The sequence below is a fragment of the Quercus lobata genome, chromosome 1 (assembly GCF_001633185.2).
Source record: "Quercus lobata isolate SW786 chromosome 1, ValleyOak3.0 Primary Assembly, whole genome shotgun sequence".
In the NCBI taxonomy this organism is placed as follows: Eukaryota; Viridiplantae; Streptophyta; class Magnoliopsida; order Fagales; family Fagaceae; genus Quercus; species Quercus lobata.
This window is the reverse complement of record NC_044904.1, coordinates 32,810,982-32,883,070: the sequence shown is the minus strand read 5'-3', so window position 1 is coordinate 32,883,070 and position 72,089 is coordinate 32,810,982. Positions and strand designations below refer to the sequence as shown.

The 72,089-nt window shown below is 36.1% G+C and overlaps 3 protein-coding genes, 1 long non-coding RNA gene and 1 other non-coding gene across 8 annotated transcripts; 4 read left to right on the top strand and 1 right to left on the bottom strand.

Moving 5' to 3' along the window:
* The first annotated feature begins 19,649 nt into the window (after nucleotides 1–19,649).
* On the top strand, nucleotides 19,650–22,076 carry LOC115987456. Its single transcript, XM_031111000.1, has 3 exons — nucleotides 19,650–19,828; nucleotides 19,939–19,981; nucleotides 21,756–22,076. Exons 1-3 carry the CDS (start codon nucleotides 19,708–19,710, stop codon nucleotides 21,757–21,759), a joined length of 168 nt encoding a protein of 55 aa, XP_030966860.1. The 5' UTR covers nucleotides 19,650–19,707; the 3' UTR covers nucleotides 21,760–22,076.
* A 1,319-nt stretch (nucleotides 22,077–23,395) lies between these two features.
* LOC115987442 (UDP-glucuronic acid decarboxylase 5) lies at nucleotides 23,396–30,632 on the bottom strand. Of its 2 annotated transcripts, XM_031110983.1 has the most exons (14): nucleotides 30,356–30,632; nucleotides 30,030–30,076; nucleotides 29,730–29,852; nucleotides 28,858–28,944; nucleotides 28,573–28,660; nucleotides 27,901–27,992; nucleotides 27,076–27,140; nucleotides 26,912–27,000; nucleotides 26,115–26,192; nucleotides 25,889–25,982; nucleotides 25,375–25,441; nucleotides 25,218–25,281; nucleotides 25,079–25,119; nucleotides 23,396–23,944 (listed from the first exon to the last, which is right to left on the bottom strand). In XM_031110983.1, the coding sequence occupies exons 3-14, from the start codon at nucleotides 29,820–29,822 to the stop codon at nucleotides 23,759–23,761; spliced, it is 1,044 nt and encodes a 347-aa protein (XP_030966843.1). In that variant the 5' UTR covers nucleotides 29,823–29,852; nucleotides 30,030–30,076; nucleotides 30,356–30,632; the 3' UTR covers nucleotides 23,396–23,758. The 2 variants fall into 2 exon arrangements, with proteins under 2 accessions (XP_030966843.1, XP_030966850.1); XM_031110990.1 differs by lacking the exons at nucleotides 29,730–29,852; nucleotides 30,030–30,076; nucleotides 30,356–30,632 and adding an exon at nucleotides 29,196–29,468.
* A 16,030-nt stretch (nucleotides 30,633–46,662) lies between these two features.
* LOC115987420 lies at nucleotides 46,663–48,902 on the top strand. 2 transcript variants are annotated; one of them, XR_004091080.1, is made up of 3 exons: nucleotides 46,663–47,193; nucleotides 47,457–47,746; nucleotides 48,374–48,902. XR_004091080.1 is itself a non-coding variant. In XM_031110962.1 (2 exons), the coding sequence occupies exons 1-2, from the start codon at nucleotides 47,697–47,699 to the stop codon at nucleotides 48,744–48,746; spliced, it is 423 nt and encodes a 140-aa protein (XP_030966822.1). In that variant the 5' UTR covers nucleotides 47,336–47,696; the 3' UTR covers nucleotides 48,747–48,902. The 2 variants fall into 2 exon arrangements, 1 of the variants encoding a protein (XP_030966822.1); XM_031110962.1 differs by lacking the exon at nucleotides 46,663–47,193 and having other exon boundaries at nucleotides 47,336–47,746.
* On the top strand, nucleotides 46,796–46,867 carry TRNAH-GUG. Its single transcript has one exon. It is a non-coding gene; the product is annotated as a tRNA-His (tRNA).
* An 8,106-nt stretch (nucleotides 48,903–57,008) lies between the features above and the next one.
* LOC115987432 lies at nucleotides 57,009–61,165 on the top strand. 2 transcript variants are annotated; one of them, XR_004091088.1, is made up of 4 exons: nucleotides 57,009–57,470; nucleotides 58,451–58,612; nucleotides 59,835–59,930; nucleotides 60,672–61,165. It is a non-coding gene; the product is annotated as an uncharacterized LOC115987432 (long non-coding RNA). The 2 variants fall into 2 exon arrangements; XR_004091086.1 differs by lacking the exon at nucleotides 57,009–57,470 and having other exon boundaries at nucleotides 58,187–58,612.
* The last annotated feature ends 10,924 nt before the right edge of the window (nucleotides 61,166–72,089 follow it).

Sequence of the window (72,089 nt, the reverse complement as noted above, 5' to 3'; positions counted from 1 at the left end):
CCCTTAAAGCCAAGTTCCAGCGCTAAAAGAAACTAGGTTTTGGACAGAACCAAGGCATTGTATAGTCCTCGGACTCAAGCCTATGGGGAAACCAACTACTTGGATGAGGAAAACTAGGTTTTGGACAGAACCAAGGCATTGCATGGTCCTCGGACTCAAGCCTATGGGGAAACCAACTACTTGGATGAGGAAAACTAGGTTTTGGACAGAACCAAGGCATTGCATAGTCCTCGGACTCAAGCCTATGGGGAAACCAACTACTTGGATGAGGAAAACTAGGTTTTGGACAGAACCAAGGCATTGCATGGTCGGACTCAAGCCGGACTCAAACTATGGGGAAACCAACTACCTAGGTTTTAACTCTATGGGGTTTTAGGTTTTGGACAGAACCAAGGCATTGCATGGTCCTCGGACTCAAGCCTATGGGGAAACCAACTACTTGGATGAGGAAAATTAGGTTTTGGACAGAACCAAGGCATTGCATGGTCCTCGGACTCAAGCCTATGGGGAAACCAACTACTTGGATGAGGAAAATTAGGTTTTGGACAGAACCAAGGCATTGCATAGTCCTCGGACTCAAGCCTATGGGGAAACCAACTACTTGGATGAGAAAACTGGGTTTTGGATAGAACCAAGGCATTGCATGGTCCTCGGACTCAAGCCTATGGGGAAACCAACTACCTGGGTGAGAAAAAGATTGAGTTTTGAAAGGTTGGCTACTTAATAACAATTCTAAGTTACTCAATCCTTGGCTCAATAACTGTAAAAGGTTAATGCCAATAGGAGTGTTAAGAAGATGTTGAAACGCGTCACTATTCAATGGCCTAGGGGGGCTGTTCGTTTTGCGGGTGATATGTCCTCGGATGGTTACTTCCAACCCCACATCCAGCACTGAGCTATCCTCTCGGCTAGTTTTGAGGTAAGTATCGTTTTTCACAGGTCGGCATTGTTGTGCCAAATAACTCTATTAAGGTTATGGTGATATCTTTTTCTTAGCCAGCATTTTGGCCCTAAGTGTCATTGATTCAAATGCTATATTATTGCGCCGAACAGTACTTGCAAATTCATAATAACCCCCTTTTCTTTGATAAAAGATTAGGGCCCCAAGTATTGTATTCTAAGGTCGGCGGTATTGTGCCGGGCCGACTCAGTAAGCTCATCATAATGCCCTTTCTTTTCCTGCCTAATGGGAGTTTCAACCCTAAGTATCATTCGTTCGATTCAGTATTATTAAACCGGACTATTTTTATAAACACGGAGCAAGACCTTTTTATTTAACTGGGACTTTGGCCCTAGACGTCGGTCATGGTTTAAAAATAAGAAGAATTCACAAGGGTGTACGTCTTTGCATTGCGTTATTATTTCGAAAATATAGAGATAGAACATGTAAAGTAAAATGATAACAATTTTTATTAATGTAAAGATGTATTACAACGTACAAAGAGGGGCTTAAACAAGCCTATACAAAATATAGATTGCCAAAATCATAAAAAAAGCAGTACATTGGGTAAACAGTCAGATCTCTTTTTAAACTCGTCTCCGAAGTCTTTCCTAACTCTGCCTCAGTAGCGCCCATATCGAGAGAAGGACCTTCCTCAGAAGAAGATGGAGGAGATGAATGAAGAAGATGGAGGAGATGAATGAAAAGAAGGAGGAGAAGAAGAGGGAAGAGATGAAAAGAAAGAAAAATGAGCAAAAGAGGGAGAAGGAAAAGCACCAGGATGGATCTGGTGCTGGGAAGAAGAAGAAAGAGAGGCAAAAGGAGGCACCAGTGAACGAAGAGAGGAAGAAGCAGGGGCACTTAGTCCCTGCCTCAGTCCTGACTCCTAACACACCGGTGCCATGTTAGGTATGCTCATAAGAGAGCGGTTGGTATTGATCATGGGTGTTCTTGACTCAGTCACGCCGAAAGTTTGACGTGACGAGTTCCTGCTTCGGATTTTGGTTGAAAGAAAGGTGAGACCAATCTTGAGCCTCCACCATCCTTGCCCTGATCGAGCCACTTTGAGTTTTATTAGAACATGGTGCTTTTGGGAGGGGAATGGTTCTTTCATCTCTTATTACAATGGTAAACGTATCGCAATTTAAGGTATAACCAGAGGGTAAAAATAAACTATGCGAGGAGTCTAAGGGTTTCAGATTTTCGGGGGATTAAAGGGGTTTATGTATGGGAGAAATCACCCTCGCCTTTTCTTTTTTATATGAGGGGCGAAGCAGGAGGAATTTAATGTGTTCTGATCTCCAAGGAAATCGGCAAACAAAAATATACCTGTTCCGCTTCCCTACCTCATCAGTAACCGTTAGATCTGAAAGGTCTCGTAAAGGGAGGCTATTAAAGACACGCTTTGGACAGCCAAACGGTAGGAACGTGTCATGAGTAAATTAAGGGGAACACCTTGTAAACCGATATATTTTCTGGGCAGGTGGAGAACCGCCAGCATCAATGAAGGGTTAAATTAAATGAGACATAATAACGGCTCGGTATTACCAAAACCCACCTTTCCAACTCAAAGGTCGGACAGCAGGGTTTTGAGGGGCTATTGTGGGGCCCAATATTTTATGGGCTAGGCCCGTTTACTCGTAGGGAGTCCAAAGGCCCAAAGCCGAAGAGGGCTATGACCCAAGCCCAATAATGTAAAGCATAGGGTAGCCTTAGGATACCGCCAAGGACCGTTCGGTCCTCGGCAAACCCAAAGTCCCATCGAAGAGAGGGGCAAAAACGGTATAGGACTAAGTTTGAAAGAAAATCTAAAATATCCGGGGAAAGCTGCCCTTACTGCCATTCAATGCTCTGCACTAGACAGAGCCGCATTCTTTGGCTTTTACAACCACCCCCAACGACTTTGGGTATGGGCTGATAGGACAAGTATCAGTCTTGGAAAGTTTGACCCTACACGTGGACGAAGGACAGCGAACACAGGCCAGTATAAAAGGGAAAATAAGTGACCTAGGGAAGGGGCTGGGAAAAATGGTTAAAAACCAGAGCCTCCCAGCCTACCTCCAGGAGAAAGATTCCAGGGGTGAAGACAACCTAGCCACGAATGAATACCACGAAAAACCCACCGCCTGGCGACCAAGGCCTAGCCTTTCAAACCCACGCTCTACAAATGATATTGTTTGGGCCTTTTTACGTGCGAACCCGACACTGTTACGGTCCGCCGTGAATCGTGTCCTTACAGGTGGCATATAAGCCAAAATAATAATTCATTTCTCATCGTTTTCATAAGCTTGTCTAATCAACTTCATTTAAGCCAATATTATCATCATGTATATCATCTTGCAAAATTATTTCTTCATTGACAATTTCTTTATCATCAACAATATTTACTATATTTTCTTATTCTTTTATTTTAATAACATTTTCTTTATATTTCTTCTCGACATTCTAGCTTCTTAGACTTACAAAAAATAACAAAATTAAAAAAAATTATATTGTTGGTTAATACCTTATTCCTAGTATAGAAAATACATTTGCAGATGTGGCCAAATGTTGTAGGAGAGAGAGAGAGAGATGTTATTTTATTTGGCTCAATCAAGTGACGTATTAATTTTTTTTTTTATTAAAAAAAATCTAATAACTTGTCGAACTCAAATCGAAGCACAAATTTTAACCCAAAAGAAAATCCCTAATGTAAACCCATATGTCTATGTATCATTTGATATTTATCATTCTAGATACGATATGATTCATATGATACTCATTTGTGTATTGTATGATTCATGAGCATCATCGAAAGCATTATAACAAATATGCGAGTAGCCACTAAGAGAGTTGTTATGTAAAAATCTCACATTTGGCTAGAGAGTGGAGCAGTATCTCTTTATATATATGCATCATCTTTGTCATAATTTTTGTAAGTAGAATAATGTGGTATTTCCTTATCTCACATAACCGATAGGTCTCATTATTTAATTTATTAAAATAACCATTTATGAGAGTAGAGGGTACATTGTTCTTTGATTATACCCATTAATCTCCCCTTGGGGCAACATTTTCTTTCTTCTTGTTTTCACTTAACATCTAAATATGTGATTGATGGAATATTCACAATAATTGAACCTTTTGGATTCAAATTGCTCGAATTGTAATCTTAATCACTTTCTATTACTTTGGTTTTGGAAGAATTAATATGTGTTGAGAACATATAGGCCCTTATTAGGCAATTATAATTTTTTAAAAAATAATTTTGTTTTAAAATATAAGGTAGTCATGAAATATAATTTTACAGTAAACTATATGTATATATTATTACATCGTTTAAACCAATATATATATATATATATATATATATATATAAGCAATCCAATCTCAGTACAATAAGCATTAGGTCTGTTACTGACTGTTAGCATTAAAAAAAATAAAAATCTCATCACAATTTATAAGCACGATAAAAAATCAGTAGCATGAGCTTTTAGAAGGAAAATTACTGGGAAAACGAATGAGATTAGAAAGAAGTGGCAGTATATATACCTGGATTATAGAAATGGCAATATGATTGGCTTGAGTACCCGATATTTCTTCAAAGATACCGATTAAAGTAACCCCAAGAAGGTAACAAAGATCATCAAATTTCCAATCTAAATGCAATATTTTTTTTTCTTTCTTTCTTGATTTAGAGTAGAAGACTCAATAAGTGAAGCAAAAGGCATTCAAATGGGAAAGGAAATGGGAAACTAGCTTTTCTGATGACTGAAGAAAATGGGAAATTGGCAACAAAGTCAAGAGAAACTTTGTAGAACATGCTAGGAAAACACTACAACTTTGGATTTCTTTTTCTTTCTTTCACTTCTGTCGGTAGATCATTATTGGGGGTTAACGCTTGTGATTGGCTTATTTAACTTACGGTTCTCTTCCACTTCCTTTCAACCTCAACTTTCTGGCTTTGTCATATAGGCTGTGTTTGTTTTGGGTGTAAATGATTTCCGGAAAATATTTTTTACCCGGGTCCATGTTTGGCACCACCTGAAAATAAAGTCAAACTGAAAATATTTTCAGTTTGACCGAAAATATTCCTTGACAACCCGTAAAATCATTTCTGTTCCCATTTTACCTTCAAATCATTTCTGGAATTACGCACTCCTCACACACTCCTCTCACACACGCACCAACCTCATTTCAGCTCCAACCCACGCACCAACCTCAACTCCACACACAGTTCGACGCCAAGCTCCGGCTGCCCAGCCAAGCCAAGGCCAACCCAGCCAAGCCAAGGCCGCCAAGCTTCGGCGAGATTCGCACTAAGATCGCACCAATCGCACCCCAGGATCACACCGAGATCGCACCGATCTCTCTCTTTCCCGATCTGGTGTCGCCGTCCTCCGTTGATACTGATCTATCTCTCACTCTCTTTTCCTTCTTCTCTCAATTTGACTAGATTTGATGAATTTGTTTTGGTTGGGTTTTGTTTCTTTTGTGTTTATCTATTGAGAAATGATATTATATATTTGTTTGGAAGCAGAGAAAATGTGAGAAAATGTGAGGAACAAGTAGAAAATGTGTTTTCTATATTATTTTCAATAACACAACCAAACACTAGAAAATATTTTCCAAAACATTTTTTGGAATGTAACCAAACACTTGAAAATATTTTCCTTTCCTGAAAATATTTTCACTTGAAAATATTTTACACTCGGAAAATATTTTACATTCAACCAAACGCAGCCATAATAGTATATATGGACAATTTATTAACCTTGTTTTTTTTTTGGCAAGCGGACAATTAACTTTAAACTTCTTAACTTTTGTGTCCAAATTCTCCCATGCTGTTTGACAGGTTTTCGACTTTTCTTTTTGGGGTTATTTTATGGTACCCCATGTTTTTTTAGTGGGTATGGTAGTCACCCACATTTTGTCCATTAAATCTTAATCTTAACCATTTAGTCAATTTAAGCAGATACCAGTTACCGGAAGGGCAGCGCATGTGATGAGGCTCTTTATTTTTATTTTTTAGTAGTCCTATTTTGTAAAACAAAAATTGTGTTTTTTTTATTATATATATAATTTATATTTTAAAAATCTAATTTATAAGTGAATAAATTAATTTGGTGGGTTACAGTTAGCTCAACTGGTAAAGTCTCTGAAGATTGTATAAGAGATCTGGGGTTCAATCCCCATCTACACTAAAAACTGATTGTTGTCTTGGTTTGATGATAAAAAGCTATCATCAGGAGCGGACGCCATAGGTTGAAACTCTCTAAAAAAAAAAATCAATTTGAAAAATAACAGGAGAGTGGTCCTATTTTTTAGGTAATGTTTTAGTGGGAGTTAGAGTTGCATTTTTACCGGATTGTCCTTTAGTTTTGTCTCTACTTAAATATAGGGGTGTAGGGGCGTTTTTGAACTAAAAAATAAGGAATCCAAACATGGGAGCCTCTTAAATAATACTAGCCTCATCACACGCGCTTCACACATGCGATGAGTCTTTTTCTTTTGTTAGTGGTCTTATTTTGTAGGAAAAAAACTGTGTTTTTATTTATTATATATATATATATATATATAATTTTTATTTTAAAAATCTAATTTATAAGTGAATAGATCAATTTGAAAATTAATAGGAGAGTGGTCCTATTTTTTAGGCAATGTTTTAGTGGGAGTTAGAGTTGTATTTTTACCGGATTGTCCTTTAGTTTTGTCTCTACTTAAACATAGGAGTTGTAGGGGCATTTTTGAACTAAAAAAAATGAGGAATCCAAACAGGGGAAACCCCTTAAATAATAGTATAGACTAGCCTCATCACACGCACTTTGCGCGTAAAATAAGGTTTTTTTTTTTTAGTGGTCTTATTTTGTAGCAAAAAAAATGTGTTTTTATTTTGAAATTTTAATTTATAAGTGAGGTTCTTTTTTTAGTGGTCCTATTTTGTAGCCAAAAAAAAAACGTGTTTTTATTTTATATATAAAAATTTTATTTTTAAAATTTAACTTATAAGTGGATAAATAATTTGAAAATCAACAGAAGAGTGACCCTATTTTTTAGGCAATGTTTTAGTGGAAGTTAGAGTTGTATTTTTACCAAATTATCCTTTAATTTTGTCTCTACTTAAATATAGGGTGTAGGAGCATTTTTGAATTGAAAAATGAGAAATCCAAATAGGGGAAGCCCCTTAAATAATAGTATAGATAATAGATATTGATAAAAAAAAAAATTCAATTCTCTTTCCTCTCTTCCATTCTTCCTTTTCCTCTCGCTCTAGTATACCCACACAGCCACCTTCCACCATCATTTCTTCACCAGAATCACCACCAAAATTACCCAAAAAAATTGCCACCAAAAACACCAGCCACCACCGAACCACCCACTACCACCATTGAACCATAAACCCACCACTGAATCAACACCCACAACTCGACCCAAGTACCCAACATCCACCACCGAAGCAAAACCCACCTTTGAAAAACTCCATCCTCACCGTCGGTCCAATCCAAAACCAAACTCAAAACCATCAACCTGACCCAAGTACCCAACACCAAAGCAAGAAGCCAACAACCACTACTAGAGCAAAACCCACCACTGAAAAACTTCATCCTCGTCGTCGAAACCATCATCGCCATCAGTATCGTCAGTCGAAACCATCATCGTTGTCGGTCTATCCCCGTCAGTATTGTCAAAACCATCATCGTCGACCCAAAGCCACCAAACAACAACCATAACTGAATTGTTTTTAATTACAGTGAGCAAAATATGATTTACAAGGGAGACGAGCTGAGAGATGAGAGATACGGAGAGTGAGAGGGGATGAGGGAGAAGAGAGAAGGGAGAAGGAAGAGAGAATGCAGAGAACTGATATAAGAGAGAGAGAGAGAGAGAGAGAGAGAGAGAGAGAGAGAAAGAAAGAATAAAATATATTATTTTTGGTTTGCATCTGATGAATAAATAATAGGTTGTAAGAGCATCAGCAGTGGGCTTGCCATATGCCAAATGTAAGATACATTTGGCATACAAGCCCAACAAATGCTCATCAACTGGAATGCCATATGGGAAAAGCCAAAAAAATTTTGAGATTTAGCTACAGTACCATCTCAAATGTAAGATGGTATTGTAGCTGAATGGTATAAAAAAAAAAAAAATTAATGCCCTCTCCACGTTTTACCTAGCAATTTCTCTCTCCTCTCTCATTTTTTCTCTTTCTTTTCTCTCTCTTCCTTCTCTATTTCTCATCCCCTCTCTCTCTCTCTCTCGCCATTGTCAAGCTTCTCTCTCGGAGCTCACGTCAGATCAGATTTCTAGATCAGCGTGTTGGCAAGGCTGGTGGTGCGGCTGAGATGGGCGTGGTGGTTGGAGGTCAACGCGGTGGAGATCGGCGTGGAGACTGATGTGGAGATTGGCATAGAGACCAGCGTTTGGTGGGTTTGGTGGTGTTGTGATGGTGGCTGGTTTCTAGGTTTGGTGGCCGGCGTTTGGTTGGTTGTGTTGCTATGGGTTTGCTGGGTTTGTAGTGGGTACTTGGTGGGTTTTATTTTGTTTTTTTTATTTTGGGTTTTTGGTTCCAGTGGGATTTTGTTGGGCCGGGGGTAGTGGTGGCACGGTGGGATCGTCGTTTTGAGAGGGTTGTTGTTGTTGTTGTTGCTGTTGGGGCGTGGTGGTGAGAGAAGAAAGGGGCTTTTGCTTTTTGGGAGGTGGGTCTTCTTTGTCGTCGTCAACATCAATGTCAGCGTCAACGTTTGGTGGTGTTGACATGGTGGCCGATTTCTGGGTTTGGTGGCCGGCGTTTGGTTGGTTGGGTTGCTATGGGTTTGCTAGGTTTGTAGTGGGTACTTGGTGGGTTTTATTTTGTTTTTTTTATTTTAGGTTTTTGGTTCCGGTGGGATTTTGTTGGGCCGAAGGTAGTGGTGGCCGGTGCTATAGGTTGAGGGAGAAAGAGAAGAAAAGGAAGAGAAAAAAAATAGTAAAAAAAGGAATAAAAAAGAATATTTAAATAAAATGGGGAAAAAAATAGAGTTTTGGGATGTTGGGTGTATTGTAAAATGGTATGGTATAATTGATAAAGTAGCTTTTTGGGATGATAAAATAAGATGAGATAGCAAAACCGGCTGTGGATGCTCTAAATATGCAAACTTACTGTTCACAAATGCTTAAACATTTTGCATTCTCATACTCGGATGTAACTCTATTTTTGGGTTTCGGGTTGTAAAATAGCAATTGGGGAGGGGGGGTTACACCCCCAATGCTAGTGCTCTTAGAGGAATTGATCTCTTATATATTTTAGTAAAAAAATTTATAACCATTAAAAAAGAAGAAGCAATTGACCGATATTAGGGATAAAATTTTATTATGGCATGTTTGGTAAACTATAATAATTATTCTCATAGTTTAGTTATTTTTTAGTTTTGTTATATTTTTGTTACATGCAATAGTCATTCTTTATGAATAATTATTCTTTAAAATTAAAAGTTGCATGCACTTTTGGTTTTGGCATGTAGTATTAAGTAAAAATAAATAAATAAATAAATGAGGAATAATTATCTATACTATTAATTAAGGGGCTTTCCCAGTTTGGATTCCTCAATTTTAATGCCTAAAATACCCTCATCATACTCACTTACAAGTTTTCAACTAACATGGATAAATATGTAAAATTACTAATTTTAAAATCCTGAATTTTAGATAAATTTGAAAAAAAAAATTGCCTACAAAATAGGAACGCTCCCACTAATGACTAACCCACTTATTCTAACACACATTTCTAATATTTTATTTAAAAATAAAAATAAAAACATCTCACGTTTAGTATTTTAAAAAAATTAAATAAATAGATATACACATTTGATTTCCACTCTCCCACATTTTACTCCTATAAAACTCATGCAATTTTAACTCCTATAGATAAACACATTTGAAATAAGCATGTTTTCTAAATGAGCTCAAAATAATTTTTTTTTTTTTAATTTTTTACTTATCCCATCCCGTGCAAATAAAAAAACAAAACTTTATTCATCATTCTCAAAAAAATAACCACTTATTCTTATCAAAATCAACTTTGGAACCACTATCTACAAAATAGGACTGCACTCTAAGTATGGTTTCAAATTTAAATTGCTTCTTCTTCAGTTTTCTAACTCTCTCAACTCTGTGTTAATCTTCTTTTCACCATTATCATCATTTTTTCTATTTGCTCTGCTCAAATTTGCTCTTGCTCAATGGAATGTGTATGTCAATGTACATTGGTCTTTTCTATTTTGGTTTTATGGTTCATGAACAACTTCTTATATTCTAGAAACAAATCAATTATTGTGTAAAATAGCCCTTCTATTTCAACCTCACCTTTAATTTCTTTCATATATTTCTTTAAGGAACGCGCATTGTAGACGCCCCATTTTACAACTTGCATTTAACCAACAGGTAGATCTTCAGATTTGTGATACAAAACAAATCTTGATGCTCGAACGATCATAATGGTATGTCATGGGCTTTGATCGGACCACCTGATCAAAAGTTATCATACAAACAATTTTCAATGATTATGGCTTACCTACATGATGGGCCCGATCATGTCCTATTTTAAACATTTAATTTTGATTGGTTCTCACAAGAATTAATTTAAAATTAATTAAGTGTGAATTTTGATTGGATTTCATTTTATTTTTTTAATAAAAAATGTTTTCCTTTATGGCATCTTATCTGCTCTTTTGAAAAACAATTTGGAGAGTAAAAGATATAATCCATGAAAAAATTCAAAAAAAAAAAAAAAAAGCTCAAAAAAACGTTATTATCTTTAGCAGCAACTTGAATCGCATTTTTGGCCTGAGAAACATTGAAATTTAGTTTTCTCTACTTTTGGAAATATTGTAGAGAATTGAATTTCCTTTCAAAAAACACCAATTCTGATAGGCCAAGAATGTATTGACCCCTTGTTATAAATTAACCAATTAATTAATTCAATTAACATGCAATACACGTGGTAGCACAAACAAATCACCAACTAAGTTAATATGCAGCGGAAAATAAAGTAGACACAGTGATTTGTTTACGAATGGGGAAAACCTCTAAGGCAAAACCCCACCGGGTGATTTTAAGGCCACCACTCCTGAGAATCCACTATTATAACAACAAGCGGTTACAAGTAATGGAATCATAGTACCTTATACAAATCTACAGTTGAACCCTTACTCCAATACCCAATTGGACTTGTTCTGTAGTGACAATCTCTCATTTTCAATGCACGGCTCCCAGTACATGACTAACCACCAACTTGAGAAGGATGTTGGCTGCAAAGTTCTTCAGTTCATCAACACGATGAAGATCACAAAACTCTTTGGTTACAAAACCCTACGGTGTACAAACGTAGCAGCTTCTTCAAGAGAAAGATCAACTAGGGCATATGTCTCCAGTCACAATATACTTGTGAAAAACTTTTGCATTAAGTCGCATTAACTGTGACGACCCTTAAAATAATCCTTATATATGCTTAGGGTTGTGAACAAAGAAAGTCTAAACAAATATACACAGATTGGTGTGAAATCAAATCCAAAAAATTGATTTTCGTAAATCTTGATAGATAAGTTATCTGTTGAGTAGTTGTCAAGCATTGGGCTAAATAAGCCTTAATAATGCACAGAAAATCAGTAGGTTGAATGGTCCGGGCTTCAATGATCTAACAACTACTTAGAAGGCCTGAAAAGGAAAACGAAGGATCAAGGGAGACCGGGGCTAACAGGCCAAGAACCCTTCGATGCTTAAGTTAGTTTCTCTCTTAAATTTTGGAGTTCCAACTTTTTTGGAGTTGTCTGAAAAGCTTACCTTCATTTGATGTGAATGGGTGCTTATATAGTGTGTTCTTGAAGTGGTTATTTATCTTGTAACTCCTCCTATGTTTGAGGAGATCGGAGGATTCAAAGTTAACTTCTTCAACCGCTACAGGAGTTATAATATTTGATCTTTTTCTCCTATAACTGTCATTGGAAGTTGAGCACTGAGGGGGAGGTTATAGCGATGAATCAAGATCTTATTCATGTCGTGAAATAATAACACGTGGTTCATAAAGATAAATCTTTATGGGATTTTTCCGTGTTGAGAATCATCCTGGTACAATCCTCATGGACGACCCATAAGCCTATGGACGACTATTTCGTTAAGTATAGCTACTCTTATCTTCCTGGCCTGGATGACTCTTATGGACAAGTATGGAGCACCGATTCTTAGTTCACCATCAGTTACCCCATTGTCCAAAGGTCGTCCAGAGTACTATATAGCCTAATACTTATTCTTTGGACGTGTGTCCTTATGTCAGCGTTAGGTGTGCCACGTGTCATGACTCTATTGGCGATTGGTCGTGTCGATTCACTTTTTCGAACTTAACAATAAACATTGACGTTATAGTTTAAACAGCCATTAAGCTTTATTAGCAAGAAAAGAAATATATTGGATGTATGATAATATATATTGGTCAAAAAGTGTCTTGAGTTGAATTAGGCATCTTGAGACAGCTAACACTATATGAAACTTTTCCCAACATAGTTTTTAGGTCCTTATATTAATTGAGGGAAAAATGGGGTGGTAAAGATTGATCTTGGTAAAGGCTGGATATACTAGGTCTAGCAACTGAAATTTTTGAATTGGGCAAGTTATCAAAATTCTGCCATTTGATGAATTATAGTGTCTTTTATGAACAATGAGATGTGCCTATTTGATTGATTTATGATGATGGATTGTGGTATATTACGAATTATGTAAGAAGTATGTACAAGGAAACATTTAAAGTTTAAACAAAGATACGAATTATGTACAGGATATAACTATATTATGAATTGGATTCATTGAATGCCCTTAATGAATAAAAAAAACCTAATCTTTTTATTGTATAAACAAAAGGACTATTGTTTAAATATATAGTTGTATTGATCAATAAACTACTAACAAACAGAAGCCTTTCAAGAAACAAAAACCCAATACAAGAACTCAATAACCCAATATCCACACAAAGTCATAAACAAAAACCCATTACAAGAACTCAATAACCCATAACAAATAAACAAACCCAGACCTTAAAAAAACCCATATATTCTCTAAGAAGCCTTTCAACAAACACCTTGTCTACAAATATTCAATATTCATCAACATATAATTAAAGTCATAAAAAAATAAAGAAAAACCCAAATTCTTGACAAACCCAAATCTACCTTTTGAGAACCGACCAAAACAAAAACCAAAAAAAAATTTAAACCCTTAAAACAAAACAAGCATTTAAGAAATGGATTACCTAGCGTGGGTTTCAGTGAAGGTGAGGATTTGATAGAATAAGAGTGAGGAATTGAGAGTACAGGCCTCTGAGAGTGGAGACTGAGTGACAGTGGAGAGGGTGAGTGAGAGTGGAGAGTGGAGAGGGTGAGTGAGAGTGTCTGGTGTCTATGACTTAGGAAATTTGATAAGCCCTTTATGAAATTGAATTTTTGAGACTCGGTTTCCAGGTGGCTTCCACGTGGATCAACCATGTCATTCTCAAACAACACAAATCAATGCTCAAAGGGTCAAGATATAACTCGAGTCTTTAATACTCGAGTTCTAGGTGGACGCCACATGGAAAAAACGCAAAATCAGACGTGATCAGAACATGGAAACCGAGTATTTGAGACTTGATTTATAAGCCCTAGATCGAGTCTTTTAGACTCAAGATGTTAGTAATAAATATACTTTCGAAATAGTGCCTACTAACTATATAGTTGGGCAATTGGGGTTAATTGCCAATTTTGGCCTTTTTAATGACTTCTATGTCTTCCATGGCTCCTCAACATGAAGTTACTTATCCTATCACTATTATCTTGGATGACTCTGATCATTATTCTTGGTCTCAAAATATGATTGTATTCCTTAGAGGCAGAAATTTTGGAGATATGTCTTTGGTGTTGTTCTAAAATTGCCACCAACTCTTGTTGAATCTGACACCATATCAGAATATCAAAAGCTGATGATGATGCTACTGCTGATGTTGATCTTGTTGTCATTCGTGCTACTTCTTTTGAGACGCATCTTAAAGAATTTGAGACACGACTTGAAGAATGGGAAAGCATTCAATCCAAGAGTTTAACTTGTTTCATTAATACCTTTGTTACCACTATTAAGAGTCTCTTCCCATGCCTTCAGAACTGCCAAAGCTGCTTAGGATTTCTTGGCCAATCATTACAATTGTACTAATGATTCTACTTTGGAATTCCATATGAATTATGTTAGGGACACAACTTTTGGCACAACTTTGTGCCACAACTCGCCATATGGCGTGTTATGATTGGTAAGGGTATGTTAGTGGGCCATGTGGTGATACACCCTTACCAATCACAACTCACAAAGTTGTGCCAAAAGTTGTGTCCCTAGCATAATTCATTCCATATTGTATCAAAGTTCTACCATCTATACTAGGAACTCGATCAATCTATCTCTAATTATTACACTCAGACTTCTTCCTTTTGGAAACAACTGGTTGTTGTAAATCCTTGATAATGCATTAAAAATGTTTATTCATTATATATCTATTTGGGTGTTATCTTCTTTTTGATATTCTTAATTGTATAATTAAGTTATGATTTGCATTAGTCCCAACTATTTATCTTTTTATAATTAGTGTTTTTATACTAAATCAATGGTTTGATGTGATTTAAAAAAAAATCAAGGAATTAATTTAAATGTTCATGTATATATATATATATATATATATAAAATATGATTCTATCCATTATATATATAAACAAAATGATTCTATCCATTAAACAAGTTTTTTTTTTTAATGAAATATATTTATAATCTATCCATTCCATTCAATTCTTTTTTTACATCATTCATTTATAATCAGAGATGGACTCAGGATTTTAAGCTAGCGGTGGTTGGTTGGGTCGGATTGGCCCACAAAAAAAAAATAGAAGAAACGGGTTAGTTGGCCTGTTTTTAATTTAGGATAAAATGGGCGAGTTTTGGTCGAGTTAAAACAGGCGGGTTTGGGTCGGGTCAGCAAATTTTGGCCCATTTTGCCAAATCTATGTATTATAACATAAAATAGAAGAAATTAAAGCTAAAATAGTCATATCAGTCCACCGAGATTCTTGATATATTTGAACTTTCTTTCCTATAATATTAAACATTTGTAAAAGAAAAAGAAATTAAAGAAATTAAAGAGATGTAAAGAGTTCATTGTAATTTGATTGACAACTTTAATCGTTGGTTTGATAAAGTCATGGCTCATGGTTATTGCCCAATCTTCACTGTTTCAGTGGACTTGCTTTTGGTCAAGGACAATGCCCATATATGTCTTATCCTTTTGGCCTAGTCCTTAATACATGTAGCAAGGTTAATTTAATAAATATTTTTTTACTTGTAAGAAAATTTACTTCACATGTAATAGTATAAAAATAAATAAACACCACTAGACATATGTTTATATAAGTTTTCATTGTATTTTTATAATAAATATTACATTAGTGTTAAGGTTTTTTGATAGACGTTCAATCATGATCCACTTTGTATTAACTTTTTTGTTGGATACCAAATCAGAGGGAGCTCCACATTGATGTCATGGTGGTCATAGGACACCCTGACCTGAAAAAAAATTATTATATATAAATTTTAAAAATTTAATGATTTTCTACCTTTAAAAAAATTTGTGACCACCCTAAATTTTACAAAGTTTGAACAAACCTAGTGTTGAGGTCTAAAAAATTCACAGTATTGCACCAAGGCCCAAAACAGCACAAAGGATTAAACTATAGAAAAAAAATATATTTAGGCCTTCAAATAAAGGAAAGGGAGGAGAAGCCCAAGCCCATCAAGGGTTATAAGGAGGAACCCAAATCCATGAATGGGTAAAGGTCTCATGAAACAAAGGGAAGAAAGAAGCCCAGCCCGCCAAGATCAGAAAATCACATACCAACCTCGCTTCATAAATTGATGCAGAATCTTCAATCTCTCTGCATGCAGGTAAAGCAGTTCTATAGAGAAATATCTTAGATGGAGTACATTTTTTGTAATTAAAATCCTTCTTCTGAAATGAAGTACAAAGAGCAATACAACATGAAACACCATGCATGAAAATTACAACCCTTTTGGATATACACCACTATAAGTTTCTTTAAAAAATCTTCTCTTCTCTCCCCGTGTATGTGTGTTAATACTTAGTATTCTTAAAAAAAAAATTATGAAGTGAGGTGAGGTTTTTTTTTTATGTTACTATTATATTTAATCTAATAATTTTTTTTTTAAACGTAGGAAGATTTACTTCAAATGTAATAGTATAAAAATAAATAAATAAACACCATTAGACATGTTTATATAAGTTTTTAATGTGTTTTTATAATAAATGTTACATTAGTGCCAAGGTGTTTTGTTAGACGTTCAATCATAATCCAATTTGTATTAAATTTGTTGTTGGATATATCGTCCAGAATTTTGTATTTATTTATTTTTTGCTACATTATATTCATTTTTATTTTGCAACATGAACACCTTTTGTTTCAAATGTTTAAGAAAAATATAATATCTAAGTTAATTTGTACTATGAAAATTTACTTCACAAGTAACAAGACATGAATAACATAAACATCACCATACACATACATTTATATAAGTCATATATTTGCTTGTTAAGGTGATAATAGTTTTGATAGGAGACGTTTAGATAAATTATCATAATTGCTCAAATCGTTCATATTCTATCCACAAATGAATCTCCCAAGTCATTATACAAGCAAATGAGTGTCTTCAGTTTTTTTAGAAAGTCTTTATTTTTATTTTTTCTTTTTCTAAGCTATATTATGCATTATTTCCAACGAGTTTTAAATTCAAATCTCTTAAGCGTGTCTTAGTCATATCCTACCAAAATATTATTGGTTTAAATTTTAACTGTTTTTTTTTTCATACTTTTATTTTATAAGCTTATAATTATTTGTATTGTTATTATTTTGTTTGTGAGTATTTATTGTTTCAAATATACTTGAAAAATAAAATCTTTGAAATAATTAACAAATTTTATTAGTATGAAATTTATTTCACAAGCAAAACAACAAATACCATATGCCTAAGTGCACGGCACGCACGTAGTTTATATTTTGGCATAAATTTTAAAATCACTTCCAATTTCCAAAATTATTTTACAAGAAGTCCACATTTTCACAATTTAATTTTTTACAAATTCTAAAATGACATATTATGATTATATAATAAAAATTTATGCTTAACATCACTCAATTTGTTTTTTCAATAGAAACTAGTGATACGTCCATGCATTGCAAGCTTATTATTATTATTATTATTATTATTATTATTAAGGAAACTAATGTACGTGTACTATTAGTTTAATGATCCATTTTCTCCTTTTTGATTTTTTTTTTTTATAAAAAATATAGGTGTGGGGCCAGAGAATTTGTGACCCCGGCCCACTTTACATTAGGGCCCAAGGCCCGAGCCGAAGAAAGACATTGCCGAGGACATGCAACGAAAGTCCAAATGGCCTAGAAGATAAAGTCGAGGATGATGCTGTCCTCGGCATCCCAAGGCGCTCCTAGAAAAAAGGGCGAGTATGGTATAGGAGCAGTGCATGGAGAAGCCAAACACCTCCGCATTAATGTGAAAAGGGCCCTTGAATAGTGTGGCGACAAAGGACAAGGGAAAGGCTATCATTACTGCAATTAAGTACTCTGCGCCTGATAGAGCAATGCTTTTCAGCTTTTACAACCACTCCCAACCACTTTGGGTATGGGCTGAAAGGACAAGTATCAACCCTAGAAAGTTGAACCTACACGTGGACGTTGGAGGAAGGGTAAAGGCTAGTATAAAAAGGAAAGAGAAGCAATTCAAGGAAGGGGGGGGGGGGACATATCGTCTCCCAGGCCATTGAATCCTAAAAAAGGAAAATAACAAGAACACGAAACTCCTTGGACGAGGTCTAAGGACCGGAGCCGTTCAGGCCGTGCCGGGGAAAAAGTCTTATTAGATATGCTAGATTCATCCTTGTGCAATTACCATGAACACCATGACTAACCACTGTCCGATGACCAAAACCCAGACTTTCAACCCACTCTCTATAAATTTATTATTTTGGCCTTTAACATTTGAACCCAATAAACCAGTTTGGGATCGTTACAAATTGAGTCCTTACAATAGGGTAATGTACTACCAAGGGATTTTTTTTGGGTGGTTTTTTTGGTTATAAATTATAATTATTTAGCCATTATGCATTTCTAATTTATTATTATTACATTTACTAATAATATTATTATTACTACATGCTATCAACTATGCAATATATAAATTGAATGGAAAGTTGAAATCAAGTGTTCAATAGTTGAATTTATTAAATTGGATTAAAAAAATTGAATGGATGTATTGAAGAAATTTATAGATTAAATTGTATTCATAATAATTCATAAAGATAAAATGTATAATTTGTACCTTAGATGCTGTTCCTTGGGTTTCTTTCTTAAAATTTAGTCATGTGTGTTAAAATTTGACATGTGTGTTAAAAACCTAAAAAATATGCAATCCAATGGTTATATTTTAAAAATATCTAGTCATGTTCATTTTTATAGTGGGAGTTGTAACTATTAATTATGTCTATTTTTTTTCCCTAAAAAAAAGAAGCTATGTTTATTTTTAAAGAGATTAATTTCTGTAACGATGTAGTGTAAAACTCATGTTTTACCTTTCCAATCCCAATATATTACATCATCTTATCACATATTTAAGAATAACCACAATTACACCCAATCATCTGTACTATCTATAATAGAATTTCCCTCTTTGAATTAGATTTTTTTATAATTCAGAAATACCCCTAGACCTAAGACAAAATTTAGGGACAACTCGGTAAAAATATATCTCCAACTCCACTTAAAATCCCTACAAAATATGATACTCTCCTACTAATCCATGTTTTCAAAACAAACTTATCCAAGAATTTAAATAATAAAAAAAAATTCTCAATTCACTTTGAAAAATAGTTTACTTTTTTTGTTTTTGTTTTTGGGTAAGGATTTGTTGCAATCTAAGTTACAACAACTTTTGCAAGATGTACACATGTCAAGTGGCTATTTAGTGAAAAATTCAATCTTGACAAAGAAGTTTTCATTTAAATATAAGTTTGGATATGTGCCTATTTGAGGCATTGACATGTGTGCATTTTTGCAAGAGTTGCTGCAACTTAGTTTGCAGCAAATCTTTTCACTTTTTTTAATTATCTAAACAGTTTAATCTCTCTAAATGATAGCTCTAAGGCTTCTTTTTTTTGGGGGGGGGGGGGGATATGTTATTTAAAAATTGAAATAAATGAAAAATTATGACACTAAATCAAAAAAGAAAAGAAAAAGAGAGCTTCATCATATACGCTATAAGGCTATTTTACATACTAGTTTCTAATAAACATATATAAATCCAACCAAATTAAGAGTTTATTGCAATGTTATTAGGTGTAGTAAAATGTATTGAATTTTAAGTAAAAAATTGATGTGACAATTTCTTATTAGAAAGTATATAAAATGATGAGATTGTTATAATTTGAACTCATTTTTAAATATCTAACTAAAAAAGAAAAGAAAAAAGGATGAGCTTGTTATAATTCATAAAAATCTTTGGTCTAAAATGACAAAATAAAAAACTAGAGCCCGAATTTGTCATTACGGAAAAGCTGTGGGTTTTTTCTTGCTTTCGATCAAGGACTACAAATAGCTAGTGGCCACCCACTCTAAAGAGAGAGTAAGAGAGAGAAAAAAGAAAGCGAAAGAGAAAAGAGAGAAATGCCGAAATTCGATCCATGGCCTGTTTTCTTCAAGCGCGAGTGGAATCGCAACTGGCCTTTCCTGGTCGGCTTTGCCATCACCGGAGCCATCATCACCAAGATGTCTCTCGGCTTCACCGGTATATATCTATTTTTTTTTTTTTTTTTACCATTTCAAAATCCCTAGTTATTATCATTATCATTTTATTTAGCTCCAGATTTTTAACCGTCCGATTAATTTGACCTGCAGAGGAAGATGCCAAGAATTCACCCTTCGTTCAGAGGCACAAGAGGTACACTACTCTCCAATCTACAAAACCCTAGATTTCATATTAACTCCTAAAATTGAAATCTCTCATATTTGAAATCTGCGAATAAATATTAATTGTTTGGTTGCAGATTTAAGTAGCTCAAATCTGCGATATTTACTAGTTCTGCATTGATCTAGACCTAAGATTAATATATATTGATTGATTGTGGCTTATTGATGAGATGATTGTATGTTAATTAAAGATTTGGACCTCTGGTACATATAAATTCGTAGAAGCGGTGGAACTGAATTGGTTAGGATCATGACTTGGTGCCCATTTTGTTCAGTCGCTGAAAACCGCACTTTTTTTTAAAAGCCCGGTTTTATTTTTTGGGTTCAATAAGCTCATTTTTAATAAGCTACAAAAATAAGCTGTACCAAACGGGCAGAGAGTTGAGTTATGAATTGGTAAAGGTGGTGCTTATTGCGTTTCGAATGTATCTGATTGTGGTAAGCAGCACAGCACTAGAAGTCTGCATATGGGTAACATGTTCTGATAGTGTTTGGGGTAACACAGAGTGAGCGACACACTCATGCGACTGATGGGAGCCATTGGCACTCGCCTGGTTATATTGTCACTATTAGAGCATCCTTTTCAACTCCGTTATTTACTTTAAAACAAGAGCTCTAGCTCAAATGACACCTGTTTCTCTTTAAGAGAGGAAGGTGGAGGGTGAGGCTCTGGTTTCCAGACACACTTGGCCTGCCACCTCCTTGTTAGCAATTCATGCTTGTATATTTGTGCGACTTTAGAAACTCAGTTAGTTGAGGTGACTTTTGTGCATCTTTGTATGAATCTCTCTATCTTTTAGCTTGGTTTATACCAACAATGGATCAAAAATGTTCAGTCGTGGAAAACTCCACTCACTCCGCAGCAAAAACGATGAGTTGCAGACCTCATACTAATTGATTTTTTGGCATGGACACGACATGACATATCTATTTCCGCATATTTCTTGCATCATTTGTACTATAATTATACACATACAGCTCTAATTTAAAGAAAATACTTGGATATGAATTGTGTAGAGGACTTCAAACAATTGAATTAAAACTATTTGCCAATTTTATTTATATGCATCGTATGAGACTTTTTAGGTCTAGTGATTTCCTTGAAGTCCCTTGAAGTTTATGTTCATGTATTCTTATTTTAGTTTTTCTTCATTGAAATATCCTGGTACTCTTCTTTGTTTGTATATGTGGCATGTCTTTTGATGAAGGACTTGCATATGATCGCATGTTTTGGATTAAAATTGAAGTTTGAAATTGATATGGCGATGGCCTATGTTGATTGATTTACTTCAATTTGTACCTGTTGTGATAGGTTTTTTACTTTAGATGACATATGTTTTGGCTTAAACTTGAAAGTTGGAAATTGATATGGTGATGGTCTGTGCTAATTAATTTACTTCAATCTGTAGTTTTTATGATAGATTACTCACTTTAGATGACATACCACTGCCATGGTTACTCAACTATTATCTGAAATTAGGAGTGATAAGTAGTGTGAAGTATCAAATGGCATAAAGCTTCCCTTGGGATGTAGTGGCAAATATACTTTGGGTTAGATATGGTCACCTATTATTTTCCATGGAAAGTTCTGTCAATAACACGATTTGATCTGGTGATATTGGTCAGATATGATTAATATATATTTGCATGGGACAATTTTTGTTTTTTTTGTTTTTTTTTTTACAATCTTATAAGTAAAGTGGCGTTGGTGAGTCTCATTACTTATATTTGTCCTGATTTTGTAGGTGACTTCTGACTGACAGCATAGATGCTAGCTTTGCACCCCTACTTTGAGAGGGGAGTTTTTCCTGCTTTTGCTTCTATGATTGTGTAATAACAGAAGTGAGATGTTCGGGATACTCTATTTTTTTTTTTACCAGCAGATGTTTCGACATGAATAATATTGAAGACTTTTGTTGATTGGGCAAGGGCCTTTTGCACTTGAAGTGATCAAATTTAAGAATGGCTTGATGCTTGTTTTATTGTGATAGCAATTTCATATGGATTTGTCCTCTAGCCTTTTTGCTAGGGTCAAGTGCAATATCTATTCTCCTTTGGGAAAATTATGTTGTGTTAATTTGTCTGGTTTGAGGTTGAGAAGTGAGAACCATACAATTGACATCCTATATATCTTCCTATGGGGCCTATAAATTTTTTTCGATGGAATGGTTCTTTTGAGCATTATTCTTCCATTCTTGTTATGCAGTGTGGAATTAGAATAACAGAAGTTGGGAAGGGTATCTAACTCTAGTGCCCTAATATTTTTAATAGGATTCTTACAGTATATAACTAGTTGGCCTTCACCACCTTGCTTCGGACTAATATTTCCAATATCCATTTGGCTCTAAAATGATGGTCTAAATTAAGAGAACAAGATATTTCCTCCCAATATTGTGTGAAATAGACGAGCTTAATTTAGCAAATCAATCGGGGGAGGTAACATCTCACCAAATTTGCAAGAATTGTTTTTTAATTAAATGTGGTATTCAAAATTTTTCCATGAGATTTGTAGGAGACAACGCCGGATTTTCTGTAGTAAAATAAATGCTGTCTGGTTCTGGGGAGGTTAGTAGTGGGAGAGGTGGAAGAACTTGTCACTTATTTTTTATAATTTGCTGAAATAACAATTGTGAGTGGTAGAAAAAAATGTGTTTGGTAGGTTTATGTGAAAGCCATTATCTACCACGTCTACATTGTTTTGTCAATAGGTTGTGAGACAAATTGTGTGCGTAGCAAAGTTGATGTTCCTGGCATCCGAAGCAAAGATTTTCGTTCTTTTTCTTGCCAACATATCTTTGCGTGGAATTGGAAGAAATCAAGTGTTGACTTTATTAATTTGACACTTCACAATTTTATTAGGCAAGTTGCAACTTTATGGTCAATTTGACACGGTGGTGGCAATAATCTATGTGAATATGGCACCTTGGATGGAACTTAAGATTTAAGAACATCTTCTAAGCACGAAGCTCTTCGAGGCAATTTCTTTGAATTGATAGTTTCATACATTAAATGCTGGTTAGAGGCTTTTTTACTTCTGGTTACATCGCAAAAGAGACAAATCATACCAAGGGATGATCTTAACTAATTCCAAACTCTTAATGCACTTTCCTTTTTTTTAAGGGTCAATCTTATTTCTTTGACAGCATTCTTGTGGGTTGTGGCAACAGCATTCTTATACCAGCATCATAGGAAGAATCTTGACAGAGATACATCAAAGAGCTACTTTGGTTGGCAACTGTAGTAAAAGAGTTTCTAGTATGGGGTGAATGTCCAAATTTCTCATTTTTAATTTTTTATCCGCTGAACCAAATGGTGTGTACAAGAAACTAAAATAAATAGTAATCAGAGACCAAGGCAACCAAGAATAAGAAAAGGAAAACATAACTTGTATAGCCGAATCCAACAGCAATACGCCTTTATTATTCAATGTAGCAGCAAAATTGGGATCACAAGAAGCAAATGGTATTGACTCAACCAAAGAACAATATTATGTCATCTACAAAAGATTGGCAAATGCCAAGTTTAAGAGCTTCCACATGTCTCGGTATAATTAAGAAAAGGAGAAAAATAGCGAAAAATTAAAAGACAACACTCGTGATGACTTATTTTCTATTATAACACAATGGAATGGAAAAGAGGCAGAGGGAAGTACAAAAGGCCGACAGAAAAAACTGTGTATGCACTACCCCGTTTGATGCCAAACCCGCGGCCAAAAGTTCTCCCTGCATCTATATTTCAGGCAACAGATTCAGTTCTTTTTGGCCACACCAAGCCTCAGTCGGAAATCTTCCTCCATGAGGGGAAGGCCATCCCTCAACTTGACTTTTGGCTCCCATCCCAGCAATTCTTTGGCCTTTGTGATGTCAGGTTTCCTTTGTCGTGGATCATCAGGAGTGTTCTCCACCTTCTTTATCTCCACCTCAGGATTAATGAGCTGCAAAGCAAACAGGTCAAGCATTGATAATAAATATTTCTAAAAATAGCTCAGTAAATGAATGGTCAAGCAAGTGGCTGATAACATCACCATATCTTATTTACACTATCCCTTCATTCTGAATAGCAATATTTGGTCAAGATGTATATTGATTCAAGATTGAATAAATTTTATGCTAGAAAAGTTCTTCCATTGGACTGCTGATTCAGAATAACCTATAAAAGATAGATTTGAACCACAACTATGGTACTCATTTTGGACCATTTACTGCAAGTACAAAGTCCAGATTTGGACTTAGAGATGGCTGTGGCACTCTTTTATAGCCTCATAATCAGAAGAACATCTCCAAGAGTCCAAGAATTCAAATTTACCAGGAGCAGCAATCAAATTACTTCACAGTTTCTCAATAAGTGCATGATCTTAAACAAACTACAATGTTCATGCCGATGTTTTAAAACTGGGCTGATTAAAGAACCAAAAAATAAAAAGGTTAAAGGCTATGACATCAACTGGAGTTTAACTAGAGATACAATTAATTGAAATGAGATTAAATAGAATCAATGTGTAAAACTAACAAAATTGACTAAAACCTATCTAAAGAGATTTAAACAATTTTCAAACTATTTTTCACAACTTATATAAGAAAAATAAAAGACAATAAAATATAAACAAACAAACAAACCAGTATCAAAATTGTAATTAATCCACCTTATCATATGTGACTGACTGTAAGTAACAATATTTTCTAAGGAGAGGACTGGCTGACATTTTCCCCAAACCCAACAGAACCTCCTAATATTGACACCCCAAGCACATCATCCTTTGGCTGGGGAGGGGGCTCAGGCCTCAGGGCACCCCAAATAAAAAAGTGACAAACACCAATCTAAAAAGAGCCAAAACCACGACACCATTTCAACTCGCAAACAATTTTGCAAGTCAGATGGTTTGACTGCCAGTCCTGCGGTTTGGCTAGTCTTTTATCTGCCTGTTTTTGAAGCCTCAAGAAACGACTGAATTGCAGGTTTGACAAACCAGTTGAACCAAGCAGTAAGGGCTGGTTTTCAAAACTTTGGTTCATACTTTGTTAAATATCACAATTTTATACAGTAAAAACAATGGCAAAGAGAAACTGACCTCCTTCACTGTCTCTGCAAGTTCAAGCATTGTAAATTCACCTGAAATTGTACAAGAACAATCTAGGTTAGGAAATGCATGAAAAACCAACTACAATGGAACTGATGTATCTATAAATGATCACACTTTCTAAAATGACCTGGGTTTCCAATATTGATTGGCCCAGTGTTCTCTCCTTCCATCAGACGAATGAGGCCATCGACCTAAAGCATTTTAACAAATAATTATAGTATGATAACTAGATACACATTCATACATTGCAGCAAGGAACAAAGAAAATTGGAAATGTTGCATACCATGTCAGAAACATAACAGAAACTGCGAGTTTGTGTTCCAGGAAGTTGGACTGTCAAGGGTTCACCACTGCATGTGAAACAGGGAGAAAATATTAAGAGTTATGACACCAGCTGCTGAGTCAAGAGGCAAAGGTTTTAACTATTCCACTGAGGGAAGATATTATGGACCAATTCTTATAATTCAATATAAGTTTTGTTTTGTTTTTAAAATTTAAGATTTATTTCCTATTGGTAAGTTATACATGCATCCAGTGGGTTTTGAACCACAGCCTCACCCTCCACTTCTTATGGGAGAAGGAAGTGTCATTTGAGCTAGCTCATTGGCTTAGAATACAATGTAACTACTAAACAGCTTTTGGATTTCCATATTTACTGACATGCGTGCACATCAAACACATTAATTTGGGCTTCTATAAGGCCTCGATATGAGAGAACTGTATCATTTCTGCATCACACTAATGTCACTATCACGGTCAGATAGAAAGGCAACAAAGAAATGAAACAAAGGGCTTACCGAAGTGCTTGAGCTATGAAATTGCTGACGACACGCCCATCGTCAATATTCATGCGTGGCCCATATGTGTTGAAGATTCTGGCAATGCGAATTTCTGATGGAAAAGATAAAGGGAGTTAATTATTATTATTATTATTATTTTAAAAAAGAGGAAAACTTAACATCAACTTTACCAAGGACAATCAAGAAAAGAATTTCCTTGGAATAAGGAAAGCTATACATTTACCTATCCCATGCTGCCTATGATAATCAAACATCAAAGTCTCAGCCACACGCTTTCCTTCATCATAGCAGCTCCGAACTCCTATTATTCAAAAACCATGTATTTTGAGCTGAGTGTATATTCTTGTTAATTTGTTTTGTTTTCTAAATCCTCAAGTATTTGTATACAGAAAAAAGACTAAAAAAATATAAAGAAAAAGAAAAAAAAAAAAAAAAAGGAGTAACATATTCTGCCTTGATACATACAGAACAGTTTAATAGAAGACCACAGAAGAATAACAATGAAATCCTTTATTGATGCAGACATCTAGTATGCATCTAGTACAATCATGACATGTTTAAGATGGCAAAGAAATCTGCTAAATAGCTAGTATATTACTGCAAGTTTTTCCACATTATGGAACTTATTAGATATTTGCTGAAACAATAGCAATGGGCAGCCGACTGATCACATTGTGCAGTTCACTAGTATATTGTCTTTCATTTTTGTGCTATTTTGGATAATAAATCATAGCTTATGACAATGATCAAGGAAAGAAGTTTGGTCTGTTCACTATCTGCCTGACATAAGTCCTCAGAGATATCATGATTTTTTGTACATGTCAAATACAGTAGACATATTTGTATATATACCTTGATCAAAATTTAAAGCCATTTTAAAGAAAATTAAGACAATAAGGAAAATCTTTCTACTTTCTTCAATGAAGATACATCTCCAGTTACAATTTCTAATAAGATAAATGGTAACCACCTTATAGATTATACAAAGGATCACAGGATTAATTGGAGAGGAAAACCTACCAATTGGGTTCACATTTCCCCAATAGCTCTCTGGCTGGGGATGCACAAGAGGATCTCCATATACCTCTGAAGTTGATGTAAGCAAAATCCTGTTCAATGATATAATGAGTATAACTAGTTGATGATGCCAATCAAAGTAATAAGTAGACTGTAAATTCCCCAACCTGGCTCCAACTCGCTTGGCAAGTCCCAGCATGTTCAGTGTACCAATCACATTTGTTTTTATTGTCTGTTAAAGTATAAAAACTACTAGTTAGGAAAAATCAGTGGTTCTTCACAAGTTTAGAACAAATTTTGGTTGAAGATTTTGTCATTAAAAAAATAAAAATCAAACATTTAAGATGATAAAGCAATAAGGTACATTTAGCTCAGGAAAAAATTATGCTCCAACTGCCTCTACTTTCATCAATGTGGCCAAAATAATTGTCTTTCAAAAATGCCAACTAAAATTTGTACTTCTACTACAAAAACCAATATTATAAGACATGGGCATTAATCAACATAGATCCCATAATATAACAAGGTAAATGATGTAAAACTTGAATGCCAGTATCCAAGGATTGTTGATGATGTTTCAAATCACCATATCTATTCATAGTAAAGTATTTATTAAATGGTCATTTGGATGTAAATCCAATTGCTTTTATTGTAATCAATTTATTGGTAAGTTACACACACAGTAGGCATTGAACGCATGTCCTCAACCTCCACCTTGCTCTTGTACAAGGGGAGGAGGTGCCATTTGAGCTGGAGGCCTGGAGCTCATTCGCATTTTCAAATGAAAAAGAAATAGGTTCAAAAGATAGGACATTGCGGGAGGAGATAAACAATGCAGCAAGGAATTGTTGTTGACCACATCAAATGTTTAACAAAAAGGACATATAGGACTTCCTTGACAAGAAAAAGACAAGAAGCAGACACTTGTTAAATTACTGATGATACACACAAATATATATCTAAAAAAAGAATTAAACTTATATAATACACACCTTCACAGGATTGTATTTGTAGAAAATTGGAGAAGCGGGGCAAGCAAGATGATAAATCTGATCAACCTCGACCAACAATGGCTCAGTGACATCTATATAAGAAAAATCAAAAGCAAAGTGTAATTTATATTCATCCAAATTAATCCCACGAAGGGAAAGAAACAGGACAATAGTCTGTTGCAAAACTAACAAAGCACATAAGTTCAAAACGAAATACAATGATTATGGTGATTAGCACTCATCCTATAACGGGATTTGCATTTTCTGCCTGTGAATCAACTGAATTAACAGTAAAATACCCCTACATGACTGGAAATAACAGGATAAAAAGTTGAAAAAAATGCTGCAGATATTAGCCAACTTATTCGTAGGACAGCAATGCTTCATTTTGGCACAGCCTGATATTTTAGTCAAAGAGAGGACAATATACAAGCTAGATCTGAGATGTCAAGTACAGATCACAGTGGCACTTTAAAAGAATTGAGTGTATGCTAGCAAGATTGTATTTTAGGAGTAACTGAAAGTGTATAACCATTAAAAAACATAAACTGAACCCATATTGCTGCTATGGATCTAAGTATCAAGAGAAGGAATAATTTAGTATCATAGAATTTCCATTGGAAGACTTAGAATTATAAACAATTGGAAGATACTAAAATTTTAAGAAAGTACCATGACGAATAAGCTCAAATCTTGGATGACCAATCCATTTTTTAAGGTTGTCCTTTGATCCAGTGAAGTAGTTATCAGCAACAATTACCTGAGTAGAAAAAATTTATGGAACATAGTCATCTTCATTGTTTTAGGTAATACAAATGAAATCAGTAGCCATACTTTTCGTTGGTATTCATGTCTCAGATATGTGTAGAATAATAATCTTCCATAAACTTATTTTAGGCACAATTATCCCATAATAAACACAAAAACTGACACTGGATAATGAGAAAAGATGCTGACCTCATTTTTTTCATTTTCCATCAATCTATCGACTAGGTGAGAGCCAATGAATCCAGCTCCTCCAGTGACCAAAATTCTCATATTTGACTGTCATCAACATTGATAGTGAAAATTGAAGAGCAGATCAATCAACTAATTGATAAGAATGAAAATAAAAAATGCATGAAGATGTTAAATGGGCTGCTTATACACAATTATAAACTTCCTTCTACAGTGCAGTGAAAGGAAAGAATTTCAAACCAAACAATGTTATAAACACACATCTGTTTAAAAGCACATAAGCACCGTAATGTTGAAACCAAAGAAATGGGCTAATTACAATCCATCCAATACTTAACAGGTAGAGATGATCTCTCAGCTTTAACAGATGTAAGCCTGAACTTTGATCAAAATACAGGATCTTATTAATTAGCCTCCCCTGCTCGTTTGTTAAGCTAATAATGGTAAAGAGCCTAACAGATTAGACTCTAGGATAAGATAAATCAGCCACCAATCATTAAGCACCAACCTACTACGATTAAGAAAAAGCTTGTCTAAAATTGAACCTAGTTCAAGCTATAGTTTTAGCCCCAAAGAGACAAACCAAATAGTTACCGAGCTATTCAGCAGATCCAATTGTACAAAAAGAATGAAATCAAATCGATATTAGATAAAGCAAATGCAATATGGACAGTAATTATGCAGAAATAATAACTGCCAACAAGAAAAGGCAACCACCCAGATGCAGAAATATCACAAATCACAATCACATAATAAAGGCAACCCCAAAAGGTTTTGATAATAATAATTAAATAGCTGTCATATGAATATTTGAAAAAAAAAAAAAAAAAAAAAAAAAAAAAGACCCAAGAAGTGAAATTGAAATATCTCACCTGAAAGAACTTTGAAAATCGCAATGGAGACGGCAATGGTGGTGGCTTAGTGGTTGTTTGGAGATCCCCGTTTGAACTGTTCTTAGATGCCATTGCTCTCAGATCTCCTCCAAAACTCAATGCCTACACACAATTTCATTCCCAAACAATCAAACTCTGTAATTATTGTAATAATCAAAAAATTAACACAATCAAAGACAACAAAAATCAAAATTTTGAACAAAATTAGCCCATAATTTTTTCGATTCAGATAGAGGGAGAGAGAGAGAGAGAGAGTGAGTGAGTGAGAAAGAGGCTGACCTAACGGTTGGTTCAGAGGAAATGGACTCAAGACCCCAATTACCCTTCTGATCCACGAAAATTCAACGATCAGAGACACATATTTATAGTACCATAACCAATCCAAAAATCGAAACTTTCTCCACCAAATAGTACTAGTTTTTTTTTTTTAAATAATAAATAAAAAAATTTAATTCAGAGCCTTCAAAATCAAGGAAAGTTTTTAAAGTCATCATGATTGCTCCTCGATAACAATAACTTGAGTTAGAAATCACACCAAACTTTTAATTAAAAAAAAAAAAGACTACTACATTTTAATGTAAATTTTAATTGAAATTGTTCATTACCTAATTAGATAGAGAGTAGTCAAGCTTAGCTTTTATTGAAGGGTTTTGGGGATTAGCAAAATGAAGAGCAGAAGATAATTTTATAGTAGTTGATTAGTGAGATTTTAGGAGTGGGGTTTTGGGGATTAGTGAGCGATAATTATGGGATCGGATTGGGAAAATAAAAATAGAAAGTACAAGTTTTGAGTCGAAGACCGAGAAGAGAAGAAATATGCTTTTGGAATGTAATTGGAATCATCCGATGTAAGTGGGAAGGATGTTCCTTGCAACTTTGTCTAGTTAACGACAGAATTCGATACTCTTGCTCATGCATGAGTTGTCTTATACGCTTTACGTATCTGGGGGTTCTGCCACGTGTACTCTTACTATATGACCCACCATTGACCATTGTATGTATAAATGGAGTATTTTTAGGTGTAAGGCCGAGCAGCATATGTTTAAACTTAACTCATTCAGAAAAGTTAAAAGCTTGGGTTGAGCTTTTGACAAGCCTAAAATTAAGGTTTGAGCTTGAACTCGTGAAAAAATAAAAAAACTTGAGTTTGGCTTGCCTTGATTAATTAGTCAAATCAAACTTAAACTCAAGCTCAAGTCAAGGTTTTGAGTTTGAAATCTAAAAAATTACATTATTAAATGCTTAAATCTCTAAAATTAAGAAAAAAAAATATAGTATATTCATTTTAGCATTCGTCTAGTCCTACTTTTGATTACTCATTATTCAAATTAAAATTTTACATGATTAAATTTATTCATTCATTATTCCTTGTCTACAATTTTAACAGTTATTCAAAATACAATTTATACATTCACTTTTGATGGTGAACTAGAAAATACTTGTTTATAATTATTATAAATGAGAAAATACTAACATGTTTCATAACTTTACTTTAAATGGCTAATGAGAAAGGATCATATGTGGTCCACTTAATTTATTTTTAAATGTAACTATAATCTAAAGTGGTTTTTAGTCAGTTTAGAGTTAAGGAAAAAAAAATTAAGGTAATAGGTAGTGGTCTTATATTGGTCATGTCATTATTAAGATATGTGTAATGAATATATTTAGTTAACACACATAAACTTATAAATGACTTTATACTTGAATTATTTTGTATCAAGCCTAATAACTCATGAGCTTGTTCGTGAACAATTTTTTTTTTCCTTGGGCTTGGCTTGTTTATTAAACGAGCCTAAAACTAAGGTTCAAGCTTGGTTTATTTATAAACAAACAAACATAAATGAGTTTTTTATCGACCCGAGCTCGAGTTGTTCATTATCGACTTGGTTCATTTACAGCCCTAGGTGTAGACTGTCAAATAAATATCTATCTATATAATCTTTTTCACAATATTTTTGTTTTGTTTTGTTTTTTTTTTGTTTTTTTTTTTTGTAAATAAAAAATGATTAGAGGATAAGGACGAGAATTTTATTTCGCTTTGCTTGACCTGCACCTCCTCGCTTCGTCCTGCGTGGGTTTTCACAACCCTGTAAAGATGGTAGAACAAGAGTAGGGCAAGATTTTAGCCTCGCATCATGAGGTGAGGCGGGGATAAGTTAAAACTTTTTAGACCTACCTCACCCTGTTCCCGCTCCGCGTTGATAAGGTTTATAAGTGTAAATTTTGTATACCCTAAAACCATACTATTCAAATAAACATATCAATATTATCTTATTTTATTCTACCCAATGTGGCTCTCTGCTTTTATTTTGTTATTGTTATACTATGAGATTTTTGTTTTTGTTATGATATTGTCTTGTTAAACACTTTGATAATATTATTCAGTTTTTGCTAAAAATTAGTTTGATTTAATGGGATAAATTTAGTTGTAATTTCAAGTATTTTTTTTAATGAAACAAGTTTTATTAAAAAAAAAAATGCAAATAGTTATGGAGCAAATTAATAAGAAGTAAAGTTTTACGAGATAGGGCAGGGCTACCCAGGGCCCCAAGGGATAGGGATAGGGTAAGAAGATTTTCCCCATCATGAGGGGCAGGGCAGGGGTAGGGGCGAAGACCCCATCCTTCAGTCCTACCCCGCCCTGGCCCATTACCATCCCTATTTGAGCAGGCGACCAGTGTAGCGTGATGAGGAACTCGAATGTATGTTCTGAGTTGTGTTGGCCTAAACCCTTACCACTAGGCACAATATTTGTGTTATACCATTTTATTATTTTAATAATAATTTATCATCTCAACCATTACAAAAAATTTTATACTGTGGTTTTAAACTTATTATAAATAATTAAAGGGGTTAGGGACACAAAAGTTGTTATTGACATTTTTCACAAATTATCTATTTGATCCCTTAAAAGTGGGTTCCAGCTAACTCAACTGGTAAAGTCTCTGATGGTTGTATAAGAGATTTGGGGTTCAATCCTCGCCTACACCAAAAACTGATTGGTGTCTTGGTCTGATGATAAAGAGCTATTACAACAAATTTTATACTGTGGTTTTAAACTTATTATAAATAATTAAAGGGGTTAAGGACACAAAAGTTGTTATTGACATTTTTCACAAACTATCTATTTGATCCCTTAAAAGTGGGTTCCAGTTAGCTCAACTGGTAAAGTCTCTGATGGTTGTATAAGAAATCTAGAGTTCAATCCCCGCCTACACCAAAAACTGATTAGTGTCTTAGTCTGATAATAAAGAGTTATTATCAGAAGTGGACGCCATAAGTTGAAACTTTCTCTTTAAAAAAAAAAAAAATTTGATCCCTTAAAAAGGATGTAATTAAAGTATTAAACCAATTTACAATCCTTAATCCTTAATTATATTATTATTACCATATTTGTAATTGTGGGGATCGTTCGATTAATGGGCCCCTAGGGTTCAGGATGGGGTCAGGACTGTTGGGCCAGCGGCCCATCAGAGATCGTATATCCGTCCGAGGATACCCTGGTCCTCGGCATAACTCGTCCGAGGACGATCGTTTCCGAGGACGATCGAGACGTGGGCTCATTACGATTAGAGCTCCAAATTCGGTCATCACAAATGGTAGAGCAGCCGACTAAAAGTGAAAGAGATAAGGCAAACAAATATCTGAAGCTACAGCTACCTCCGCATTAATGACCTCTCAACCAACTCTCTGGCCGCATTAATGTGGAGGTGATACCTGAACAGTGGGAAGGCAGCCTTACAGCTGCCCATAGGAAGTTCCAGGAGGTGCCAGATGGGACAGAAAGAAATCCTCCGAACTCAACCTACACGTGTGCGGCAAGGATGAAGCGCAAAGGGAAGTATATAAACTAAAAGAAGAACCTGAAACGGGGATCGGGAAAAAAGAGGAAAAGAGGAGGACGAAGAAATAGAGAGAAAGAAGAGAGAAGAAAGTAAGAAGGGAAAGTGGTATTATTCACCGAAGAAAAATATTTGTGAGACCGACCCTGTACCTGAAACTGGTTTAAGGGAAATCTTGGAGGGAAATGCTATAGTTAACCTAGTTCTTTACACCCACGCTCTAAAAATTGTATTGTCTGGGCCTTTTACGTGTGAACCCAATACTGTTAGGTTCGTCACCAAATCGTGTCCTTACAATTGGCGCCGTCTGTGGGGAGAGCTTGTGTTAGCTTGTATAACCTCTAATACAACGTTTTCGATGGAAGGAGTGGAACCGCCTCACCCCGCAGCAGGGCTGCATCAGGGTGATGTTAGCCCGCATCAGGCGGAGTCAAGGGGCTCTCAGCGCGGTGGTCCTCGAAAGAGTCCCGAGCGGAGGGAAGTCCAGGAGGGGAGCATGCATACCACTCATACCACGAGAACCCGTACACGCGGGAAGAGTCACGTGTCCCATGCGAAGTATGATGGGGACCTGCAACGTGAGATTGCGGATTTGAAGAGAGAGTTACGCCATGTACGACGGGAGCGTTCACCACTTCGCTCCGAACCATCATCCGGGGAGTCGGATGGGGCTAGCTACAGGCGGAGGTCGAGGACCCCGCAGAGTGAGACTTTCTCCTACGAGGAGGAGCGTCATCATAGGCGGAGGCGTAAAAGTCCTACAAGCAGGGGCTTGGGAAATGATGCGATGAACAAAGCACTGAGCCAGATTTCCAGATCACCCTTTACAAAAGGCATTGATGATGCTACTCATCCTCGGCGGTTTAATCAACCTACGTTCTCTCTGTATGATGGCCACTCGGATCCGGTGGAACATGTAAGTTATTACAGCCAGAAGATGGCTATTCATTCCAGGGATGATGCTCTGATGTGCAAAATTTTTCCGTCGAGTTTGGGTCCGACGGCGATGAGATGGTTCAATGGTTTAAGGGCCAATTCTATTGGATCCTTCAAAGCACTGACCCAAGCTTTTGGCGCTCGCTTTATTACGTGCAGCAGAACTCCCTTGCCTCTGGGCTCTTTGTTGACCTTGTCCATGCGAGAGGGCGAAACTCTCAAGGGCTATTCGGATAGGTACTGGGAAATGTTTAATGAGATAGGGGGGAAAAATGACGCTGTGGCTATAACCACCTTCAAGGCAGGTCTCCCAGCTGACCACGACTTGAGGAAATCCTTGACGGGCAAACCTGTCACCAGTGTGCGCCAGTTGATGGATAGAATAGAGAAGTACAAAAGAATAGAGGAGGATCAACTTCAAGGGAAGGGAAAGGCAAAAGCGATACCACAGGAGAGAAGGGATTTCAGGTCGGATCGTTATAATAATAGCCGACCAAGGAGGGATTTCGCTGTGCAGCCAACCTCGGCGGACGCCCAGGTTGTTAATGCGGTGTTTCGGGAGCCTGTCCAGCAGGTATTGGAAAAGATAAAGGATGAGCCATTCTTCAAATGGCCGAACAGGATGGCGGGAGAGCCTACAAAACGCAACCCGAGTTTGTATTGCCATTACCATCAAGACCATGGACACACAACAGACAACTGTAGGAATTTATGGGACCATTTGGAGCAATTGGTCCGAGAAGGGAAATTGAAGCAACTCTTACACCATTCCAGCAGAAGGGGAAGCCAGGCAGGTTCTAAGGTGCGGGGGGATGCTTCATCAAGGCTCCCCCGGGGGACGATCAATGTCATCTTCGCGGCCCCGGGAAGGACTGGTTCCTGCCCCACGAGAGTGTTGTCGGTGTCCCGATTCCCCGCTGAGGATCGCTCTCAAGCATCGAAGAGGGCCAAGAGGCGTGTCCCTTTGATTTTGGGTTTTTCAGACGAGGATTTGATTGGAACTATACAGCCCCACGAGGATGCCTTGGTGGTCACGCTGAGGATTAGTGGTTACGATGTCCGAAGAGTAATGGTTGATCAGGGGAGCGCAGCGGATGTAATGTATCCGGATCTGTACAAGGGGCTAGGTTTGACACAGGAGGATTTAACAACCTATACTTCCCCTCTAGTCAGTTTTGAGGGAAGGTTGGTCATTCCTATGGGACTAATCAGGTTGCCCGTGCAGTCAAGCACGGAGGTGGTGGAGGTGGATTTTATTGTTGTAGATGTTTATTCTCCATATACGGCCATCCTGGGTAGACCTTGGCTTCACACACTTAAAGCGGTTTCGTCCACCCTGCATCAGAAAGTGAAGTACCCATCCGGAGACCAAGTCCTGGAGATAGTGGGGAACCAATCGGTCGCTCAGCGATGCCAAGTAGCGGCCATTCGGCATCGGCCAGAGGCAGAAACCTCGGCTACTGCCGATAATGATTCATAGCAATTAAAGCCCCCAGCGTCGGGTATAGACGTACTAACGAATGGGGTAGAGTGTGAAAATCTGGAAAAAGTGATCGTCACTGATGATCCAGAAAAATTTTTCCGGGTAGGGGCTAAGCTGCCCCTGCAAGAGAAAGCGAGTTTGCTGGAGTTCCTTCGGGCCAACGTGGACGTTTTTGCATGGGACCCGTATGAAGCCCCAGGAGTAGACCCAAGTTTCATTTGTCACCGGCTCAATGTGAACCCTGCCATTCCCCCTAGGAGACAGACCCCTCGGCGACCGTCAAAGGAGCATGCCGAAGCGGTCAGGAGTGAAGTCATTAAGCTGAAACAGGCTGGGGCTATCAAGGAAGTCTTTTACCCCCAATGGTTGGCCAATACGGTGGTGGTGAAGAAGAAGACGGGGAAATGGCGAGTGTGTGTGGATTTCACGGATCTTAATAAGGCATGCCCCAAGGACCCGTTTCCTATGCCGAAGATTGACCAGCTGGTGAATGCAACTGTGGGCCACCCTAGGATGAGTTTCTTGGATGCCTTTCAGGGGTACCATCAGATTCCGTTAGCCACCGATGATCAAGAAAAGACCGCTTTCGTGACCCCGGTTGGGAACTACCATTACAAGGTGATGCCCTTCGGTCTCAAGAACGCTGGGTCAACCTATCAACGCATGATAACTAAAATGTTTGAGCCACTGCTGGGCAGAAGCATTGAAGTTTACATTGATGACATGGTGGTGAAAAGCAAGGTAGTGATTGAGCATGTGAAGGACCTCACTAATATCTTCGGGATATTGAGAGAGCATAGGTTGCGCCTAAACGCCTCGAAGTGTTCCTTTGGTGTAGGCTCCGGGAAATTCTTGGGGTACATGGTGACCCATAGGGGAATTGAGCTGAACCCAGATCAGATTAGGGCCATTAACGATTTACAAGCGCCTCGAAATCCAAAGGAGGTGCAGAGGTTGACGGGGATGACTGCCGCTTTGAACCGATTTATCTCCAGGTCGGCTGAGAGGTGTCGTCCTTTTTTCCGTCTGTTACATAAATGGAAGGGATTCGAATGGACCGAGGAGTGCGCCGAGGCGTTCCAGCGGCTGAAGGACTATTTATCTAAACCACCTATCATGTCTAGCCCTGAAGTAGACGAGGTGTTGTATGCCTATCTGGCGGTAGCTCCTCACGCCGTCAGTTTTGTCTTGATGCGAGAAGACAAGGGCGTTCAGAAGCCTGTTTATTATGTGAGTAGATCCCTCCATGAAGCCGAGGTGAGGTATCTGTCGTTAGAGAAGGCCATACTGGCAGTCGTCCATGCAACACGTAAACTTCCGCATTATTTTCAAGCTCACACTGTAGTTGTCTTGACCCAATTACCCCTCAAATCCATAATTAGAAGTGCTGATTATACCGGCAGAATAGCCAAGTGGGGAACGATTCTGGGTGCTTTTGACATCAAATACATGCCTCGCACCTCTGTGAAGGGTCAAGTTCTTGCCGACCTGGTAGCTGAATTCGCTGAGTGCCCTGAGGAGATTAGTAGGAATCGAGATCACATGGATGAGAAAGCGGTTGGCGCAATATCCGCGTCAGGATGGCCGGAGTGGAAGGTATACGTGGATGGGGCTGCCAACCAACGGGGAGCTGGACTGGGATTGGTTTTGATATCCCCTGAAGAAGTCATCATAGAGAAATCATTAAGGCTAGGGTTCTCAGCTACTAACAATGAATCAGAGTACGAAGCTTTGATAATGGGAATGAGCATGATCCGTAAAATGGGTGGAAAGGCGGTGAAGATGCTCTCGGACTCAAGGCTGGTTGTCGGCCAAGTAACCGGAGAGTTGGAGGCCAGAGACCCAAGGATGCAAGGATACCTGGACCGAGTAAGGTGAATGCGAGCTGAGTTTGAATCTTTTGACGTACTACATATTCCACGAGGGGAGAATACCCATGCTGATTCTTTGGCGACCCTCGCCACTTCCTCAGTACAAAATCTCCCTCGGGTAATTGTCGTCGAAGACTTGTGTACTCCCACCTCACCAGAAAAGGAGGTTCGCCAAATCCGTCAAGTTGGTCCATCGCCAAACTGGATGGACCCTATATTAAAATTTCTCGAAAATGACACATTGCCCGAGGATAAGGTGGAAGCCGAGAAAATACGAAGAAGAGCACCTCGGTACTGGTTATCTGAGGATAAGAAGCTGTACAGACGGTCTTTCTCTGGACCATATTTGCTCTGTGTGCCTCCTGAGACGGCGGAATCAATCCTGGAAGAGTTACATGAGGGCGTTTGTGGGAGCCATACCGGAGGGAGGTCTCTATCATACCGAGCACTAACGCAGGGTTATTGGTGGCCAAATATGCATAAAGAGGCGCAAGAGTATGTTAAGAAATGTGACCAGTGTCAAAGATACGCCCCGAATATTCACCAGCCAGGAGGAGTTCTTAACCCTCTTTCAAGCCCTTGGCCTTTTGCGCAATGGGGACTGGACATTGTCGGCCCTTTTCCAAAAGCTATAGGAAACAAGAGGTACTTGCTCGTCGGCACGGACTACTTCACTAAATGGGTTGAAGCTGAACCCTTGGCGAACATCCGGGACGTGGATGTGAAGAAGTTTGTCTGGAAGAATATTGTTACGCGATTTGGTATTCCACGAGCTCTTGTTTCGGACAATGGGCTCCAGTTCGATAGCAATGCCTTCAGGGAATACTGTTCAGAGCTGGGAATAAGAAACAGGTATTCCACTCCAGCTTATCCGCAAGGCAATGGGCAGGCTGAAGCTGTTAACAAGGTCATTGTCAATGGGCTCAAAAAGAGACTAGACGATGCGAAAGGAAAGTGGGTGGAAGAGCTACCGCATGTGCTTTGGACGTATCGGACAACCCCCCGACGTTCGACGGGAGAAACTCCTTTCTCTATGACCTATGGGGCCGAGGCCGTTATTCCCCTAGAAACAGGATTCCCAACGTTGAGGACCAATGCATTTTCTTCTAGCAATAATGATACAATGTTGAAGCACAATCTAGATCTGATTGAAGAACGAAGGGAGAGCGCAATGGTTCGGCTAGCTTACTACCAGCACAAACTCAAGCGGAGCTACGATAGCAACGTAAGGATGAGGCCGTTAGCTATAGGAGATCTAGTGCTGAGAAAGGTCTTGGGGGCCACTAAGAATCCAAATTGGGGAAAACTGGGACCCAACTGGGAGGGACCATACCGGATTACTTCTGTAGCAGGAATAGGGGCTTACTATCTAGAAGACCTAGATGAAAAACCTGTACTCCATCCTTGGAATGTAAATAATCTCAGAAGGTATTATTACTAATAAAGCAGTTTCAATTCAGATATCTTCTTTTAAATTTACGTCGAATATGCATCCTATAAATTTCGCATCCTGTCATATCATACTGAATTGTTGAACAGAAACTGAGTTATGCCAGGTCCACGGATCGCAAACTTAGTGGAAATTAACATCCTATCATACTGAATTGTTGAACAGAAACTGAGTTATGCCAGGTCCACGGATCGCAAACTTAGTGGAAATTAACATCCTATCATACTGAATTGTTGAACAGAAACTGAGTTATGCCAGGTCCACGGATCGCAAACTTAGTGGAAATTAACATCCTATCATACTGAATTGTTGAACAGAAACTGAGTTATGCCCGGTCCACGGATCGCAAACTCAGTGGAAATTAACATCCTATCAAATTGAATTGTTGAACAGAAACTAAGTTATGCTAGGTCCATGGATCGCAAACTTAGTGGAAATCAACATCCTATCATTCATACTGAATTGTTAAACAGAAACTGAGTTATGCAGGTCCACGGATCGCAAACTTAGTGGAAATTAACATCCTATCATTCATACTGAATTGTTAAACAGAAGCTAAGTTACGCCAGGTCCAAAGCTTAGTGGAAATTAACATCCTATCATTCATACTGAATTGTTAAACAGAAGCTAAGTTACGCCAGGTCCTTGGATCGCAAGCTTAGTGGAAATTAACATCCTACCATTCATAATAAATTGTTAAACAGAAATTAGATCATGCCAGGTCCTCATACCGTAAACTCGATAAAAATTGGCCTGCTAAGTGGTTTATCGAGTTATTAAACGGTAAACAGAGCGGTGATGAGTTTTCTAAATCATAAACTTGGTGGAAATAATGCCTTATGGACCTTTATAAAGAAGTCAGAAAGAGAAAGCTCCGAATGCAAGGATGGCGTATAGTGAAAAAAGGTGATTGAGATGGACCCCTTGAAAATTACGGCAACAAAGTAAGTACGGGTGAAGATAATTTAGAGTCATCAGAATGAAAAGAAACTAAATGAGAAAGTACTCCATTACATTTCTAGTTAAAATTACAAAATAATTTCTATATTTTTCTGCTAATTGGTAATGCCCCCAGTTGATTGGACGGTGGAGTCCAATTCTTGTTGAAAATCGTGAGAGGTTGCCTCTGATTTGGAAGCAGTAGTGGGTTTATTGGGAGAATTGCGAGACGGAACCTCCTCGATAGAGGGGTTAATAGCTGGGGAAGGGGTATCAGCCTGGTATGATTGAGGAGCCGAGGAGCGTATCGCTTCGGGATAATACACGTTCTCTGGCTTGCGTAGTTCAGATGAGGCTTCAACCCCAGCGCGGTTAAGAGCCTCATTCCAGGTTCTCGCGCAGAAGATGCGGCACACTTCTGGAACTTCGGCTCTTAGGGCTTTCTCAGTTTCAGCTATTCCAAGTTCGTAGCCCTTCTGCTCGGCTTGTTCTTTGAGTTTTTCAGCTTGCTCCCTTAGCTTCTGAGTCTCTTCTAGATGCTTCTTAAGAACAAGAACTTGCTCCTGAGTCTTTTTCAGCTCGGCATTCGCTTCATGCAGAAGCTTGGTCTGTTCCTCGGCCTGCTTCTGGTAACCTTCTGATGCCAGTTCAGCACTCTTACGAGCTTCTTCTTCGACCTGTAGTTTTTTCCTTGCGATGGTTAAATCCTGTTCGGACCTGGACAAGGTTTGTACAGCCGATGCCCTTCTTTTCCTTTCACCGTCAAGTTGGGTGGAGCAAGCGTTGAGCATCTCATCGAGCTTGAAAGTATTTTGGATGATCTATAAGAAACGAGGTGGGAATTAGCGTTCTAGTTAATGGGAAACGCGCATTAGTAAGCCACAGTCGCACAATGAAACAGTGTAAAAAAAAAAAAAATAGTTTCTCACCATGCCCAAGTATCGTTTATTGTCAAGGATGAGTTGGTTCTTCCTCACGTTCTTTATCTCAGCCATATCCTTTGGGAGCAATAAGGCCTCCTCTATGGCCGAGGCTACGTGACACCCAATGCCGCCATTGAAGTCCCTTATAGAGGCATCGTTTCGCAGGGGCTCCCCACCGAGCATAGGAGCTGGCAGCCACGCCGGTGAGTCGGGATGTGGGGAATCAGGTTTCTCTTGACCCCGTGTAGCGGGGTGCCTAGTTTTCTGCTGCTTTACAGCTCGTTGGGCATCCTCCTCTTGAATGGGGCGAGATCTACTTACATCTGCCGCCTCCCTACTCTTCCGTTCTTTGTGCTTTTCTTGCTCGGCAGCATTAATTGGCACTGGTTGCGGAGGTGATTGGGGAGGGTGTCGAGGAGCTGTAGGATGAGACCTGGCTGGAAGAGATGAAACCAAGGATGGTATTGTCTGGGCAGGTGCAGCCTTTCCCTGTTGACCTTCCATTAGCTCCATCAAACTTTTCTGGGGTTTTCTGTGTGCCCCCATCTCGTCAGAACTTTCCTCGGGACTTGTGGGCTGATCGAGAACCTCTAAGTCGTCTGTGGATTCAGACACTGTTACAACAGTTTCCTTATTTTTTCCCTTTTTCCCTTTTCTATTGGTTCCTTTCTTTTTGAGGGAAGATAAGGGTAAAGAGGGCCCAGCCGAGATGCTGGCCACCAAAAGAGGCTTTGTGAGAGGTGTGTGTTTGGGAAGTGGAATACCCTCTGGAACGACGAACCCTTCGTAAGCAACACTGATACGGCGAAGCCGAGGGTCACGTGCCCTAATCACGTACTTCGGCGCCTGAAAGCCGAAAGAAAGGGGGGTGTAGCCAAGGATTAAATGTGCTGCCCGTAATTGACCATCAGCCTCGTTCACATATATTTCGGCTCCCAATAATCTGTCTAAGCTCGCTTTATTGACTAATCTGAGATTGGGCTTCGTGTAGCGTTTGTCTGCAAAACCGTTAATTTCAAAGTTAAAATTGTGAGGCCCGAAAATAATAAAAGTTAGTAAAATGTGTTCATGAGTTAAATGGTGTAGGTTTGCAATTTTGCACCCACCTGGTGTTCCTTCTACTGTCGGGCAAGGTAGACCATCGTGCCATTCCCCAGAAAAAATAAGGAAATCCTCTTTTAAATGCTTATTTGAAGTAGGGAGGCATTGAATTAGCCTTACCGCAGGATATCTCGACTTGAGATAATAATTCTGGTCAGCTAAGCGGTGAAGGCTATACACCCAATTCACATCGTGATGGGATAGGTTTAAATCCATTCTCTGATTCAAAGCGTCTATACTACCCAGAATCCTAAACATATTGGGAGCGCATTGGGTGGGGGATAACCTAAAGAAACTAAGATAACCCCTAGTGATACTGCCCATGAGGATGGTCATCCCACCTTCGATAAAGGCGATCATGGGGATAACCACTTCCCCAGTTTGCCTGGCGTCAACCCACTCCCCTTGGGCTGCATACCTCATCCCTACCGTTGGTGGGATATTGTACTTAGAGCGAAAGTTTCTAATACCCTCCTCGGAGTCAACGAGACGCCGAAAGGGATTCCGCTGTTTCCCTATTTTTCTAGAGAGGCTTAGTAGAAAAGAAACTTTTTGGCGAGTGAATAACAATAGCAAAAGCTTTAAGAGGACTTACAGGTTCAAAGGAAGGACCTCGGACAACGTGTGATTATTTATGGTCGCCAGGAGAACAGAGAAGACTGGGAGAAGGCAGATTCAGTTTTATGAGCTCTGGAACTGCATAATCATCAGGGATAAGGTACAGGTTCAATTTGGGAGCACCTTTATAGTCATGTGAAGGTTGTGAGCGGTAAAATTCCCGCTCACAAAATAAGAGAAACCCCCTACCGTTTGATTGAGATCTCGCCGTTGAACGTGGGAGACAAGGGAGTTGTCAGAATTTAATGCTACCAAAACCGGGGTGCTGAAGGGTCAGGGGCATGCCCCGAAACGCGTACAGATGCAGGCTTATGACGTCAAAATCCACCTTTTCTCCTGAAGAGTCGAAAAGTAGGATTTTGAGGGGCTATTGTGGGGATCGTTCGATTAATGGGCCCCTAGGGTTTAGGATGGGGTCAGGACTGTTGGGCCAGCGGCCCATCAGAGATCGTATATCCGTCCGAGGATACCCTGGTCCTCGGCATAACTCGTCCGAGGACGATCGTTTCCGAGGACGATCGAGACGTGGGCTCATTACGATCAGAGCTCCGAATTCGGTCATCACAAAGGGTAGAGCAGCCGACTAAAAGTGAAAGAGATAAGGCAAACAAATATCTGAAGTTACAGCTACCTCCGCATTAATGACCTCTCAACCAACTCTCTGGCCGCATTAATGTGGAGGTGATACCTGAACAGTGGGAAGGCAGCCTTACAGCTGCCCATAGGAAGTTCCAGGAGGTGCCAGATGGGACAGAAAGAAATCCTCCGAACCCAACCTACACGTGTGCGGCAAGGATGAAGCGCAAAGGGAAGTATATAAACTAAAAGAAGAACCTGAAACGGGGGATCGAAGAAAGAAAGGAGAAAAAGAGAAGGACGAAGAAGCAGAGAAAAACAAGAGAGAAGAAAGTAAGGAAGGAAAGTGAGAGGATTCACAGAAGAAAAATATTTGTGAGACCGACCTTGTACTTGAAACAGGTTTAAGGGAAATCTTGGAGGGAAGTATTATAGTTAACCTAGTTCTTTACACCCACGCTCTAAAAATTGTATTGTCTGGGCCTTTTACGTGGGAACCCAATGCTATTAGGTTCGTCACCAAATCGTGTCCTTACAGTAATTATTATGTTATAAATATTACAAATAGAAGTCATGTACACGCATAACTCACCCAAAATGATTACCATTTGCATTTTAAGTTTACTATATTTGAATTTATAATCAATACACAATCAAATTCTCCTTAATGTCATAATTAAACCACCATTTTACCTTATAGAATGTAATTATATTATTGTTACCATATTTAAACCATCGTGCATCTTTGGCGCAATGCTCACTCCACAAGTATAAGGGCAAGTTTGGTATACTGTAATGATTATTACATGGGAATAGGAATAAGTATTACAAGGAAATGAAGGAATACATTAAGGGTATGTTTGGTACACTGAATGTGGATTACAACATGAATGGTAATCTTTATTACCAGGAATAAAATATGTTGTAATGGAATAACTAAACATATTCATTAGTTTGGTTGTAAGTTGTAACATTAGAATAAAACTTATGATCTATTTTAGGAAATATCTTATTCATACAATTATATTTCCTAGAAAATAATATATTTTAAATTTTAGAGAGATGAGTTATTTTTTAATGATTTTTTATTTCCACAATTGTTAGGTGGATATGGAAAGTTTATTTATTTGGAAATATATTAGTGTTGGAAATTATTATATCTACTAAGGAATAGCTATTACAACCCTTTTAGAGAGGAATAGTTATTCTTCATTTTAAAGAATAACTATTCATAAGGAATAACTATTCCCTGTAATAAAAACATAACCAAACTATTGAATAGCTAAACCATAGGAATAACTATTACATTACAATGTCTATTACAGTCTACCAAACGTGCCCTAAGTTGTTAATGTATTCCTTGTAATAAGTATTACTATTCATTAGCTTGGTGACCATTTAGGAATAGAATTTTGAATATGCATCCACAATTTAGTAAAGTATAAAAAGAAGGTGTAATTAAATCATTTTTAAGTCAAATTTCCTAAAATACACTTATTTTAGGGTGTTCAAAATAGAGCTAATAATTAACAATAAGGAAAATTTATTTCATTTTCTTTTGAAGATGTCGCAACTAATGGCTTTTTGGAAATTTTAAAAAAAAAGTTATTATATAAGATGAAGGAATATATATTCAATACTTTTGATAAGGAATAATTATTCCTCATTTTAAAGAATAGCTATTTATAAGAAATAACTATTCATTGTAATAAAAACATAACCAAACAACCGAATAGTTATGCCATAGGAATATCTATTACATTACAGTGTCTATTACAGTCTACCAAATGTGCCCTGAGTGCTTGTGAGGGACAAGGGCAAGATTCAAGTATCTAAGAGAGAGCTTCACACACACACACACACACACACACACACACATATATATATATACTTAGATTATTTTAGAGTAAAATTTCTATTTCGTATAAAACAAAAAAAATTCTCATATTTATAGTTATTATGTTAAATATTACAAATAGAAGTCCTCGAGTCTTTTTATTATTATTTTTTATGTGAAATAGAATTCTACTCTTGCCTACTTTAAGTGTATATGTGTGAAACTTCCTCCTGGAAATTTGAACCCCAATCTTTACCCCCTACAATCCTATAAGTACTTATACTTGTGAAGTGACCATCATGCCAAGGATGTGTGATGGTGAAGTTCTTAGGTCTTAAAGTAACATATAACTAACCAAAAAAAAAAAAAAAGTAACATATAACTAACCAAAATTATTACCATTTGCATTTTAAGTTTACCATATTTGAATTTCCAATCTTTTTTTTTAGAATACTAAGTATTTTTTACAGTGGTGTATATCCAAAAGATCTACCACACAATAAAGTATTCCATAATGAGAAAATTAAAGATCTACCACACGTTTGAGGTTAAAAACATTTGAGATGAATAATCTGAACATAAAAAAATGACTTAATTAAGCCACTATTTTCAATTCCAAACCTTTATTATATTATTATTACCATATTTATAATTATTATGTTATAAATAGGCTAAATTGAAAATTACACCCTTAAGGATTTGGTGTACCCTTATGCATGTATCTATAAGGTGTAAACTCCCCCTTTGTGCACGTATAGTAGTTATATTACCTTTTACAAAATAAATTTTATAGGGACTTGGTGTAAACTCTTTGGTTTACACACTCCAATAAGGACATGTCTCATTATCATATTATTAAAATATAAATACATCTGATCACATAAGATAACATCTCAATAAATACCATATTTTAGTTTTAAGTATAAAAAAGACTAATGTGATGTTATTAGGTGTGGTAAAATGCAATGAGTTTTAAGTAAAAGACTGATGTGACAATTTCTTATTAGATTGTGTAAAACATGAGTTTTGCACCCAATCTTTATCAAATTCAAACTCTACCTTTTAACATTTTCTAAATTGAAGTAATAAGTAATGAATAAGCTATACTATCTCTCTCCCTTTCTCTCTCAAATTTATGTAAAAGAAAGTGAAGACACTAGCAATAAAATCATGGTTGATGTCATGAATCTTGTAGTTTAATGACATTACTTGGTCTCTTTTTTTTAAGGAGAACTAGAGTTTAAATCCCCTCATACACTTGTAACAATTTAATTATGCTAAAAGTCTTGTAATTCAACGAGCATAGCCTGCTTTTATTTATGATGAAAACCAAGGTTCAAGGTTATTCATTTTCATTGTTATAACTGTGAAATTATTAAAAAAAAAATTGACAAGTTCCTTACCTCTGCATTCTAGAGTTGTTAATTAAACTGTTAAAGGAAATTTTATTTGAGATCAGTAAACACGTTGTGGCTGTAGTTTAGTGGTAAGAATTCCACGTTGTGGCCGTGGAGACCTGGGCTCGAATCCCAGCAGCCACATTTATTTTTTAATGCTTGTATTATTTACTGTTAAACAACCCTAAGTTGTATTGTGGGCTTAGGAAGTTAGGCCCCTCAATTTTTTGGGTCAGATCCATTGGCCCATCATTGATTAGAGCAATTCTTCATTAACTCCGAAAACAACGATATCTTTTTTCTTTTTCTTTTTTGGATGCGAAACAAGTAACGATATCTTGATCGACCGTTATCCCTATGTACATAGACTTGAACGTTCACTAGCTAGTGCCTAGTTGGATAGAATCCATATCCGATTCCCTAGGATCCATAACCTCTCACATTGTTGATTGTTCTTCTTGGTTTCACAGGTACAATCTCTAATATATGCCCATTTTATTTTGTTTCTGTTTTCTCTAACAGTTGAATGTCTTTCTATTTTTTTTTACTATGATTGCCTTGCTCATTATGATTCATCTTATTCTGTTCTTGAATGGTATATTCATTGTTACCAACTGAATTTGAAGTTTGACTTCGCCTAGTATATGAAACAGTTGTGACTAGGCTGGGCTATATATATGACACATGCTTTAATTTTTATAAGGAACTTCAGTTTTATTTTGTAATATCGTAGATGGCTGGACCAAAATGGGAGGATTTGCAAACGGACTGATTGGTGAATATTCTTACAATAGTGGGCACGGAGTCATTGCTATATGACATTCCCTTTGTGTGCAAGTCATGGTATAGAGCGAGCCTTGATCCTTCATGCTGGAAAATTATTAATTTTCAAGAATTTGTTCATCGGCCGCCTTTAACAAATGAATATTTGAAGTTGATAATCAATCGTAGTCGAGGAAATGCTACTTCAGTCATGCCCCCTACCTCGTGCCCAGATGAGGTGTTAAGATATTTAGCAGACGAGTAAGTTCTAGTTTTATACCTTAATTAACAAAAAAAAAAAAAAATGTTTGTTTAATCAATCCCATTGTCAACTGTTCACAATGTCTTAGTTTAGCCTCCCCTAATTCATTGTTCTTATATATATATATATATATATATATATATATGTTATGTGGTATGTGGTGTGGTGTCATGATTGTGCACATGATTAAATGGTTACTTCTAATTAAAGGCTGGTTGGCAATGTTGTTGAGACCCAGTCTCACTCTTGTATATAAAGAATCAAAATATATAGCCAATAGCTAGGATGCACAAACATGGACATAGACATTGCTACGGGTACGATATGAGCAATTTAAAAAAAAAAATTGTAATATGATATGGCAGATAGGACACCGTTATGACTCAAGTACTGCACCCTAAATATATGTGCTTCCTAGGCCAAAAATCCTGAATGATTTTTACGAGTTTTTAAACTTAACTTTGCATGAATTGCAAACATTAATTTACTTTTTCTCACATCCTCGCTACTTCCCTAATCTTTGCAAGGTGCATATATAGCCATAGGTCGTGGTGTAGAAGATTAGCAGATCTTGCTAATAGTATTGAAGAATCCGTATTTACATTGATGCATTTCATTTTCTCCAGGTGCCCTGAGTTGAAGGCTCTATATTTGCCATCTGTGATGGGGAAGAATTCTTCATTTGTTCTGTTAGAAGTCATAAGTAAGTGGAAAAATCTGGAGCTGTTGAAACTTGGAAGTCCTTATAGCGTTCACATGGAAAAGATACTGGAAAAGATACTTGAAGAAATCAGTCTTCACTGCAAGAATTTCTGTCATTTAGAGATTGTTATTATTGAACTTTTTTGGAGAGAAGTAGTGTCAGCCATTGTCACCTTTCTGCCAAACATAAAGTACTTATATCTGAGAGATGGATTCATTGATCAAGAGAGTTTAGAGATAATTCTGCAGGGCTGCAAGGAGCTTTGTGCATTTGTTCTTTATGGTTTAAAACTTTAAATAGGATGAACAATTACTGGAACTTGCTTCACACAGATCAGTGTCATTTGGGGTTGATGGAGGGAGCTTGTGGTTGTCTAATGACAAATTGAGGATGCTAAGGAGGGCAAAGTTGTTGTTTGAGTTGAGGCTTCTCTCTTGTCGAATGAATTTGTTTATGAATGATTACTTTTCTATTCTAATTAAGTAGTGTAGTCTGATTATTCAAAAAAAAAAAAATGGCAGATTATTTTGATTGTTGCGCTAGAAGAACTATACTTGTAAAGCCTTCTTTATTTCAGTCAAGTAAATGATTTTTTGTACTATTTCTGTTCTCTTCTACATAAGTTTTGGGTGGGTCTTGGAGAGGGATTGTGCAACACCAGATTTGGCGGTTGTGATTGATGCTGAATAAGTTTCATGAACTTTTTGAATAAATTGTATTGTGAGAACAAGTGGAGGAATCACAAGTGTGTTTGCTACCACTATAAGTTTGCATCGAGAATCAACATAAGTCCATATCTCTTTGCACTAGTGATTGAAGAGATCACTAAACCGATTCAAAAGGAAGTCTCTTGGTGTATGCTTTTAGTGAATAAAAACTAGAAGTAGAGTTAATGCCAAGTTAGGAATTTGGTGAGACACCTTGGAATCTAAAAGCTTTCGTTTAAGTAGGCCTAAAACAAAGTAAATGGAATGTAAGTTTAATAAAAGTGGAAACAAAGATGAAGGAGCAATAATACTTGATGGCCAAGAGATACTAAAGAGTGAGAGTTTTTGATATCTTGATAATAATTCATAAAGATGGAGAGTAGATGAAGTGGAGAAGCGCATTAGGAGTATTATATACTGTAGAATGCTTTAAAAGAAAATTTTTGTATGACTTTTACATGACAAACTATACTTTATGAAACTGAATGTTGGGTGGTTAAGAAGCAACATATCATAAAATGAGAGAAGTGGAAATGTGAATGTTAAGATAGATAAGTAAGAAACACAGAAGGATAGGATTCAAAATAAAGAAAATTCCTTAAAGATAGGGCAACCCATGAAAAAGATTAGAAAGAGTTGCTTGAAATTGTTAGGTCATGTTCAGAGGAGGATGGAGAATAATGAACTGGTAAGAAAGATTGAGTTAATCTAAGTTGAGGGAGTGAGAAAAGGTAGAGGAAGACCAAAATAACATTAGTAGAAGTAATAAAAAATGATATATTAATTAAGAAAGTAACAGAAAACATGATTTCAGATATAATAGGAATATAGGATCCATAGCTAATCCCTAATTTTAGAATTAAGGCTTTATTGTTATCGTTTAAATAAATTCTATTTGCATATGGTAGACTTGGTAGTTGTGTAAGAGCGGGAATAGAATAACTGAAATTTTGAGATTAGATTTCTATGATTTGTTAGGTTAGAAATAATGGAAAATCCATGGCCATAACAGGTGGAGTAAATCTTGGGGTGCTATTTAGGGTTGATATGAAAAATGTTTGGATGGTTAGAAAAGGAGGATTGTACAGAAAGTTAGGTGACTAGAAATTAAGTGTTTGGGTGCCTAGAAAATATTGTAAAGAAATTTTTTTTTTATTTAAATTAAGATTTTAGAGAATTCATTTTAATTATTTTATGCTATTTAATTGACTTGGCACGTTCAATTTACATGTCAAGATTTGATTAGTCCAACAAGTATACAGACTTAGGTGTCATTTGATGAACTCATTAGCAAATGCATAGTCAGAAGGACTCCCAATCAAAATGATAGGTAACCTCTTTCTCAAAAAAAAAAAAAAAAAAAAAAAAAATGATAGTTAACCTTAGAGAACAAATAAAAAATCTTAAACTTTTGGGGGGCAAAAACAAAATTACCCCAAACTTAAAGAGTGTAAATTTCAATTTAGTCTTTATTTATTATTTTTGAGGAGATTGATTGAGGTCCTATTCTAAAAAGTGACGCATTAACTTTTGATGCATTATCTACGCAATGAAGAAGGATGAGAAACTTGAATACGTTTGTTTCGTCGTTCAACGTTTTGAGAGACTCAATTGCCAATATTATCCATATCTATACTATTATTTAAGGGCATTTTTTCTGTTTGGATTTTTCATTTTTTAATTAAAAAATGCACCTTTACTTTTATGTTTAAGTAGAGATAAAACTAAAGGACAATCTGATAAAAATACAATTCTACCTCTCACTAAAATATTGCCTAAAAAATAGTACTACTTTTTTGTTAATTTTCAAATTCCTTTATCTACTTATAAATTACATTCTCAAAATAAAAACATAAGTTTTTTTTTTTGGGCTACAAAAAAAGCCTCATTGCATGCGCAAAGCGTGTGTGATGAGGTTAGTGTACTTAGAAAGAATTTGGTATTGCGATCTCCTTCCTACATCCATGAGACTCTCGATATTTGTTGCTAATAAATTTCTTCTTGAGCTAATAATCCCTTAGAGCATTCCCATCAGCTCTCTCATAAAAAATGCCATTTTAACACACCAAAAATCCACTTTATCATTTTAGCACATCATTTTACAACATACCATTTATCAGATGTTCTATACTTCAATTCTGTACATTAAAATAATATTTACTATACATTAAAATAATATATTTTCTCAAAACCCAATAATATACAAAAACACAATCCCAGCAGTCACCACCAACCAAGAACCAAGAACCACCGCTACAACCACCGCCACAACAACCACTGTTACAACCACAATCACGGGTCCTCCAACAAATTCCAAATTCAAAAACCTCAACAAAACCCCACCATACACAGAGAAGGAGAGTGACAGGGGAAAAAAAAAAAAAAAAGATAGAGAAGGCGCGGAGAAAGTGACAGAAAAGAAAAAAGGGGGAAAAAAAAGCAAGAAAAAGGGAGAGGTGGAGGTTCTGGAGAAAGAAAGAAGAAGAAAAAAAGAAGGAAAAAGGTGAACTGAGAAGATGAATTAGGCGGAGAAAGAAAGAAGAAAAAGAAAGAGAGAGAAGAAAGAGGCATAAATGAAGAGAGAGAAATAGAATAAAATTTTTTTTTTTTTTATAGAACATCTGTCCGTACCGTTCCATTTTTGGAACGGTACTGTTCACGTGTGCTAAAATTTATAGAATATAGAACACCTCATGAGAAGGATTTTTTGGTGTTTGGTGTGTCAAATGCCAAATATTTGGCATTTGGCACACCTGATGAGAGTGCTCTAGATATGAGCCCGGTGGGTTTTTATTTTTTTATTTATTTTTAATTTGAAAAAGGATAAGGGGTAAGAGGTTGTTAGGTTGTAAACTGTTGAAGCAAATGTGGGTTAATGGGAGAGTGGTTCTATTTTTGTAGACAGTGTTTCACATGGAGTTATAAATGTATTTTTACTGAATTATTCTCAAGTTTTGTTTATGCTTAAATGTAAGGTGTAGGGGATTTTTGAACTACATAAAAGTTCAGTTTAAAAAAGAGAATTTTATGAGAAATCTTATGACATTATTGACCCTATTTCTAAAACATTTGTCGGAGAAATAATACATCATACTAGCCTCATCTTACGCGCTTTGCATGTGTGATGAGACCTTTTTTTTTTTTTTTTTTTTAATTTCATAATTTTTCATTCATAACCAAATTTTCTATAACACTTTTTATATGGTTCTTGCATCACAAAAGTTCATAGAGTTACTAATTTACAATATATGTAGTTGAGAAAGTACGATAAAAAATATAATTAAATTGAGAAAGTAGTATATAAATTTTGTTCAAAGTCTTACCAATTTTAATAGCAAATTGCCTGACCATTGAGAAGAATTCAATATATGAAACAGTGTGTGCGGAAGAAGATAGTGTTTGTTAGAAATATGATGAAAGAATGAAAAAGAAACTGAAAAAATATTGTGAGTTTGAAGTTTGTGGGATCTATTATTATTAGAATTCTTTCATCATGCATTCCACAATGCTGGAAAGGGGAAGAGAGGAACAAATGAAAGGAGAAGGTATTTTTTTTAGGAAGTTCTAATTGGTTTCTGCTTGGTTTTGTTTTTATTTTATTTATGTGACCTAGGTAGCTTTTTTTTTTTTTTTTTTTTTGATATAACATGGGAATGAGATAGTTTTTATTTTTAGGAACCGTGTGTAGTTATTTATTTATTTATTTTTAGAATGGGGTAATGGGAACTAGGAAGTGGGAAAGTTTTTTTTTTTTTTTTGTGGAATTTTTTTTATAGGAACCGTGGGTAGTGTTTATTTTTTTATTTTTAAGAACATGGGTAGTGGGAAATTGGAAGATTTGTTTTTGATAGGTTTATTTATTTATTTTTTTATGAAAGTTGGTAGGTATTTTGTTTTTAATTTTTGTCGATTTACAGTTTTAACCTTATTTCTTATATTTAAGGAACAATGATAAGAATCGAATTAGGATATTTTTTGAAGTAAAAAAAATGTAATAATTAAATTTTTGAGTCTTCTTAATATACAGAGATATAAACATATATAATTTTTTTTAATACAAGATAGAAATTCTACTCTAGAATAATCTAAGTGTATATGTGTGTGAAACTCTCTTCCAGAGACCTAAATCCCAGCCCTTACCCCTACACCCCACAAACACTTATTATACATGTAGAGTAGAGATATAAATATATCTAACTACAAAAATAATATAATAAATTTTCGATATTGAGAAGACTTTGAATTTATTAATTCGACTGATGGGGTGTACGTGGGCGTGAGGAAGGCACTTACTACAACTCCAGCTTATGCTAACCGAACTATGAATTAATGCTTGTAGCTTTGGTTTGAAATTAGAGAGAATACTAGTTGATCACCAATAGATACTTTGATAGAGTCCCTCGCTCTTCGGGGCTTGCTTTGTAAACTTGCTCCTAGGTTCAAGTTGCAGTTGACTTCTGGTTTAGGGAAGCAAAACGCTCAAGCTTTGCGGGTCGTAGTAAACTCCTCGTTTTCTTCCTGGGAACTAGGCTTAGGTGCAATCAAATAACTCATATATATATATATATATATATATATATATAAAATCGAAACCTCTGATACTTTCACAATTTTCCACGTCAGCATAATATTTAAATAAAATTATTTTTATTTAGTCCAAACTTAACAAGGAGTGAAACTCTATTTCTCTAATAAGTCTAACTTAAACTCAAACTCACCATTATCATTTTTTTTTTAAATTATTTTTGTTTAATCCAAACTTAACAAGGAGTGAAATTCTATCTCTCTAACAAGTCCAAGTTAAACTCAAATTCAAACATTGATAATTTATCTCCAAATTTGCGAGGTTAATCATGAACACTATAAAAGCAAAGCAAACCCCAATATATTTTTTTTAAAGCCGAGTAGAGGCATGAGCTCTTCTTATGTTATTTTCTTCTCCTCTACTTTGTTAAAAAAAAAAAAAAAATTGTTTTATGGTTTTTCGTGTATTATTAAAAAATTAATTTTCGTACATGAACCACCAAACTCTCTTTAACCGTTTTTTACAAGATAAAAAAGTTTGCAATAATTGAAATTATTCTTTTGAATGTAACTCATCTTTCTTTTATATTTCTCTATTGTTTAGTTGTATATATTTTGTTTTGTTTCAATAATTTCTAAGCAGTAAATCATCTGATTTTTATTTTTTTTATTTTTTTTGGTCTTTCAGAAGTTTTAATATCTAAATTTTTGAGTTATTTTTTTGCAATATCTGAAACTGTCTTACAAATTTTTTGTAAGCCATTGCATGTTCAAGCAATGGCTTCTTCATCAAATTGTAACACAAATTTAAGTCATACAAGAGCAAATCATACAATGGTGTAGTTTTGCAATGGTGTAGTTTCTTGAAATTTTTATAAAATTACTAGAATTATGCCCGTACGATGCACGGTTTAATAAAAAAATATAAATTAAATGCCTTGATAAAAAATTATATATAAATTAAAATATATATTTTGATGTTAAATATAGATTATAAAAAAATTAAAAATTATTTTAATTAGAATTGAATGTAAAAAAGGGGGTTTATTTATGAAATACTTTACTAATTAAGTAGTGAGAAACTTGAAACTCTAAATTAATTATCCTAATACATAATATATGTAGTGTGCTTGAATAAAATATATTGTACATCATTAGGTAACCACCACAACATGTGTGTATTTGTCTATATATATATGAGAATTATTTATCAAAAGAGAATAACTCATGATTTAGAAAGCAAGCCAACATATGAATCTACCTTTCTTAAAAGAGTTTAAAAATTTGTCCTTCCAAATTCATAAAATGCAAGTTCTAGGCTTCTAGCTCATAATAAGAGTAAGACAACACAAGGTATAGAAAGCAAAAGGTCCTATAAACAATTATAAGACGCAATATATATGTATACAAGTACCAAAGATATATACTTGTAGAAAATAATATTTATAGATTTACCTAAAGGCTCTATTTATTATTATCATTGAATTTATTGCTCTTTACTCTTGAATTAGAATGCAGCTTTGTGAAAAAAAAAGCGAAAGAAAAGAAAAGAAATATATACTTGTGTAGCTAGAGGAAGAGACGTTTCCTTGGGAATTCGGGAATTCACAATTTGGTGTGAGTTTTATTCCACGAAGAAGAAGATATATTATGGAAGGAGAAGATAAGAATAAAGAAAATCCTATTACATATAAAATGCTATTTATGTAATTACATATTTTTTCCTAATAAAATTATATTTGTGGTAGTAGTGTTACTTCATTATTTCTAAAAAAATTTCATATCCACAGTTAAGCTTTTATATTTATCTAAAAAATTAATAAAACAATAGAGAAAAAGTTGATAAGAATAACTTCTTCTTTTTTTTGGTTGAGAAAGTTAATAAGAATAATTAGGTTGTGTTGTTTCTATCTAAAAAAATTACTGCAATTTTTTAGTTGATAGAGTTTAACTTAAATTCAAAATTATGCATTCCCTCTCATATTGTAGGTTTAATTTTTAAAATTGTTTTTAATATAGTTTTTTTTAGGGGTTTCTTTTAATGTAGTTTTTGTACTTTAGGATAGTTACAAAACTATCCCATAAAAAATGAACTATATATACGTGAAAAGAGGGAAAAAAATTGATATCTAGAATTTGGATTGTAATGAAATTAAGATTTTTATCAATTTAGAAATTATAGGAGAAGAAAAATTATATATATATATATATATATATTTTTAAAATCTAAAAATTTTAAAAAATTTCTGCAATTTAGTAAAGTCACTTGACGCAACCATAACTTCTAAGCCAAATTTTTATTATATCGTATATGATGTGCTGCTATTAGACGTTAGTAGAGCCCAATGGCAGGTGATGTTAGGAGAAATCATTGGATATTGGATAGGGGATAAAAAAAGGGAATATAGAGTATAGATAAAAAGGGAAAAATGGGCTATTATCAGTTATCACACCCTTCTTTTCGAGAAATTATTGTATATTTCCGGAGTACCATAAATGCGTACTCCCTCCTCTCACATGAATGATGGGTCTCACTAATTAAATTTATGGTAGGACCCACAATTCATGTGAGAGGAAGGAGTACACATTTATGGTACTTCGAGAGTATCTATTAATTTTCCCTTCTTTTCGTCCCAATATCATACGTACCTTTATCCCGAGATTTCCTTACTTATCACTATCTAGATCAGACTAGTCTTGAAACGTTCACTAGTTGGAGAGAATCCATCCCGTGTCCTTTGCTGGTGCGACTTTGAATTGATTCTTAGTTTTGTAATTGTAGGAGTATATATTATACAGGATTTACTCTTCCGTATCAGTATAAACTCTCACTCTCTCACAGTCTCACATATATAGTTCTTGGTTTTAGAGGTACAATCTCCTGGCCGATTATATTTTGTTTCTGTTTTCTGATTTTCTTCAACAGTAGAATGTATGTATCTTTTTAGTTTTTACTACTACGACTACAAAAAACGCGGGCTGTAGCCGCGTTTTTATAGGCGGCGTTTACAAAAACGCAGCTATAGACTCTCCTTGAGCGGCGTTTGCTAAACGCAGGCCAAAGCTCAACTCTATAGCCGCGTTTTTGGAGGTTTGAGCTGCGTTTTTGTGGGTTGGGCTTAGGCCGCGTTTTAAAAACGCGGCTATAGACCCATCCGTTTTTTATTTAAATATTTCCTAGAGCCGCGTTTAGAAAACACGGCCTAAGTCATTCCTAGAGCCGCGATTTCTTTAAACGCGGCTTAAAGCATGTCTGTAGCTGCGTTTCTTCAAACGCAAAAACGCAGCTACAGGTTTGGTATAAAAAAAAAAAAAAAAAAACTAATGGTCTCACCCTCTCCAGCCGCCACCAATCTCTTCAGCCATTGCCAATCTCGCCCGAGGCCATTGTTGCCCAGCCTTCGCCGATCTCACCCATTATTGCTTCAGATCCCCTACCTTCAGACCTCCCCCACCTTTAGACCTTCCTCACCTTTGGACCTCCTACTTTCTAACACTTTCATTCTCTGTTTATGCATAAAGTCTGAAACTTTGTGTTGTGTTTAGGAGAGGGTGAGTGGCAAGAGCAAGAAATGGAGGCTATGGAGGAGTTCTTCAGGGGATTTGGGGTCCTCATGGAAACGTTTCAAAGGAAACCACAGAGCAGCTTCTGAAGGGTCTGATTCTCCAGTGGCTGATGCTTTTACAGCTGCAATGGCCACAGTGGTTCGTGCTCATCCGAAGGATTTCAGGGCTATAAGAAAAGAATGGTTGGCTATCCAGATCCAAATTGCTTTCCGTGGCTTCTTGGTAAATGGGTCTCTCTTCTATTATCTTTCCCTTTTTCTCTGTTTGGTTTCTGAGATGAATGAAAAAGAAAGTTGAAGACTTGAAGGTGAGGTCTACAGTTTTTGGATATTTTCATATTCTTCTACTTTCAAAGCTCTCCAGATAAGCATATGGAGAGTTTTTACTTTTTTTTTTCTTTTCTTTTTTGGTTTGAATACTTAATATATCTGATCAGCTTTCATAGATGAGAGGGTAAAATGGTTGACCTGAAGCTAAGCACCATAGACTTGGAATATATAGTTATCTTATACTTCATTAGTTTATTTAACATTGAAAAGTTTAGTTCTTGATGTTTTAAATTTAGCTCCCAAAATCAACGTTGCAACATTGGATTGTCTTATGCTACTATGTACAGCTTTAATAGATGAGGGGGAAATGGATAGAAAATTTCAAGGTCTAATGTAGAGGAAATTAATTTTAAACTTACATCCAAGGGGTCAGTCTAATGGTTCATGGCCTCATGCCATCCATGGGGTCCTAAATTCAAGTCTCTTAATCAATACCTTAGGGCCAGTCCTAAAAGATTCTTCCATTTAATTACCAAGAGTGTATGGGATGGGCGAATTACCTTCAAAGTTTCAGGCTTTCTTTTTTTTTTTCTTTCTTTCTTTATTGAGTTCTCATATTAATTGAATTTTGTTAATTGAATGATTGTTTGGTAGACCCACTTTTTTTTTAATTATTATTTTGATTTACATGCTGAATTTGTGGCTGTAGAGAAAATATGAGCTAAGATTGTGGCCCTTTGTTTTTTGTTTTGTGAATGCTTTTATCTGGGCTTTGGATTTTGTTTATGAAAATTGGACGATAATTTGTTTTTTAATGTTAGCAACTTAGGTAAGCATAATTTGTTTTGAGGTTTTGATCCAAATTATGAGAGGGCCTATCCTTGCGGGTTGAATGACCCGTTAGTTTCATGATTTGTGCTTGATCAAGTGCAGGCAAACACATTGGTTTTTGTTCTATCCCACTTGAGATGTGTCCGTCAAACTATGGTTATTAGGAAGCTTGGATTTGAAAGTAGTAGAGGCTGAGAAGGTAGTACAATTTGCCAAACAACATGGCGTCCTTCTCAAGTTCGTTCTCACCACACACCATCACTAGTTCGTTCTCACCATTTGAGCTAAAGCTTATTGGCAACTTATTTATCTGAGGCGTATTGGTTTTAGCATTTTGCACATTTATGCCTTACAAGTGATATTTCTTATATTTTAACTTAAATTTATATTACTTAATTCTTTTGTATTGTGTTGGCTGCTCTCTATATACTCATATAGATTGCGCATTTCAACTAGTCTTCTTTTCAGCTACTAAGTTGTATGCACCTTACATCTCCCAACTATATTAAAAATAAAAATAAAAACCTTTGAAGCTACGCTATAAGGATAGTTTGGGAGTTTTTGTGTGTTAGTCATTATGTGTCAGTTCCAATGTTGGATGGTTTGATAGGCAATTTAATTATATGCTATATATTTTATATATATAATATGTACAATTAAACAAAAAAAATCCTATAAAAAAAGGATCTTCTCAAAAAAAATTATAAAAAATAAAGAGAAATAAAGAGAAATGATAGGCATTTTATGTAATTATTAGAAGATTCCAAGTAATTATATAAGCACTTTACTCATCATCAATGCTGGCCTTGTGTCCTTATGGGCTAGAAATTAAGGTTGGCAACAATTTATTGTAAGTTATAAAAAGAAAAAGGAGTCAAAGATTTTTAGTCATCTTGCTTCTATTATTGTTAGCCAGTAAAACATTTATTTGTGGGATGAGTTTTTAATCATTGCCTAGCAAATTGTCATTTTTTTACTATGAAAAGAAATGAAAAAAAGTCGACAAAAAAGAGATTGGAATTTTCTTGATTCCCTAACAATGGCATTTTCTTGATTGTCCTGCCTAGTTATAATTTGAATCATTTTCAATTGTATAATGTTTGTGTCCCTTGTCTCGATCCAATTATTATGAGTCTGATACTTAGGACCTCAATTTAAACTAATGACCTGAAATAATTTCTACAAGGAAGAATAAAAGGATGTTTCAAGTTGTCATAATGATCAAAAGTTCAAGACTAATAGCTAATAATTTGGTAGCCTACATATAATTCTGAAGAATAGTGGGACACAAGCCGTTGCATGGGTTGGTGAAGCAGGCTGGGCTTATAATAGTGGCCATAATCTTGTCACTAATGCTTGTGTTTTTAGTGGCCATATCCTTTGCTTCACTTTCTCTCCTATTATTTATTTTCCCACATCTTGCTTATTATTTTAGTTAGTTTGACCATCTTGACAGGAAGTTTGACAGTCAAAATACTTTTTGCAGGATATTAAGAGGAGGTTAGGAACCAACTAAGGAGGCAAGTTGGTATTTACTAGGTAGAGCACCTGAAATTGGCACTGAGTATAGGCACATACCCAGGTATATTTTTGAGTATCATTAGAAATCTGCAAAATGCAATAATTGAAACATTTTTGGTTCTGATTTGATGTGTATTGGCACATACACAGGTATATTTTACAGCATAGAGCCTGAACATCTTTTCATGCCTTACAAATGATAGCTCAAATTTCTTCAATTTTCTTCCACAAAGTAACTTATTTTCTAATCACTTTGTTTTGATTTTGCTTAATTGCAAAGAACAACTCCCCTCTCCTCAACCTCCAACATGGGTTTCTTTGATGATTTGTGTCCTGTTTGATCCTTTGTCATTTGTGAAGTTGCAGTCTGTCTGTGAAGTTGCTATAGGTTAGGCTTGAGCGGCGTTTTGAACGTGGCTATAGGTTGGGGTCTACTGCTGCGTTTCCAAAAACGCAGCTATAGGGCCGAATCCTATAGCCGCGGTTAGAAAACGCGGCTATAGGCTTTAAGCTGCGGCCTTTAGGCCGCGTTTATTTTTTTCTTCTTCTTAATTAGCACTATGATTTTCCCTATTCTATTCTTAAATGGTATTCATTATTACCAACTGTTTTGAATTTTGACTTTGACTAGTATATGAAACAGTCTTTATAAGAAAATTCAGTTTTATTTGCAGTTTATTTTGTAAACAAGAATTTTATTAATGCATTTTTTGAGAAATAATTTCAACTTTTAACCTATAGCGTTATTGCTGATTATAGTTTTTTATCATTATGCTAAGAAGCCAATTAACTTTTTGTGTAGGTTGGAATCGAATATTTTTTGACAACAAGAGATTTTATCAATAGAAATAACTTAATTGGCAGATGGCTGGACCAAAATGGGAGGATTTGCAAACGGACTGTTTGGTGAATATTCTTACAATAGTGGGCACGGAGTCCTTGCTATATGACATTCCATTTGTGTGCAAGTCATGGTATAAAGAAAATTCTACAGGGCTGCAAGAAGCTTGTGCATTTGGATGTTAGGGATTCTTTATCGTTTGAATGTGATGACCAGTTACTGGACCTTGCTTCACATATTACTAATTTCCAGCACGTGGGTTCAGAGCCGTCTTTCGTTTATTACAATTGGTACACGCAAAGGAATCTCTTGAACGAGATGATAGAGAGGCTCTGCTTTCATCTCTATTCTAATAAGTAGATTAGTCTGATTAACAGGAAAAAAAAAAAAAAAAAAACGCCAGCTTTCAAATGATTGTTGAGCCAGAAGCACCATACTTTCAAAGGCTTGCTTTATTTCAGTCAAGTAAATGTTTTTATTTTTTTGTTTTTTTTTTTTGGGCACTGTTTTAATTTGTTGTCTTCTAAATGACCCCTCTTACCAAAGTGTCCGCTAAACATACAGCGCAACCCACTTAGCCTGACCATTTCTCATGGTTTGCTTTAAATTGGACTTTTAACTACTTTGGGGAGATCTACACAAACTGGGTCCCTTCAAAATGTTGATTAAGAAATGATTTGGCTAAATCAAACGACACCTTTTTCCTCTCTCTATTCACCCGGTTTAAAAGGGAGTTTAAATTCACGGCAACGCATCCCCTTTTCCACAATCACCCTGTCCAAATGCTTAGGAAGTTAGGCCCCTCAATTTCTTTGGGTTAGACCCATACCATAGGCCCATCATTGATTAGCACAGTGCCCAGCCAGTTAAATGGATTTGCTATCTACATAGTGGAGCTGAGCCCATCAGTTCTTCTAAAAAATTTGTCCATTTTACACAAAAAAAATATTTACTTTTTTTTATTTTACACCATCATTTTTACAAAACACCTATATCAATTCATCTATTATGCATGAGCTGAAGAGAGTAATTGGAAGAGAGAATGTGAAGGGAGAGAAATAATGCTAAAATAACATATAGAAGTGCTATAGTAATCGTGCATATATGCCCGGTTATTGTAACACTTTTGCATTTATGCATAATTTTACACCCACCGATGTGTGTATTTTTTTGGTCAAAATATGTAAAATAAGCTACTTTTTGTATTTTGCAAGATTTTGCAAGAGTTTATGTGGTTGCTCTTACGTTACATTGTAAGTAACTCCGAAAACAACTTTCAATCTTTTAAAAATAATTAAAAAAAAATCCCCGGAAACAACGATATCTTCAACCGACTGTTATTACTATGTATGTAGATCGACTAGACTCTTAGAACGTTCACTAGTTAGTTGGATAGAAATTAGAATCCATCCCATCCTGATGTGTCCATTGTATAAATAAACTTGCTTTCTATATGGGACCTAGTCTTCCGTTTCAGTATAACCTCTCTCACATTAACATAGTTCTTGGTTTCTCAGGTACAATCTCTAATCTGTGCCAATTTACTTTTGTTTCTGTTTTCTCCAAAAGATAACAGTGGAATGTCTTTTTATCTTTTTACTACGATTTTGTTTTTTAATCATAGGGTAATGATTCATCTTATCCTGTACTAAAATGGTATATTCATTATTACCAACTGATTTTTTACTTTAGCTAGTACTAGCTGCATAATTTATAGCGGTGCTATTGATATTATCTTGAGTTATTAAACATATAAGACATTAGTTCGACTAGGACATTTTGAGGTACTAAAATGGTTTTTCCTTACAATTTTCATGATATTGGTTAGGCCAAATTTTTCTTTACACTGATATCATGTATATAATTTTGAAAATCACTATTGGATACTATATATACAATATCAATTCACAATTACTATCCGTGAAATTCTACGAAATACAACACAAAATAAAATAATAAATTGATCCAATAGTATCTCCTAAATTGAATAAGAATAGTTGCATGAGATTCTTCAGCTCAATTACAGATTATTACATCCAAAATCTTCTAAATATTAATAGTATAAAAAAAATGTTCATTATTTTAGAGAAAAATTAATAGCAAAAATCTAAACAATTTAATTTGTATGGAAAGCTAACAAAAAGAAAATCTAATTTTGATTCTAACTGAATTTTCTCTAAACTTTGATTTTATATATATTAATTACTTAGTAATGGATTGTACATAGTCATGGTATATTACATAAATAAATTATAAATTTGAATTATTTTTAGTTACACAAAAAATGGCCCATAAATATGAAATCATTTAAACTCTCTCTCTCTCTCTCTCTCTATATATATATATATATATGATTAGTTTTTTTATGATTTATTTAAATTGGACTCATTGTTTTCTATATTGAATTAATTCACTTGGTACAAAAATTTAAAAATTTAGATTAAATGCGACACGTGACACAGAATTAGACTAATTTAATTCTAATTTGATATCTAAAGTTTTTAATATATAATTAATATATATGAAACAACTGTGACATAGGCTATATATATTATATATGCTTGACAAAAGGTGAAGCTGCTCTCTGGGCCTTTGTTTTTGCTAGAGACGGAGCGTAATAAAAGCGTTGGCCCAAAATTCGTTTGTTTCAATGCCGGGCAACCTGAACGGTTACCTTTCTTCTTGGCTTCTTTTCGCGCTTGCCCGTCACTTTGTGGTGTGGTATTGCGCAGAAAAGGTTTATCCAGGTAAAGTGTTTCGCTCTCCATAAGGAATTTCAGTGTTATTTGTACTTCTGTAGTTTGTTTTGTAAATAATAATTTTTATTTTGATTGAGCTATGTACATTATAGATGGCTAGAACAAAATGGGAGGATCTGGAAAAGGACTATTTGTTGAATGTTCTTACAAGAGTGGGCACGGAGTCATTGCTATATGACATTCCCTTTGTGTGCAAGTCGTGGTATAGAGGATAGAGCGAGCCTTGATCCTTCATGCTGGAAAATTATTAATTTTCAAAATTTTGTTCGTCAGACACCTTTAGCTAGTGAATATTCGAGGTCGTTAATCAATCGTAATGGAGGAAATGCTACTACGGTCATGCTCCCTATGTCGTGTGAATATTTGAAGTCGATAATCAATCGTAGTCGAAGAAATGCTACTGTGGTCATGCTCCCTTTCTCCCGCCCAAATGAGGTGTTAAGATATTTAGCAGACCAGTAAGATTCTGTTTGGTAACTGTGTTTAAACAACGAAAACTGTTGTTTAAACACTACAATACGTATTTTCATACACTTTTTCATCCACATGCATTTCTATAAAATTTAAATAACGTTACTAAAAATTTCTTACCAAATGGACCCTAAGTATTCTAGTTTATATCTTAGAGTGTGTTTCGCTAGAGCTTATAAGCTCAGTTTTTAACTTTTAGTTTTTATGTACAGTTTTTAAAAACTTCACTTTTCCCCGTATTTTCTCACATTTTCAAATTTTTTTCAAGGTACAAGCATGCTTTAGCACGTTTTCAACAAAAAATTTTAAGTTTCAGCTAAATAAGTTATTCCCAAACAGATTCTTAATTAACTAAAATTGTTTGTTTTATCTCATTATCAACGGGTCACAATGTGTTAGCTTCCTCATAATTCTCTCTCTCTCTCTCTCTCTCTCTCTCTCTCTCTCGATTGGGGAAACAATCAAAATGGATTGGTCCGCTGCTCAAACTGAATTCCATGGTACCTAAGAGGCTGTCATAAAATCTAAGATGACGAGTGTCTCTAAGGGTCATAAGGATTGAGTTGTTCAACCCTTCTCTGATCAATGGTTTTACTCCTACTTGGACTAGACCAATGTGGAGGAATTTATGATCTTTTTCCCTGTGGGCTTTCACTGCTGCAGGGGATAACAAGTAGCATGTTTCATACTCCTTGTTGATGCTATAAACTTGTTCTATAGTCCTAACATGGTAGTCTGTTTTGAAAGTCTTTTTCAAGGACCACGATGATGACTTATAGACCTGGTTTGTGGGTACCTTTGGTATGTTCCAATCTCCTAACTTCTGATCTAGATCTGAGAGCTGGTACGACTCCAAGTTTATCATTCCATCATCTTGAGGGATCTCAGGGAGGGTTGTACTGCTAAATCTAATGCTGGTGAATGAATCACTCCTTCTAAACATCCTATTCATCATTCTGGATTAAAGCCTAAGAAATCAATTACAACCTAGACTACCTTTATCTTCCAATTTTTGGATCTAACCTTAGATCTGAAACATTTCAATTTCTGCCTCAAGATTTACTAGGTGTATTTCTAGCTTTGAGGGTTTTTTGAAAAAAGGTGATTGTTGCTTTAGGTAAAGGCTCTCTAAAGGTTATCAAGGATAATTTTGGTGGAGGGTGGAAGGTCTGTGTACACTCCATTCTCAAATTGGAAATTCCTGGATAAAACTTCATGTAAGGTGATGGCCACATTACCACTGGAAAATATTATTCTAAGTGGAACAGGTTCTTGAAGGGATGTTGCTTCCCTGGGTTCTGTTCCAGAAGAAGCGCCTTCATGCCTTTGATAAGGAAAACCCTGGATAGGAGCTTTTCCTTTGTTCCTACTTGAAGAAGCCATTTTCCACTTACTAGTGGGGCAAGTAAAATGAGATATTTGCTTTTCTTCCTGCCATGTATTAATAAAATGGTTATTTTTGAAAACATTTTTGTTAAAATCATGAGATGTCATGGAGCAAATATTTTTATGCTGGATGCATGAAATGACACATGAGTGATCAAGGTTCTTTTCTTGATTTGGCTTTTCTGAAGGAATTTTGGCATTGATGAGGTTAAGGGTCTTAGAGATAGAGACTTCTTGGAGTTTGTTGATGTCTTTAGGCTCTGGGCTCCTAAGAAACTTAAACCTGACTGGTTGGCCAAAAGGATGGGTAGTGATTCCTTCACTATCCGTGATGAAAGGATACAAAAGACACATGAATGGGTTTCCTAAGATGACCCTATCTATCATATTCTTAACAAGAACAAAGGTGGTTTTGAAACACGCATTGTCTTGGCAAACATGTGCTTTTGGGATTTTGAATTCAATCTGCATTTTTCCTCCACTTGCGGAAGTTAACCTTTCTTTGGTTTTCCAGAAGTATTTAGAGGAGATGATTCCTTCTTGGATGCAGTTGAGATCAGCGTCTGAATCTATTAAGGCTACTACCTCAAATTGAAAATCTTTGCTGATGACAATCCTGACTTTGGAGTGCCATTTTTGGAAGTTAATTCTACTGATGGTTTACAAGAACGATTCATTGGTTGGTTCTTGTCCCATATCTGCAGTAGGGTTAACTATTTCATCTACTTCTTCATCAGAAGGGTTCTGTAATGAGGTTCCTTCTTCATTTCCTCGATGAGAAGTATTCTCTAACTATTTGACTCTCTAGTCCATGAGACTGTGATCAACCCTAAGGATGGTTAATTCTTGCTTAAGGTTTCTCACATTTGATTTGGTATCCTTAATCTCTTTCTGGAGATCTTGGACTGTTATCTCTCTCTTGAATTTGGTAAACTTATTGTAGATTTTTTCCAAATCAACTTTGGGTTCTTGGATCCTAGGTTTGGATGTACTGACTTCCTTAACTAGGGTTTTGTGGAACTCACTGAGTCTTTGAGCTTTGGTGACTGGGTCTTCGATCTATTCTATGAGATCTAAGAGCAATTCTTCTTGCTTAGAAAGGACATTGATAGTCTTGTTTCTGCAACAACTATCTTGGCAAGCTAGGATTTCATCTGTGCCACTAGAGGAGCTAGAAGATACTCTAGAGGTTTCAGAGGATGTCCTATGCAACTGGTGTTTCTCTTCTTCACTGGACTCACTTTCTGGGCGGTCAAGTTCTAAGAGTTTGAAGATTTCATCACTGATTAGGGAGTTGGTAGGGGATTTGGCCTTCCCTGGACATTCTTTCTTGAAATGTCCTTTCTTCTCACAATTAAAGCATTTTCCTTTTGCTTTAGGTTTGAGGTTTTCTATGGATTTGGGGTTTCCTTTCTTATAGAAATCAACATTTTTGAATTTCTGTTTTCAATATTGCCTGGAAACTGTTCTTTTCCTGTGGAAATCTTTAGAGGTTTCTTTTCCTCTGTATTTGGATACCCTTTTCTTAGGAAGGATTGGGGGTGAATCTTGAAGCTGGTCATCTAGTTGGTCTTTCTCCTTTTCATCTTCTGAGGAGGGTCTACTAGAATTGCTAGAGGATATGTGGGCTTCTAAGACATTTACTTTTGGTGAAGTGGAGACTGATTTCTCTACTCTTTGTGAGGGATTCCTAACACTTGTTGGTGGTTTAGGATTAGCTGGAAGTTTGGCTGTGACACAAGATTTTTTATGCCATTTAAAATGTTTCTCAAAGTATTCAAAGAAAGGATAATCACTGGATACCTCTTTCATGAATAGTTTCCATTTCTTCAAAACTTCTTCTTTTTGTTCTTAGGTATGGTTAGCTCTATAGGCTTCTCTTTTAACTCTGTTTCTTTCAGAGTTAAAATCCTTGGTTAGAGCATCCATATCAGGAGTGAACTCTTTCCTTAACACTAAGAGCTGATAGTTGTGAGAGTGCTTTTTTTCTTTAGCACACAGGCCCAAGGATCCTGGGCCAAATAGTTGTATTTTGGTGGACTGGGCTTGGTTCACCGCAGCTAAATATGGGCTGATTACGAACCAAGTTGTGCGCAAGTCACATAAATCTCCTCAAGACAAAAATGCGATTCCTCCTAAGCAATAAAATACCATTATAAGTATTTTAGTATCGTAAAAGGATCCTTTACTCTTACAAAACAAGTAAAAGATGTTCATAATATTCACAATGAGAAAGAGATTGAAATAGAATATTTAAGACTTATATTTTATCGTATAAACATTCTAAAGAATTCCTTCACTTGGTACTCCGGGCGTACTGTCGTGGGATCTCGAGGCGTATTAGGCCTGTAAGAACCCAGAATCTCTGGTTCTCTGCACTATTAGGATATATATATATATATATATATATATTAATACACATACACATATGTAAGTGAATTTTATGAGAATGATTCGGCCACGAGGATCCTGACCCCAATTCTCACAGACTTATGTTTTTGCACAAGACTTGTGGGATTTGGAACTCAAGTCCGAGTGGCTTTGCTTGGGCAGGGACTCAGCTTTACAAGTAAGAATATATATGTATTGAGCAGCAAGAAGCAATAAAAAAATATGCAAAGTAATTGTTAGAAATTCTCAAATCAATATGAGATATTTCATTATTTTTCTTGATTGTGGATTACAAATGTGCTCACTAAGACGTGATACAAGGTTCAAATAAACTCAAAAATTACAGACTTTGATGGCTATTCAAGCCTCTAAGACTTGCAAAGTTTGAATCCTTTTGAATCCAAGTATGTGCTATAGTGGCTGTTTCTGGGATACCGGGAGACATTCCTTTGTTTTTCTTAAATTTTACAGAGTTCTAATGACTCTGTTATGATATTCTTCCTACTGAAAATCCTCCCCCCCGTTCAACATGGGTTTTCTCTTCCTTTTATAGCGTGTTTTCTAGGGCTCTGAGGTACTAGTGATTTCTCTCTTTTGCCCCTCAGAGCTCGTGCTGTGACATTTTCTTAGGGGCTGGTCTCTTCCCTTTTTTCTCATGGTTTTCATCTTTTAATACTGTTTCTCTAAAAGTCACTTGCTGACTTTCCATTCCGGGGCGTCCTTGGGCAACTAGCCTTCAATCTCTCTTCCTTTAAGATTTCTTACTTTTCAGACTTAGCTGTGGTTGTATTTTCTTGCTGTCATTACTCCCAAATAGTTGGAATCTTTTACTGCTGGGTTGAAAGTTCTCTTCCAGTTGCTTCTACGTATGATTTTCTCATTCTTGGTTTCTTGTGGTATAGCTCCTTTGTTCATGAATGTTTGCTTTATACTTTCTGATTCTTTGCTGCACCACTGGGTACTTGAGAAGGACATCTCTGTTCTTCATTTCTTGTATTTCGTGGTACCTTTCTTGAGTTGTCTCAATCCCACAGTAGTTGTGCTGCATTACCTAAGGATCCCGGGCCTCTGGCAGCCTCTGGGGATCTCGAGCCTCTGGCAGCCTCTGGGTATCCCGGCCCAATTCTTTCACTGGATTTTGCTGGACTTTTTAATGACCTTTTTGCTGGAAATTTGAACATAAATAGGACCTTAATGTTGATTCTTCTTGCTGCTTGAATTGGGCCTTCTTTACTTTTCATGGAATGGGCTTTCTTGTGAAATTTTAGCCTTCAACATTAGCCCCCCGAGCTCGTGGGTTACCTGTAGCCCATGCACGAGAAAATAAATTTTTTTTGGACACTTTTCTGGTTTGTAGAACCAATGTGTAGATCAAATAATTCTTGAGGGAAACTCCAAAGGAATTGCTACACTTCCTTCATGGAATGAACTAACATGTTGCAAAAGATTAAAATTCACCTTCATATTAGTATTAGGCTGTAGATTGGTATTCAATAAATTAACTTTGTCAAACTAACAATAATATATGCAGATATATATGTATAACCAAATTATATTGGTATCGCATTTGATGCTAAGAGTATATTTTTAGCACTAACATTTTTTTTTTTTTTTTGCTAGCAATTCTAGAATATGCCTTTTTGAAAGTAGCATACAAAAATCGTGATGAATGCATATTAAATCTTAATATAAGATAGCATAGCTTTGTCAACAAGATTTTGTTTGTTTTACAAAATAGGTTGAATGAGGGGAGCCCCCATGAACTTTGCCAAAGATATTCTATGCATTGTAGTACATGCTTGCTATGGCTAAGGTGAATAACACCAAGATGTTTGCCCCATAAGATTTTTAGTCCATGAATAGTGACTTACCAATGGGACCATGATATCATAAATTATTGAATCATAAAAACATATTGATTTAGAGTCTAATCAAGGTTAGCTATTCTTCTCAAAATGTATTAAGAGATAGAAACTTCCCTGAGGACATGACTTAGAAGGCTTAAGAACATCTCCACGCCTTGCTTTAGCTAAAGACCTTGCTCTTCTGGTGGATGCTCTTGATCTTTGCCTCATTCTTTTTTCAAATTGTGAGAGATTGTATAATATTTCAGATTGTAGCAAATTATTCACATACCATGCCACCAATTATATTGTTGTTTGAATTGCTATATACCATATAGTTCATAAGCCAAAGAAAATAACAGTGGTTGAACTTATGTACAATAAAGTTTACACTAGACTTCTTAATTTTCATCAAGTGAAAGATATATCTAAGGAAATTTTTTTTAATCTTGTCTTAGCCCCCAGTGTATGCACTGGAAAAGCCAATTGCCAAATAAGATATAGCAATAAAAATTATTTCATGTATATGAAACCATGTGAGGATCTCAACCACACAAGAATTCCAAATTTGATTTTTGATAATTGGTCAAGTAAGAAGACCAAAATTTTTTGAATTTTCGTTTTAATCTATATGAATAAAATATTAGTGCATGGGTGATACCTCTTGCATAACATTTTGCAGTGTTTTGATATATTCAAACATGGTATTAATGAGTGGGCTTACCGAAAGGGTACCTTTCTTTTGTTGAGTCGAAATACCTCCAAGCCTTTGGTGAGTTTGCACCTTGTTGGAGGAGGGAAATGTTGCTAGCTGGTTTGCAATGTCATTGACTAATCTCTTTGTATAGAGACTTGCAAAAGTATCCATGCTCGTGCGGCTTCGAGTGATGTACTCTTAGAATTTTTTTTTTTTTAAGTTACACCTTCCTTGCTTCTTTAGGCTCTCTTGAACCAATTCCTTTCAAGGAGGTCAATCTTGTGCACTTTACACACCCACTTTTGGGTTTTCATACCCACTCAAGGCTCTTTCTCTTTGTACCCCTCGTTGGGCTTTGCTTACAATTTGCATCCTTTGCTAGGACGTGCTATGGCTTGTACCTATTGCTGGTACGTGCTACAGTTTGTACCCAGTGCTAGTATGTGCTACAAGTTGTAGCCAAGACTAGGATATGCTTACAATCTGCACTTTTACCTATTGCTGGTATGTGCTGCAGCTTGTACCCATAAACTTTTGCTTTTGACCATTTTCTTGGTCGTACTTGGAAACTTTTGCTCTCGGCCAATTTTTGGGTCATGTATTTAGAAAAATTGTTCTAGGCCAAGTCTTGGGCCAGGTACATGGAAAGTTTCCTCTTACCAAGTCCTAGGCCATGTCACTTGGAAAAAATCTGTTTTGGTCAAGTCCTAGGCTAGGTACATGGAAAATTTTCCCTTTCCCAAGTCCTAGGCCATGTCACTTGGAAAAATTTGTTTTGGTCAAGTCCTGGGCTAGGTACATGGAAAATTTTCCCTTTCCCAAGTCCTAGGCCATGCCACTTGGAAAAATTCTGTTTTGCTCAAGTCCTGGGCTAGGTACATGGAAAATTTTCCTTTTCCTAAGTCCTAGGCCATGCCATTTGAAAATTTTCTGTTTTGCTCAAGTCCTGGGCTAGGTACATGGAAAATTTGCCTTTTCCCAAGTCCTAGGCCATGCCACTTGGAAAATTTGTGCTTTGCTCATTGAATTTTTCAATCTTCAGAAAAAGTTCCTTCGTAGCCCCTCATTTTCAAGTGAGCTTACTGAACTGATTTCTTTTCTTTTCTTTAAAGGGTTGAGGATTTGTTTTCTTCTCCGAGGATCTTCTAAAATATCCTTTCTTGGCTGTGAACAAATTCTTTTTGGAAAGAATCTTCTTTTATGAGTCATCTAAGGTTGCTCTCAATGGTAGACTGATGGCCAGGAGCTCCACCAAGATGATTCTGTCATGGTGTTTTCTTCAAGTGGGGGATCTTCGTACGGGGATCCTGGAAGAGGATGACTTCCTCTAGGCATGCTCGTTGAAGGCTGTCTTCACAAACCTCATAGTCTGTTTCTTTACAAGGATCTCTACCGCTACTACTTTTCTAGAGATCTTCTCTCTTAATAGGTATTTCTCTTCTTCGAGGAATTGGATCAGTGAGTTTGTTAAAGCTTAGCTCTTGATAGTTCTGGGGATCCTTCAGACCTATGTTGTATTGGGAAATTAATATTAACCACCTGGCTACTCTTCAAGATTGCAAGGGCTGATTGAGGAGGGTTTTTATTGGATGAGAGCTTGTCAACAATAAGATTTGGTGAGATGAAAAGTAATGATTCAGTTGTTGAGATGCATAACTGCTATACACGCCCTTTCTATATTGGGATACCTCATTTCAGTGTCCTTCAATGCTTTGTATGCCTTTGTATGGTTGATATTGTTGTTGCCTTAGTTGGATCTATGAGGAGATCGATGTTAGGCGAAGGAAATTTATCCTTTGGGGATGCCTTATTTAGTTTGAAGGAGTTCACA

Bases quoted from the DNA above. Each gene is read 5' to 3' on its own strand.
- LOC115987456 (XM_031111000.1), top strand. From the start codon at position 19,708: ATGCCGAAATTCGATCCATGGCCTGTTTTCTTCAAGCGCGAGTGGAAT. The intron at 19,829-19,938 runs GTATATATCTAT...TTTGACCTGCAG, and splicing joins GATGTCTCTCGGCTTCACCG to AGGAAGATGCCAAGAATTCA.
- LOC115987442 (XM_031110983.1), bottom strand. From the start codon at position 29,822: ATGGCATCTAAGAACAGTTCAAACGGGGATCTCCAAACAACCACTAAG. The intron at 28,661-28,857 runs GTCAGCATCTTT...TTTTCTACTCAG, and splicing joins TGGAAAATGAAAAAAATGAG to GTAATTGTTGCTGATAACTA. The intron at 23,945-25,078 runs GTCAGTTTCTCT...TTTGCTTTGCAG, and splicing joins TTGCAGAGACAGTGAAGGAG to CTCATTAATCCTGAGGTGGA.
- LOC115987420 (XM_031110962.1), top strand. From the start codon at position 47,697: ATGCCCCCTACCTCGTGCCCAGATGAGGTGTTAAGATATTTAGCAGAC. The intron at 47,747-48,373 runs GTAAGTTCTAGT...CATTTTCTCCAG, and splicing joins TTAAGATATTTAGCAGACGA to GTGCCCTGAGTTGAAGGCTC.